This window comes from Euphorbia lathyris, chromosome 10 (assembly GCF_963576675.1).
Source record: "Euphorbia lathyris chromosome 10, ddEupLath1.1, whole genome shotgun sequence".
NCBI classification, from domain to species: Eukaryota; Viridiplantae; Streptophyta; class Magnoliopsida; order Malpighiales; family Euphorbiaceae; genus Euphorbia; species Euphorbia lathyris.
Genome location: NC_088919.1, coordinates 69,451,992 through 69,524,080, shown reverse-complemented (window position 1 = coordinate 69,524,080; position 72,089 = coordinate 69,451,992). Strand labels below are relative to the sequence as shown.

The 72,089-nt window shown below is 36.1% G+C and overlaps 1 long non-coding RNA gene and 1 other non-coding gene across 2 annotated transcripts; one reads left to right on the top strand and one right to left on the bottom strand.

Annotated features, from left to right (window-relative positions):
- Positions 1–48,194: 48,194 nt before the first annotated feature.
- On the bottom strand, positions 48,195–52,360 carry LOC136209619 (uncharacterized). Its single transcript, XR_010677600.1, has 3 exons — positions 52,030–52,360; positions 51,776–51,867; positions 48,195–48,566 (listed from the first exon to the last, which is right to left on the bottom strand). It is a non-coding gene; the product is annotated as an uncharacterized lncRNA (long non-coding RNA).
- Positions 52,361–70,123: 17,763 nt separating this feature from the next.
- Positions 70,124–70,230, top strand: LOC136210120 (small nucleolar RNA R71). Its single transcript, XR_010677827.1, has one exon. It is a non-coding gene; the product is annotated as a small nucleolar RNA R71 (small nucleolar RNA).
- Positions 70,231–72,089: the final 1,859 nt, after the last annotated feature.

Sequence of the window (72,089 nt, the reverse complement as noted above, 5' to 3'; positions counted from 1 at the left end):
ACTTTTACTGACCCATCTACTTCTGCAGAGATTGTTGAAACATAGACAGCACAAGACATAAATCTACCTAAAGAGATAAGGATTCCAAGAGGGCACTCAGAAAGTGCAATCCTTGATTCTGCTGGGAATACCCTGATGATGAGGAATCAACTCAGGAAGTACCTCAGCAATGTAGCCTTCGTCTCAGTACAGGAACCTAAGAACTTCGCTGATGCTGAGGAAGATGAATTCTAGATGAACGCAATGCAAGAGGAGCTCGATCAATTTAGAAGAAACGATGTATGGGAGCTGGTGCCTCATCCAAAGAGTCAAAAGACCATTGGAACAAGATGGGTCTTCAGGAACAAGATGGATGAACAAGGGAATGTAGTCAGGAACAAAGCAAGGCTTGTAGCTCAGGGCTACAGTCAACAAGAAGGTATTGACTACGGTGAGACCTTTGCCCCAGTGGCAAGGCTAGAAGATATTAGGATCTTATGTGCATATGCATCTTACATGAATTTTAAATTATTCCAAATGGATGTCAAAAGTGCATTTCTTAATGGAGTTATAAACGAGGAGGTTTATGTTAATCAACCTCCAGGCTTTGAGGACCCTAAATTCCCAAACCACGTTTATAAACTTAAAAAGGCTCTGTACGGCCTCAAGCAAGCACCACGTGCTTGGTATGAGAGGCTGACCAGTTTCCTGCTGACTAGAAATTACGTCAGGGGCAAAGCTGATACAACCTTATTCATTAAGAAAAAGGGTAAAGATACCCTGCTGGCCCAAATTTATGTTGATGATATAATATTTGGTGCAACTAACGAATCAATGTGCAAGGAATTTAGCAAACAAATGCAGACTGAGTTTGAAATGTCCATGATGGGAGAAATCAACTTCTTCCTCGGTCTTCAAATTAAACAAGGAAAGAATGGCATCTTCATCAGTCAAGCCAAATATGCCAAGGAGATATTAAAGAAATATGATTTGGAAAATTGCAAGCCAATATCCACTCCTATGGGCACTGACACTGTCCTATGCGCTGACGAGAATGGTAAGTCGGTAGACAGCAAATTATATCGAGGTATGATAGGCTCTCTACTTTACTTAAGAGCAAGCAGATCGGATATTCAGTTTTCAGTATGCTACTGTGCTAGATATCAATCTAACCCTAAGGAATCTCATTACATTGCTGTAAAAAGAATCCTTAGATATTTGGAAAGCTCAGTGAACGCAGGTTTATAGTATCCCAATACTCATGATTTCACACTCATCGGATACACTGACGCTGACTATGGACGGGATAAGCTGGAACGCAAAAGCACCTCGGGAGGATGTCACTTCTTAGGAAGCTGTCTTGTATCCTGGTTCAGCAAAAAGCAGGCGTCAGTAGCCTTGTCTACCACTGAAGCTGAGTACATTGCTGCTGGTCATTGTGTTGCTCAAGTCCTATGGATTAAGCAACAGCTCGAAGACTATGGTGTTCAAACAAAGACAATTGAAGTCAAATGTGACAACAAAAGTGCAATTGATCTTTCAAAGAACCCAATTCAACACAGCAGAATGAAGCATGTCAGCATCAGACATCACTTCATTAGAGACCATGTACTCAAGGGTGAGATCAAGCTGACCTTTGTCCCAACGGACGAGCAGCTTGCGGATATCTTCACGAAGCCACTGGCCCGTGAGCAGTTCAGCATAATGAGAGAAGCTATTGGTATGTTTAATCCTCTTCAGTAAATTCCTGAACTAAATGAATATGCATGCTGAGTGAATTACTATGCTGAATGATTGTTTTTGCTGTGTACTCATTGAAATTAATCAAACAGCAAATACTGAGTAAACTTGCACACTGAGTAAGTTAGTCTTAAACTTAGAAATCATCCGTTTATGCAATACTGACCACTCAGAATATCAAACGCTTAGTATTCTAAACGCTGAGTGTTAGATCCGTTAGCATAAATTCAATAGCACGCGTATAGCCTCTAGGATGACGTATACGCCGTATGTGTCATAAATGCCAGGATCTTTGTCGGTTCACAATCCTAAGGCAAAACTGACACATGGATTCGATTAAATCCACACCACACCTCACCTCTATAAATAATGGGTAATTCCCCATTTTTTATTCTTTACGATTATCGAACTCTCTGGCAAAGAAACTCTCTCTCTCTCTCTAAGATTTCCATACCTTCTTCTCTAAAACTATGACTAAAGTTTCCTTCAACATCTCCGGTGCTGGCCACTCTAAGCCCAGCTCCGATGAAACTTCCAGGCAAACCTCTGTGCCGGAATCCACCAAGGTCACCTCACCAAGCAAAGGAAAAACTGGCCAAACCTCCTCTGGTAAGGGAAAGCCTGAAAAAGTCAGGACCTATACAAAGGTTTTCGAAAACGTTCGCAAATGGAAGGTTGAGCCCTCAAGATGGGTATCTGAAGCCTTCGTACAAAACGAACAGCCCTTCTGCGAGTGGATTTCACAGAATGGATGGACTGGGCTATTTTCCATTAGGGATCATACTTACCCTGGCCTTGTGAGGGAGTTTTACCACAACCTTCGCGTTGCTGACGACAACCAGGACTATCTGGTAACTGTAGTGAAAGAGAAAACTATCTTCGTAAACCCTCTCTACCTAGGAAATTTGCTCCAGTTAAAGACTGAGGGAGAAAGGCTAAGAAGATCAGGAGATCAGGATGGTACTGGGTACGAGGTCAACTTATGCAAACCTGAGGGCCACTCAGGAGAAGTCTCAGCTTCATCTATGGGTCAGCACCAGAAGATGGCTCATTATCTACTGAGCTATTTTATCTACCCGAAGATCAACTGCACTACCTCAGCAACGAACTTCGAACAATGCTTCATCTGGCATATGCTGATGTACAAACCGATCAACATGCCAGTATTCCTTATCGCTGGCTTTCAACGCAGTACTGGCACGCTGAGGCTAGGATCGCTCATCACCAGGATCCTCATTGATCATCAGGTAGACCTGACCGATGAAGAAACAGCTAGAGGATCTGAGATCACAACGGCTTCGCTGAGAGCATTGAAGTTTGGACAGCCTTTGAAGAAAGGTAAAGCTGCTGCTGCTGCTGCTGCTGGACAAGCTGAGGAAACTGCTGTCCCAAAGAAAGGGAGAAGGACTAAGGCCCCAGCTTCCCGAAAGAGAAAAGCTGCTGAGACTCCTTCCAAAGATACTGAGTCTCCAGCTAAGAAGCAGAAGTCAGCTGCTAAGACAGCTGAGAAAAGGAGCAGGCAAGATGAGCCTGAAACTGAGGACACCAATGATCAACCTCAGAAGAAGCAAAAGTCTTCTAAACTGAGGACACCAATGATCAACCTTAGAAAATTGACGAGCTCAAGGTTGAGCTCAACATTCAGTTTGCGAGCTTGTTTATGAGCTTTCATTGTGAGAAACTCGTTATTTTTTATCATGATTCGATCGCGAACAACTCATTAATTATGTTAATTGATTATATTGATTTGAAATTTTTTAACACAAAAACATATAGTTTTGGAACCTACAAAACTAAAATTTACATAAAACTACATTGTTTTATAATTTTTTTATAAAAATATTATTATTAAAAAAAATCGAATAAAACTTGCTCAGTGAACATGTTCATTACCTTATAACTGAGCCTGTTCACCAACTTTCGAGCTAAGTTTCGTCGTGTTTAATCTCGGCTCAGTTATAAATGGAACCAGATACAATAGAGTAAAACACCGAATGAGTGGTTCAATGGGTTCGCCTACCCCTAGAAGGAGGGTCCGCTAGGTCATTTGGGATCTGACCTTGAACTGGAACTGGTTTGCAGAAATTATCTGGAAATATACATCAAATGGCACCCCAGCTAGCAATTAAACCATCAGATGCTGTCCCAGCTAGTAAAAACACAAATTACTCAAGTATCATTGCCAAAAATAAACATTGTTTGACTAAAGAATCTGTAATATAATCCAGAAAGATAAAAAATAATATTGACAGATAGTTTCTAACTGAATTTCCCTAAAAAATAATATTTTATTAGAGTCATTATCTTCATTCTACTATAACAATAACAAAAGCTAACGTGGATAGCTAATGCCAGAGCAAGAAAAACTTGCCTGAAGAACAGAAGCGTGGGCGCATGTAAGAAAGTAGAGGAGCTAACCACTCTTTGTGGTGTAAAAGCATTTATGATTATTTACAGCCCAGATGAAACTCAGCCGATGATCTGGCCGTCCCGACCGGAGGTGAAGCAGATCTTAGCCAAGTTCCTAAGCATCCCTGAATTGGAGAGGTGCAAAAAAATGATGAACCAAGAAAGTTTCTTCCAATGTGAATCCGTTAGGGTTTGAACCAATTCAGCTTCCTGGGGTCGTTTCCTCAAGCGCAACTCATCAAGGGTTATCTGGATTTTTCCCTTCCGAAAGTGAGGTGGCCAGGCATCCACGGCCACCAAATTTTGGAATTGGGGTTACTCCCAAATTTTTTGAAGATAGTACTTCCAATGTAAATCCGTTAGCATTTGAACCAATTCAGCTTCTGACCACCTCGAGAGCAACTGACGAAGGGTTATCTGGATTTTTCCCTTCTGGAAGTGAGGTGGCCGGGCTTACAAATTTTGGAATTGAGGTTACTCCTAGAGATTTTGGAGGTAGTTCTTCCAATGTAAATCCGTTAGGGTTTGAACCAATTCAGCTTCCTACCACCGTTTCCTCGAGTGCAGCTGAGGAAGGGTTATCTGGATTTTTCCCTTCTGGAAGTGAGGTAGCCAGGCTTCCATGGCCACCAAATTTTGCAATTGGAGTTACTTCTACAGATTTTGGAGGTAGTTCTTCCAATGTAAATCCATTAGGGTTTGAACCAATTCAGCTTCCTACCACCATTTCTTCGAGTGCAACTGAGGAAGGATTTTCTGGATTTTTCCCTTCTGGAAGTGAGCTGGCCGGGTTTCCATGGCCACCAAATTTCTCTCCATGAATAGCTATATTATGATCAGCGCTTATCTGGATTTTTCTCATATCATGTTGTTTTTGTTTTGTTATTCAATGTTTTTGTCTTCAAAATCATCCTACTAAAGGAAATGCTATGTTTGGTTTTCATAATATTGTTGGAGTTTCTTGCATCTTTCATTTCATATGACAACATAAGTTAATATGTTCTATATAATTATTTCCATGACTTGTGATCTGGGTGAAAAGGAATATTTACATAAGTTAATGTCTTCTATATAGTTCTTTTGGCCTTCTATGCTATAAAAGGACACAAGTTAAATAATTAGAAAGATACAACTAAGTTCCAGCAGGTTTAGAAGCAGTTGTGAGATGTTTTGATGCGGACATCCTAACTAGGAGGGTGGATCCTCAGGACATACGAGCGGGGCAGATCTAAGAGTACACAAGGAGGCGTATCAACATCTACCCTTGGGCGGATCTCTAGGTTACTTCCTCCCGAAGGAAATCACCAACAAACCTGACATTTCGTACCTGTACTGTTGTACTGATTGTCGGGGCGTATTACCTATTTTACCCTTTTGTTGTTAACCTTATTGTAACCCTAGTAGGGGTAGTCCTTGTCCTTTTTCTTATCTTTAGGGGATGTATTTAAACCCCCATTTTGTAAGGATGAAACAACTTTTTATCAATCAAAATCATTCTCTTTGAGAACCTAAGGTTTATACCTTGTTTATCGGGATTCACTCCTTCTAGTTTAGCTAGAGAAGAACCTCTTTGTTGGTTTACGATTAAAACCTTCATTTATCGCTTTCAATCTGTATCAGTTGGTATCAGAGCCGATCGTTTCCTGACCCGAAACTTCTTTTGGCAATGGTTCAACCTCGACAACCGCAAGATTCCATGGAAACCGGTGATCGGAGGTATGAGGAGCTGAGGGAGCACCTTGCGGAACAGATCCAAGCCAGCCATGAGCGGCAGAGGCAAACCGACCAACGGTTCCTGGAGCTAACCACCTCCTTAGAAAACTTCAAACTGGAGGTTCTGGCTCTAATCCGACCAACCACAGGAGGATCAACCCAGAGAAAGGAAGGAGTCCCTGAACCGCAGCTTCCACAAATGGGTCCTAGGGATCCTGAGGTAAGAAGACCCAACTATGTCCTTGTGCATAATGCTGATAGTGATAGTGATGACTTTGAGGGTATTGGGGATGATGATACCGTTAGAACTACGAGGGATGTTGGACCTGTTGACAACCGACGTGTGGATGTTGCTAGAGTATACCCAGGTCTAGGAAACTTTGATAGAGATGATGCCTTTAAGTTAAAAATAGATTTACCATCTTTTGGAGGCGAACTGGATATAGAGGGATTCTTAGACTAGTTATCGGAAGTTGAACGTTTCTTTGAGTATGCTGGGATTCCTGATGAGAGGAAAGTGAGGCTGGTGGCGTATCGCTTGAAGGGTGGCACATCAGTTTGGTGGGATCAAATGAGGGAAGAGAGAAGAAGAGGGGGCAGAGATCCGATTAGATCTTGGCGACGGATGAAGGCGATGTTGAGGGAGCGGTTCTTACCACCGGATTATGAGCAGTATATTTACAGCTCCTACAGGGGATGCTCTCAAGGGACCCGAAGTGTCCATGAATATACCTCAGAGTTATTGAGGCTTTCGACAAGGGCCAACTTGTCAGAAACTGAAAGCCAAAAGACCTCTAGGTATCTCGAATGGTTGAAATACAACATCCAGGATCGTATTGGCACACAGATGGTGGTTCGGGTACAAGATGCCAGGAATTTAGCCCTCAAGGCTGAATCCCAACTAACCGGGAGATCCAGGAGATCCGCCACTATTGAGTATATGTCTGGAGGAGGAGGCAATATGAAGCCCTATGACAAAGGCAAACAGGTGGCGAGTGCCTGTGGGGCAAAGTTTAGCAACGTTGGAAGAGGATCTGGGGGAGATACTAGGCATTATAAGGAGGTACCCATACCACCTAAGAACAACAACCCATACGCCAGGCCAACCTCTTTTAAATGTTTCAGGTGTAATGAGCCAGGCCATAGGTCCAACGAGTGTCCTAGGCGGAAGAGCGCCAACGTGGTGGAAAGATATGAAGATGATTATGAAGAGGGGGATGAAGTGTTTTGTGAACCCTTAGGGGAATACGATGACGAGGCGGATGAGGAGAGACACGCCATTCATGTGATACGGCGATTATTAGTCTCCAGCCGGGTAGAGGGCGATCAGAGGCACCAACTATTCAGGACTCGCTGTCTTGTGAACAGTGGGCGATGCAACGTAATAATTGATAGTGGTAGCCAGGAGAACATTGTGAGGAGCAGCGCCGTTCGGAAATTTAGATTGTTGGCGGAGGCACATCCTGACCCCTACAGAGTTGGATGGATCAAGGATGTGGGTGAACTCAGAGTGACCCAGAAGTGTAAGGTCCCTATTGAGATCGGTGAGTATAGGGATGAAGTCTGCTGTGACGTGGTCGATATGGATGCCTGCCACCTATTATTGGGCAGACCATGGCAATTTGATAATGACGCCATCCATGCCGGAAGAAGGAACACTTATAGATTTATGAAGGATGGGGTGAAGTTCGTACTTACGCCAATGATGAGAGAACCAAAGACCGATGAGAAGTCTACCTTGGTGGTCTGCCCCACACACAAATCATTCGTTAGCGAATGTGAGGAGAGCCAGATGGTGTATGTTGTAATGGTGAAGGCGAATCATGAATCCTCCCAAAGGGGCGAAATGGAGATGCCGAATGAAGTGACCCGCCTACTTGGCGAATATCAAGATCTGTTCCCTAAAGAGCTGCCAAGTGGGTTACCACCTTTGAGGGACATCCAACATCATATCGATCTTGTGCCTGGAGCTAGCTTACCAAGCCTCCCACATTATCGAATGAGCCTGAGGGAGAATGACATCATGAGACAGAAAGTGTAGGAACTCATCGAAATGGGATACGTTAGGGAGAGCATGAGTCCTTGCGCCGTTCCAGCTTTACTTACACCCAAGAAGGATGGGTCTTGACGGATGTGTGTTGACAGCAGGGCCATTAACAAGATCACCATCAAATACAAGTTCCCAATCCTAAGGTTGGATGATATGCTGGATCAGCTTGGCATATCCAAAGTCTTCTCCAAGATTGACCTCAGGAGTGGCTATCATCAGATACGGGTTCGGGCTGGGGATGAGTGGAAGACTGCTTTCAAGACCAGAGATGGATTGTATGAATGGTTAGTAATGCCATTCGGGATGACGAACGCCCCCAGTACATTTATGAGGCTGATGAATCAGGTGCTCCGCCCGATAATTGGCAAATTTGTAGTTGTGTATTTTGATGATATTCTGATTCATAGCCAGACCTTGGCGGAACATGTGGAGCACTTGCGGACAGTATTTGACCTATTAAGGAAACACCAGCTATACACCAACACTAAGAAATGTGATTTTGTCATGGAGAGCCTGGTTTTCCTTAGGTTCGTAGTCAGTGGCGATGGAATCCACGTTGATGGGAAGAAGGTAAGAGCTATCCGAGAATGGCCTACTCTGAGGAATGTGGGGGACATCAGGAGTTTTCATGGGCTAGCAACCTTTTATCGGCGATTCATTAAAAACTTCATTTCTATAGTCGTCCCGTTGACGGAATGTTTGAAGAAGGGAAGGGGGATCGAGTGGGCGGACGCCCAAGAGGAGAGCTTCGCCCTGATCAAGGAAAAGTTGAGTACAGCACCCGTGCTGGCATATCCCAATTTTGATAAACTGTTCGAAGTTGAGTGTGATGCTAGTGGAGTCGGGATTGGCGGTGTCTTGATGCAAGAAAAGAGGCCCATTGCATATTTCAATGAGAAGCTCTGTGAAGCACGACAAAAGTGGGCAACGTATGATCAAGAGTTTTATGTTGTAGTAAGGGCGTTGAAAGTGTGGGAACATTACTTGGTGGGGAAAGAATTCATCCTCTACACTGACCATCAAGCTCTCAAGTACCTGGGAAGTCAGAAGCAACTTCGAAGCCCCATGCATGCCCGGTGGTCCGCCTTCATAGATAAGTTTCCCTATAAGCTTATCCATAAGGCTGGAAAATAGAACAAGGTGGAGGACGCCTTGAGTCGAAGGGTATCACTAATAAAGACAGTAAACCTGGAGACCGATTGTTTTGAACACATCCGAGGAGAATACTTGGCATATCCTGATTTTGGCCGTATCTGGGAAAAGTGTCAGCACCAGCATGGGGATGGGGCGTATCACCTGATGGATGAGTATCTCATAAGGGGCAACCAACTTTGCTTACCCTGCACTTCCATCCGCGAGAAGGTTGTTCGTCATCTACATGGCGGATCCCTGGGAGGACATTTTGGGCAAGACAAGACATATGAAGCAGTGAGTTCCCGTTATTTCTGGCCTAAGATGAGGAGAGATATTGCCTACTTAGTAGAACGATGCTATATTTGCCAGACCGCCAAGGGACGCACTACAAATGCTGGCTTGCAGCTACCCTTGCCTATACCAGAAACTATATGGGAGGATCTGTCCATGGATTTTGTCCTATGGTTACCTAGAACTCAGAGAGGCATGGAGTCCATCTTTGTCGTGGTTGATCGGTTTTCAAAGATGGCCCACTTCATACCATGTCGCAAGACTAATGATGCCTCAGCGACTGCTAAGCTATTCTTCAAAGAGATTGTCAGGCTACATGGTGTACCTAAGAGCATTGTCTCAGATCGTGATACGAAGTTCCTCAGTCACTTCTGGCGAACGTTATGGGCTCTGTTTGATACGTCTCTGAAGTTTAGTACCACCGCCCACCCTCAAACAGACGGACAGACAGAGGTGGTCAATAGAACTTTAGGAAACTTACTGCGCAGCAAATGTAAGGATAAGCCCTGGATGTGGGATGTGGTTTTAGCCCAAGCTGAGTTCGCCTACAACGGCTCTGCACATTCGGGAACCGGGAGATCCCCATTTGAGGTGGTATACATGAAGACCCCGAATCACGTCCTTGATATAGCCCATCTTCCTAAAGGAAACGTGACTGCCAACCAGCTGGAAAAGGATTATGTACAGATGCACCAAGAGGTGAGAGAGACCCTTGAGGAGAGAAATCAGAAATTAAAGGCTAAGGCGGATGAGCACCGCCAGGACCTACAGTTTGAAGTTGGGGATGAGGTTATGGTATATTTGGGCAAAGAGAGACTCGCCAACGCCCCAAGCAGCAAGCTTCGGCCTAGGAAATACGGGCCATATAAGGTCACCAAGAAGGTCAATGCCAATGCCTATCATGTAGCATTGCCGAATTGGCTTGGTAAAATCTCACCAGCGTTCAACATCTGTGACCTTAGCCCGTGGAAACCGGATGGTCCTTTGGAGTTCAACAAGGACGAATCAGTGCCGAGATCTTTTAAAGAAGGAGAGAATGATGTGGACATCCTAACTGGGATCACTGATCACGTGCGCTCTGGCGGATCCTCAGGCATCAGACCCACGGAGGTTGTACCTAGGAGGGCGGATCCCCAGGACATACGAGCGGGGCGAATCTAAGAGTACACAATGAGGCGTATCAACATCTACCGTTGGGCGGATCTCTAGGTTACTTCCTCCCGAAGGAAATCACCAACAAACCTGACATTCCGTACATGTACTGTTGTACTAATTGTCGGGGCGTATTACCTATTTTACCCTTTTGTTGTTAACCTTATTGTAACCCTATTAGGGGTAGTCCTTGTCCTTTTTCTTATCTTTAGGGGATGTATTTAAACCCCCATTTTGTAAGGATGAAACAACTTTTTATCAATCAAAATCATTCTCTTTGAGAACCTAAGGTTTATACCTTGTTTATCGGGATTCACTCCTTCTAGTTTAGCTAGAGAAGAACCTCTTTGTTGGTTTACGATTAAAACCTTCATTTATCGCTTTCAATCTGTATCATGTTTAACATATCCTCTAAGGCACAAATAATTTGGTATATGACACTAATACCATATCAAGCAACCAATTGAAATAAAAGCTTAATATTGACAAAAGCTAGTGTTTTAGGTAAAAAGTAGGGGATTAATAAATTATTTACGGTTTTTATATTAATCTCGGATAAGAATTACAGTGTATGGATGGTAGATAAACTTATCAGTTTGTTTGTTCCTTCAAAAGGCAAACTGGAATGCCTAAAGAAATTGCAAGAGGGATTTCGACGGGGCTTTGTTCATCTTGAAACACTTGTTCAAAGAAGAAAATTCATCTAAAGGAATGGGAGCAAACACTTGTTTTGAAGGCTTTAAATTGAGTTGAAAAAACCTCAACGAATTTCACACATTTATTTTGTAAGGTGCTATTATACTCATATAAATAAAAATTCAAGTGCCCAAAGCTTCAGACAGCCCACAAGGTTAGGTTCTGCATAAGAAAGAATATGAATCAACATGAACTTTGATATTTCCAAATTCAGAAAATGAACATAAGAAACGTTAGTGATAAGGTATCAACATAGGCTTATAGTGTTTAGGGAAATATCAATTTAGGTTCCACTTATAAAATAGCACAGGTTTAAGGTTTAAAAAATATACCAATTTAGATCTCGATAACCGAACAAGATACATCATATGATCTTACTCCTTTAAGTTCTATCAATTGTAGATGGAATGAGAAATCAGAACCTAAAGCACTAATAGGAATGACGTGTTCAGTCCGTTCCCGAGGCCTAAATTAATACCATTTTTTAAACATTAAGCCTATATTAGTACTATTTGATACGTGGAACCTAAATTGATACTTTCTTAAAAATCATAGACCTATTTTTATACCTCTCTCTAAATGTTATAAAGCCACTATGTTGTTGCATATTTATAGAAAGTATTAGTTTTAGGTGGAGATCACATGGGATCCAAACTTGGACATAATGTTATAAACTTTCAATTTAAATCAATTTTGATAAGACCGTACTTCCTTATTAGACAATGACTGTTATTTCCTAGTCTAGTCTAGTTAGACTACATGCTTTGTTCTTAAAATTAATGGTTTTGGTTTCTCTTTATCTTTGTTATTAAAAGGGCACCACTTGTAAACCCAAATCCTTTCAATCAATACATGGCATCATATCTAATGAAAACGATGGTGTCTGGAAGGGACCAGGGCCGTCTTAAACATTTTCGGGCCCTGTGCTAAATGAAAAAAATTGGATCATGTTCATTAAAAAAATAATACTTTCACATAATGTTTCTACAAAATGAAACACCAAAATACTTTTAACTTGATTTTTAACATAATAAAAATAATTAAATTAGATATTGCATAATAATAATAAAAAATTGGGCCTCTTAAGATTCGTAGAGCTTTAATTTTCTGGATAAATTAACATTCACTTAAATTTTGACGTAATAATTAATAACAATAAATTTATTTAGATTTGTATAATAAAAAAATTGGGCCCTTTTAAATTTGGGGCCCTGTGCGGGAGAGCGCCTTGTACACCCTTCTCCTACTCCCCTAGAAGGGACATCTAAAGAGAATTCCACATTTCTAAAATTAAGTCATTATGGTACTAATGGACTTATCACCTACCATAGAGAAGAGATCAAGTTCTACACATGCCATCATATCTATGTCATCATTAATGATTTGGCTTCAGTTATTTGTTTCTACTCCGATCCTCACTAGAATGATCAACAATCTTTACTCGATTTTCAACTCCAGAGCCTCCCAACTGAATGAAGCCTTAAAGAAATTAGAAAATTGAGAGGGGGGTAGGCATTTGATAACACCCTAATATACAAAGGTAGATATACGTTCCCATTAGAGGAAGTAAGGACATGTGTCACGAGTAAGGCCTCTAAATCAAGGTGAATGAGGGTATATAAAGGTTAGGCCACATGGACAAATAGAAGAAATGTTATAAGATTGTTAGGAATAAAATACGATTATGATAAACGAAAAACAAAAGCAACCACACTAGAATTGTTTACCCAGTTCGCCACTCAATATGAATGACTACGTCTAGGGGCACTACCAAGCCAGGATATTTCACTGTAATGAAAGAGATATGGATTGCAGAGAAAGAGGTTACATTTATACTGCTCAAGAAACACTAACCGTCTGAAACCGTAATCGCCCAAAAAGTTATTGGATCGCTGCAGTTGGGCCCATCGCTTCAGTTGGGCTTATATATATTAGTCTGCAAAAGCCCAACAATCCATATTTTCATACTTTACATTACTCACCTTTCTCAACTCGATCTGCTAATTAAATTTGGCTTAATGGGCACCCAGCCCCCTAAACTTGTAACTTTTTTTCACTTGGCCCCCTCAACTTAGGGGACAACCTCTCAACCCCATCAACTCTCCAAAAACATCATACATCCCCTTACACCCCTATGTTCGGTCAAAATATTCACCCATGTAGAAAATGTGCTTGACTGTTGACCACACCAATGTCACGGGTCACTTTTTTATTAAAAATATTCATTTCTAGCATAAGCACAAATGGTAGTTGCTCGCAGAGCACAAATGGGCTTGCTCGCCGAGCAGGGGTCTCAATGAAAAAATTTAATAAAAAATGACACGTGGCATTTGTGTGTTCAACAGTCGAGCGCGTTTTCTACACGGGTCAATATTTTGACCAAACATAGAGGGTGTAAGGGGGTGTATGTAATATTTTTGGAGAGTTGAGGGGGTTGAGAGGTTGTCCCCTAAGTTGAAGGGGCCAAGTGAAAAAAAGTTACAAGTTTAGGGGGTTGGGTGCCTATTAAGCCATTAAATTTAGTAGTTTACAATGTTTCTTAAAAATAAATAAAATACTTCATGATCTATCTTTTCACTAATATAATACTTCATATTATATTTGCGTTCATACATGTACAAAAACATAAGATGTAATATTTTTTTTTAAATTGCGCACAATGCGCTTACATTAAAGAAGAAAGAAAAATCTCCACCAGTCCCGGATGTGATTCGAACCCATGACCTCCCAAGACATAGGTAAGCTCTCAACCACTAGGCTAAGAACTTCACCACCACATAAGATCTAATATTTGTATTTCTTAAAAGGTGTGCAATTACTTGTATGATATGTGTAAATATAACGACAACATTTTAATTTTATTTATGACGTCTTAAAAAGTGAATCTATCAACGACAATATCATTAATCAATCTTATAAAATTGAAAAACGTATTTATCTTTTCTCTAATATAATACTGCATATTATATAGTACATTATTTATAGTTAATACTTTTTATTGAAAATAGAAAAAAAATTCATATTTGAATCGCATATGTACATAATTATAAATATTAATATTTATTTTCTTAAAAGGTTAAATAGTAAAACAGGTATGTGTATAATATGTGCACATAAGGAAAAAAATATTTTAATTATATTAACAATCTTTTAAAGAAAACGAATCTATCGATACCGACAACATAATAAATTGACGTAAAAAATGAATAAACTAATTTATCTTTTCATTAATATGGTAAATTATAAATAGGCCTAATACATAACGAGCTCTCTGAATTTATCTAAAATAGTAGATTGGCTCCCTCAAATTTGCAAGTGTCTCACCAGCTCCTTAAACTTGCTTATTTTTTATCACTAGTAGATTAGCTCCCTAAACTTTGCAAGTGTCTCACCAACTCCCCAAACTTGCTTATTATGTAAAAACTAAATACAAAAATCATAATACTAACTTTCGATCCTCATCCATTCAATCTTTCAACCCTGCAACACTAACTCTTATAATAGGTTGAAAGGTAGGAGAATCGAAAAAACATTATAGATGAAGACGTATTTTTAGAATTTAAGTTTAATAAGTTTTTTTATTTAGTTGTTATATAGAATAAGCAAGTTTACGGAGTTGGTGAGACACTTGCAAAGTTCAAGGAGCTAATCTACTTTTATGGACAAGTTTAGGGAGCATGTGATATGAAATAAGCAAGTTTAAGGAGCTGGTGAGACACTTGTAAAGTTCAGACAATCTATTATTTTGGTCAAGTTCAGAGAGCTGGTAATGTAATAAGCCTTATAAATAAATGTGACAAACACAGATATTGTAATTTATTATTATTATTTTTTATTATAGTAAATTTTCATTATTAAAAAAAACAAAATGCCGATTTCTTACCATTATGAACTTGTTAAAAAAAACAAATTTTCTTACCATTTTGTTTCTTCAAAAGGCAAACTGGAATGCCTAAAGAAATTGTAAGACTGATTTCGACACAGCTTTGTTCATCTTGAAACACATGTTCAAAGATATACCTAAAGAAGAAAACACATCTAAAGGAATGGGAGCAAATTTGGCAAATGAATTGATTCTTGTTTTGAAGGCTTTAAATTAAGTTTAAAAGACCTCAACGAATTTCACACATTTACTTTGTAAGGAAGATAAAACTAAATGTACAATTAACTGGTGCTATTATACTCATATAAATAAAAATTCAAGTGCCCAAAGCTTCAGACAGCCCACAAGGTTAGCTAGGTTCTGCATAAGAAAGAATATGAATCAAACTGAACTTTGATATTTCCGAATTCAGAAAATGAACATAAGAAACATTAGAGATAAGGTATCAAAATAGGCTTTTGGTTTTTAGGGAAATATCAATTTAGGTTCCACTTATAAAATAGAACTAATACAGGTTTAAGGTTTAAAAAATGTACCAATTTAGGTCTCGATAACGGAACAACATACATCATTGATCTTACTCCCTTAAGTTCTATCAATTGTGGATGGAATGAGAAATCAGAACTTAAAGCAGTAATGTAGTGTTCAATCAGTTCTCGAGGCCTAAATTAATACCATTTTTTAAACATTAAACCTATATTAGTACTATTTGATACATGGAACCTAAATTGATATTTCCCTAAAAAGTATTAGTTTTAGGTGTTGTTGCATGTTTATAGAAAGTATTAGTTTTAGGTGGAGATCACATGGGATCCAAACTTGGACATAATGTTATAAACTTCAAATTTAGATCAATTTTGATAAGGCCGTACTTCCTTATTAGACAATGACTATTATTTCCTAGTCTAGTCTAGTTAGACTACATGCTTTGTTCTTAAAATTAATGGTTTTGGTTTCTCTTTGTCTTTGTTTTGTTGAAAAAGTATGTCGACCCATAATATAACGAGGTTGTGGTACTAATTGAATTAGAGTTATTAAAAGGGCACCACTTGTAAACCCAAATCCCTTCATTTATGTGCTCCTCGTAAAAAAAAAATCATTTCAATCAATACATGACATCATATCTAATGAGAACGATGGTGTCTGGAAGGGGATTTTGCTTCAGTTATTTGTTTCTACTCCGATCCTCACTAGAATGATCAACAATCTTTACTTGATTTTCAACTCCAGAGCCTCTGAATGAAGCCTTAAAGAAATTAGGAAATTCGGGCGGGGGGTACGTAGGCTAAGATTGTTAGGAATAAAATACGATTATGATAAACAAAAAACAAAAGCAATCACACAAGAATTGTTTACTCAGTTCGCCACTCAATATTGAATGAAATACGGATTACAGAGATGGAGGTTACATTTATACTCCTCAAGAAACCCTAACCGTCTGAAACCCTGATCGCCCAAAAAGTTGGATCGCTGCAGTTGGGCCCATCGCTTCAGTTGGGCCTATATATATTAGTTTGCAAAAGCCCAACAATCCATATTTTCATACTTTACATTATTCACCTTTCTCAACTCTGCTAATTAAATTCAGTAGTTTACAATGTTTCTTAAAAATAATTAAAATACTTCATGATCTATCTTTTCACTAATATAATACTTTATATTATATTTGCCCTCATACATGTACAAAAAGATAAGATGTAATATTTGTTTTTCTTAAAAGGTGTGAAATTACTTGTATGATATGTGTAAATATAACGACAACATTTTAATTTTATTTATGACGTATTAAAAAGTGAATCTATCAACGACAATATCATTAATCAATCTTATAAAATTAAAAAACGTATTTATCTTTTCTCTAATATAATATTGCATATTATATAGTACATTATTTATAGTTAATACTTTTTCTTGAAAATAGAAAAAAAAAATCATATTTGAATGGTATATGTACATACTTATAAATATACATATTTATTTTCTTAAAGGTTAAATAGTAAAACAGGTATGTGTATAATATGTGCACATGGCGAAAAAAATATTTTAATTATATTAACAATCTTTTAAAAAAATGAATCTATCGATACCGACAACATAATAGATTGACCTAAAAAATGAATAATCTAATTTATCTTTTCATTAATATGATACTTCATATGATAAGATGGTAAATTATAAATAGACCTAATACATAACGAGCTCTCTGAACTTGTTTCTTAAACTTGCTTATTTCGTATTATTAGCTCCTTAAACTTGTCCACAAAAGTAGATTAGCTCCCTAAACTTTGCAAGTGTCTCACCAACATCCCAAACTTGCTTATTATGTAAAAACTAAATACAAAAATCATAATACTAACTCTCGATCCTCATCTATTCAATCTTTCAAACCTGCAACACTAACTCTTATAATAGGTCGAAAGGTAGGAGAATCGAAAAAAATTACCGTTCGAATAGATTAAGACGTATTTTTAGAATTTAAGTTTAATAAGTTTTTGTATTTAGTTGTTATAGAATAAGCAAGATAATGGAGTTGATGAGACACTTGCAAAGTTCAAGGAGCTAATCTACTTTTATGGACAAGTTTATGGAGCATGTGATATGAAATAAGCAAGTTTAAGGAGCTGGTGAGACACTTGCTAAGTTCAGACAATCTATTATTTTGGTCAAGTTCAGAGAGTTGGTAATGTATTAAGCCTTATAAATAAATGTGACAAACACAGATATTGTAATTTATTATTATTATTTTTTAGGGTAAAGTTCAAATAAAACCCCTGTGGTTTCACTAATTTTCAGATAAATGACTGTGGTTTACTTTTTGTCAAAACGAGGATTGAGGTTTCAAACTTGGATTAATACTATTAAAACCATCTTTAACGATCATTATTTTGACAAAAAGTAAACCACAGTCATTTATCTGAAAATTAGTGAAACCACAGGGGTTTTATTTGAACTTTACCCTATTTTTATTATAGTAAATTTTCATTATTAAAAAAAACAAAATGCCAACTTCTTGATTTCTTACCATTATGAACTTGTTAATATTAATATGCATGAATTTTTTAGCTTATGTTAGGTTGAGTGCATAAATTATAGAAAATGATGAGTTATATATTAGGAAAATATTAATACCACAGATTTAGTAGGATTAGTTCTTATTTTGTTTTTAATATTAATATTAATTTTATATTTATATTATGCATAAATGGAATAACTTCAACATGTGATAAAAAAAAATCAATAAACAAAAACATATTAAAATAACCTTTTAAATAAAATTTTCAATGTAAAATATATTATAGACTTTCACCTACCCTAGATATATGGCTGGTTATCTTCACATAACAGCAAAAATCCAAACTATTAATTTTCATAATTATCAGAAAGATTTTAAATAAAATATTATCATGTGTAATTTATGAATTACATATTTGTCAATTAATTATTTAAATAAAATTCTAAATTCTAAAATATACATTATAAATCCTAAATTCTAAAATATGTGACGTCTTTGGTGACAGAAAATACCTAATGATTAGAGGATGGGAGCCTCCTAATCTCAAATCCCAGTTCGGCCGCATGTCATTGTTACACTGCTCAGTTGGCACTAAAGTTTCTTTAATTCTTGGGAGGCCTTTTATTGTACTCCTTGTGCAATACACTCAACCAACAAAAATAGATATATACAATTCCATTAGAAGATGATTGATATTAAAAATAAAAATAAACAAATGACACCAATTCATTAACAGATGTATAGCCGCTAATTTCTCAATTGCGGATATCATTATTTGAACTAAAAAATTATAAAAATACACAAGTAAACCAATTACTACTCAATTATCATTGGCAAATGATAACATTATTGTTTCACTAAGAAAATATAAACACTAAGGTTCTAATCTAGCCGATGTGAGTTGAGCCCATTCGTGATTTGGTCTGCTCATACTTTGCTGGTCAGAAATTGACAAGCTCAAGTTTAACCTCAACATCCAGTTCGTGAACTGTTTACGAGTTTGTTCAGGACCTTTGATCGCCAGAAACTAGTTAATTCTTTTCATGATTCGCCACGAACGACTGATTAATTATATTCATTTATTATATTGATTTGATAAAAAAATTTGAACCCTATAAAATTAAAATTTAAATGAAATTAAGTTGTTTTATATTTCCCTTTGTAAAAATATTATTATTAAAAAAATCTAAGCAAGTTTACTCAAGAGGGTGTTCAAAATCTTATAACTGTGCCAGCTAAATTTCACGGTTCTCAAACTCCATACATATATAAATTGAGCCGAATACAATAGAGCCGAACACCGAATTAGTGGTTCGGCTCATTTATGATCATAGTAAAAAGACAAATAAATCAATTAGCAAAGAATAAAGAATAATATTATTTGACAAAAGAAAATGTTAAAAAAAAAAAAAGTGAATGTAATCTAGCAAAGCTAAAAACTGCATATCAAAAAGAATAACATTGTCAGAATATTGACAGATAAGACTTCCAATTTTGCCCTGAAAGAATAATATTTTATCAGAGCCATCTTCTTCATTCTGCTATATAAACAACAGCTTCATTTTTCTGCACATAAGAAATTGAAGTAATTAGAAAAAAGAGAGCATATCAAGAATGACTAGAAAAAAGGTGAAGTTAATGTGGATAGCTAATGACACAGCAAGAAAGTAGAGGAGCTAACCACTCTTTGTGGTGTAAAAGGATTTGTGGCTATTTACAGCCCAGGTGAAGCTGAGCCGCTGATGTGGCCGTCCCGGCAGAAGGTAAAGGAGATGATGGCCAAGTTCCTAAGCATTCCTGAATTGGAGAGGTTCAAAAAAATGATGAACCAAGAAAGCTACTTGAAGGAGAGAATGGATAAAATTGAGGAGCTTATAAACAAGGAATCCAAGAAGAATAGAGAAGGTGAATTGTCTTTTTTCATGAATAAGCTGAAAGTCCATGAATTTGATTATAATTGTTTGATTCCGGATGAAACTCAGTATATAGCAGGGTTAATTGAGGATAAAATGGAGGACATTAGGAAGAGAGTTTGTTACATTGAACAAACTTCTCCTCTTGTTCCTGTGGTGGTGCAGCCAGGCTCGAGTCAGGTGGCTCCACTGCCGCCTCCTCCTCGGCCTCCGCCTTGTAGCTTTAAGGAGAGGGTTCAACATGAAGGAAGTGTTGTAATTAGGGGCAATCCTACTGATTCCATGATGTGGGATCAGTGGTTTTTGGATATGATGAGGGAAAGTGATAATGTTGCTGGAGGAAGTGGTTCAGGTTCTGGCACTCCTCGAACTCCTACTCCACCTCGGTCGCCTCTCCTTGGAGGCCGAGGAGGTGATGTGGGAGCTCTTGATCTTGTACTCTCTTCAACCGGAGGAAATCCTTATTTTGATCTTGCAATTCCGGCTCCGCCTAATCCAAATTCTTTTGGAATTGGGGTTACTCCCAGAGATTTTGGAGGTGGTTCTTCCGATGCAAATCTGTTAGGGTTTGAACCAACTCAACCTCCCACAACCGAATGGTTGTTTGGATTTTTCCCTTCACGAAGCGAGGTAGCCGAGCATCCATTGCCACCAAAATTCTCTCCATGAATCAGTATATTATGATGGGGGAGATTCATTGTTTGTTTTTATAATGTGTGTGAGTTTCTTTTTTCTTGTTCTTGTTTGTATTGTGAGTCTTCAAACTCATTCTCAAGCATGAATGATCCTTCCTTAATGAAATGTTATGTTTTGTTTTCAATAATAATAATGTTATTTCTGTGACTTGTGATCTGGGTGAAAAGGAATATTTAATGAATGAATTTTAATTGTGTTTGTTAATTTTGAAGGATTTTACATTTTGACACAGTAATTTATGGATATTTTCTTTAACAAGTTGAATATCTAAACAATATTATTATTAGTTAATTTGGAGGTGCAATTTGATTGACTACAGTTTATTAGAATTGGTTACATGAAACGGTATCTGAGCTTTTGGAACAAACAGTTGAGGGTTCGGATCTTGGTAATTTGTTGAATTTAAACACATGGTGAGCGAGAGTTGTGTTCTGCATGCTTCAAACCAAAGGACATTCGCCCGAAGGAGTGTGTCAGATATTATAATAAAACTATTCTTCACAGATTCTAATAAAACTATTCTTAAACTTTAATTTGTAAGTTTGAGCTTTTAGTTCAATTAGTTACACGACATTTTATACTAATAATTCAACCTGAAAAAGAAATTTTCCTAACTCTTAAATATGTTTGATATGTTTGATTATGGACGATGTTGATCTCCCAAGTCTTTCTAATAGGTTTGGATTCACATCAGATTTACTGTTTTACTTTATCTCTGTAAAGTTAATTAAATGGTGTTTTATTAATAGTTTTAATGATATAAAAATATTCTACTTTGTTGTTTGGAAAGTCCTTAGATTAACTAATTATAAGAAATGGTAATTATCGTATTAGTGTCGTATTCGTATCGTATCATGTTAATATTATCTCTCAAGTCTTTCTAAATTCTTGTTTTATTGTTTTATTGATATCCAATATTGAACTAATTACTCATCTATAGGTATTATTGTGCTATAAGTAAAAATAATAATAGTGTTAAAATATATTGTGTAATTAGTAGCTCTAAAGGGAATTTTTTTAATGAAAAGGCATAGGTATATGCTTGATCAATTATAAAACATGAAATTTAAATTTGTTTTAATATGTATGGTCCAATCATAGAAATTATATTAATCTCTAACATACCTCCGCACGCAAATACTTATTGCGCTTGAAGCCTAATACCCTATCATGGAACTAATTGAATTAAAAGTTCAAACTGATAGTTAAGATCCAATCATGGATTTTTTATATTAATCCCCAACAATCAAGAGTATATTGTACTAAGGTTTATAATTTTTTTTTTTTTAGATACGGACCTAGCCCAACAGGAATCCCAACCAGGTTGGCACCTCCGAAAAGGCAAAGAACCAAATATATAAATGAAGAGATGAAAAAAAGTATGAAACCAGTACAAAGAATGTTTTAAGAAAATCTAAACATATCCCTAACAATGGCATTATCTCTAGCAAAAAGGGAGCAGAAGTCTGGAAGGGTATTCCACATTTGTAAATCTGAGGCCAGACCTCCGTAATTAGCAAGAGCGTCCGCCACTTGATTTCCCTCACGGAACACATGGTAGACAACCACCTGAATCTGCGTCATTGAATCTAAACAATTTAACAATCCACACGCATTGTCCAAGGAATGATCTGCGCACGGGCACGGAAAATTCGAATAACGTAAGTCGAGTCACTTTCAATCTAGAGACGAGTCCATCCACGTGACCTCGCAATCGAAACTGCAAAAATAGCAGCTTGCAGTTCCGCTATGTGTACCAAAGCACAATCAAGGGGGAAGGAAAATGACCCAAGAGGATGCCCCTGACTATTTTGAAAAACCACACCGCAACCAGCTCTACCCGAGATCACGGAGGCATCAGTGTTAGCTTTAATCCAATCAGACGGAGGGGGCTGCCATCTAACTTCAATGATTCGAGGGGCCTATGACGACGAGCATTTAACCCGAGATTATGGAGAATAGATAACTCCACAACAGAATTCCATACCGATCCGTTGCTGATTCTATCAGAGCTACGAATTGCAGACCAAAGATAGCGTAATACACTACAAGAAAATTAAGCTATAATGCGAAGAAAATAATGATACTAAAAAAATTCTCATAAAAAGATATATATAATGAAAGGAAATAATATCATTAAATATTAATAACCAAATATTTTACTTTTCAGATTTTCTTTTAGAAATATCCTCATTGAATGAGAAATATTTAATGAGAATATAAAATATTTTCATTAAAAACATCTTCAATAATTATAGTGAGAATAAATAATATCATAAAAATTAAAATTAAATTTAAATTTAAAAACTAAAAAACTAAAATTATATTAGCTGATTTTGGCTCCCAAGTATTAGGCGCCATTCACTAAAACATTTCGGCACTCCAAAATAATTCCCCCCAAAATATTTGGGGCAAAAATCACAAAACCTAAGTAGATCGTATATTCACCCCCTCTTTCCAAAACCCTAGCCTTCTTTCTTTTCCCTTTTCATTTCCTTGCATTTCATCTCTCATCACCTCCAAATATGTCCGATAAGCAGAACCTCCACCCCAGAGGCAATCGCGGAGCCTATTCACCAATGATTTCTCGGCCCCTCTTTCCAACGATATCATCAATTGCCCAATAGATAACACTGCTCCTTCAATTAAGCTCCAACAGAGAAATTGAAATCCACTTCCTCCAGTAGTGGCGGATGATAGGATGGAGGAGAATGTCAGAAAAGCTCACAGGTTAGAAAGCGAAAGATCTGGGGAATTAAATTTAATTGATTGCTTAGAGAAATGTAGTTTTCCATTTTAAATGTTTTGATGATTGATTTTAGTTAACCTTGGAGAATCAATTAGAAGAATTATTGAGAAGGTAGAAAAAATCTTTTGGGTTAGTTTGAACTGATGTTTTTTTATTTCTTTTCATTTTTTGTTCAATGTCAATGCCTAAGGGAATTATTAGCAATTTAGCATATTAATTTGATATTCTAATATTGTGAGGAATAAATAATGAATTGAAATGTTATGCTTTTAGTTTTTTGGGGAAATATAGATTACAGGGGACAGAATAGAGAGCAAGGGTGGGTTTGTTTGGATGGAGGTTTAGAGATGTTAAATAATGAAAGGGAAGGGATTTGTGAATTTATGCTGTTTTAACTCCTTCAAATTTTACCAGAAAATTCCATAGTCCTGTTTTGTGTTGATCTCAAATCTTCTAGTAGCATTACGTTTGAGGGTACAAAATTTCCTGCCCTTTTAGTTGGGTGGTGAAAAGTAAAGACTTGATATAGATGACAGATAGAAATAAGTCTGTTTCACTTGCAACTAAATGAGGCAGATCATTTAATTTATCCTTTTCCTTCCCCTTCTAAAATCATAAAACCAACCTTCCTTTTCCTCATACACAAATAAGTAAACTCTCTCTCTCTCTCAAACCTTTGGATCCTTCTTTTTGGAGCTTTGGATTTCTAGAATGGAGGCTATTGCCTGTGTGCAAAGTTGTTCTCTATTCAACTACTTCTGTTAGTTCCCTTTATTTTTGCTTAATTGTTTTTCTAGTTTCATTCTTGAGAGTAGTTTCATGTTTTGCAACTTCAATGCTTGTTTCTTTTGTTAAAATCATAGTAAAATTTTATATACATGCTTGTGTGTTAATCAGACCAAATAATGAGGTGTTTTATTTAATGCAACTGTTTATTCATAGGGAGAAGTAGAGGAATTGGAAGTTCTTAATGTAGTTTTATGGTGGGAAGTAAACTTTCCAAGACAGTTCGGGCTGGCCAAGTTAGTCATGAATCTAATCCCTTAGAGCCACATGTCCAGCTGGGGAGAAATCTGGCTTCAAAATAGAGGAGAAACTGACGTTCTTGTCGTTGGAATATATCATGAATTATGGAGTGCTTGTGTTGCTGTTTACTCAACTATTCATCCGAATGCATTTCATGTAAAATTGGCTGATGAATCCTTTGCATTAGTGAAGCACCAATCAGTCAGTTGTAAGTTGCTGCTATTCCTTGTTTTGCTTATTTGACTTTGGTAGTTCTGTTCATTTGATGTTTATTAAACACTTGCAAAGTTTGTTGCTACCGAAAGTGATGATTTGCCTCTCTCATGGTCAACAAAGGGAAATCATATTTACCTTTTCATTTCCAGTTAGGCAGTCATCAATAGCATCAGGAACTCTTATAAAATGGACCAAAGCCTTCTCTATAGAAGACAGGGTAATTCCGAGAACTTTTCTGTTCCATAAGGTGTTCTGCATTACTTTAAGACAATGGTTCTGATCTCTAAAATCTTCTTATCATGTTGGTATTTTGCTTACATATAGAAAGAACCCTTACTTTATGAGTAAATTTGAGTCTTTTAATCTGATTTTTCTCCGACACGAGGCCAAATATTCTATTACAGAACTAGTCCAGTTCCGCAGACCAGTTCTGTAATAGAACATGGCCTGTTCTGTTACAGAAACGGAACTGGTCCAGTTCTGTAACAGAACTTCTAGAGTTGTGGATCCGTAGATAACGACTATTACCTTCCTTATGAGCATGGATGGAAGAGTTTACAAGTGTTCCTTTCGTTAAACAAAGCTCACCCACCATGACAAACTCATCACCAAGCCATACTGGATAAACTTGGAAAGGTCTGTCAAATTTCCAAGTTGTGGAACCAGCACATTATTGTAAAGTGTAGACAGTATTATTTTCCCAGTTCCGTTGTTTGAGTCTTTTATATAATAAATGCAATTATCAAATACCATATTTTCGTTTGTTTCTAGTTCCTAGAACTGTGATACAAATTCATTAACTTACTTTTTCTTCGGATGAAGCTACAAATAAAAGCAACATAAAAGGCTGGAGGCTCAAGGACATGTATTTTAGTTTGAGGATGGACTGCATGTCATATTAATTTTAAATTTTTACTTCTGTTTCTATTTTGATGGCAGTGTGTTGTTCATTCACAAGATGACATTCGAGCAAAAGATATTCGGCTGGTATGTGGCATCATATGACTTACTAAGTTGTTTGCTTGCCATTTTATATGGAAGTTATGCATTGTGGGTCCAGCCTTAAAGTAACTGCTGTATTAACTTGTACTTAATAGATTCAGAAGCCTTGCTTTGTGATTAGCAACTAATATCACGTTTAGTATGTGAACGAACTACTCTGCATTTCTATATGCTTTTCTTCTTAAAACATTGATTCAGTGGTGATGGCTTGACATCAGAACAAGAAGTGACACGTTTATGTAGTTTCTATACTTCTGCTATTTTTCAAGCAATTCACTGCCAAGAAAATAATTTTCTCAAAATATATGCATTTACGAAGCTCAATGAGGAAGTTTGATCTAACAATATCTTCTGATTACTGATTTGCTTTTTGTCCCTGGAAGTTCTTTCAGGTTGGAAGCCAGGAGACTTCCATTAGTGGCTCACAAGTGTCGGATATGGAAGCCAAGATTGCTGATCCTGCAATGTTTTGTTAGTGACTCATCCTAAGCTGGATGCAAACCAATTTGAACAAGATTCTTCTTTGTTCTTAATGTTTTGTTACTCCCGTCGTTGTAAATGATTAGCCTAATACCAGTTAGTCGAGCAGATGCCATTTTTTAACTGCATTGAAATGAACTAGTATGCTTGAACTGTATACGAACTAGTATCGAAGCTTGTGTAGTGTTTGTTAAGAGCATTAGACAATTTCGTATTATGGTCGAACCCCACTGTTATTATCGACATGAATCATGCATTGGTTTCCCAATTCCTGTCATACATATGTCGAAAAAACAAGCTAAAGAAAACTCAAAGCCTTGTGTAAACAATATGTTGTGTTGTTTAATAGGTGATAGGACAATCACTTGACCATTTTAGTTGCTGCTATTGTTGCAGTTTTGCGAATAACAGGCTGAATGAACTAGAGCTGAAGGGACTTGCACCCATTTACACCTGTTTAAATTGGGTTTACAAAGCTGTTGTTCTGGTTATTATACCCGTTTGCACCATTTGGTTTTAGATATTTCATGTATAAACTTGGTCCAGTTTTCGCTTCCTTCCTTGCAAAAGAAAGTTGTTGCTTGTGTACCTAAACGGGATATACTATTTACCATAACTGTCATATATTGTTCTTTTGCAGGTCATCCTTAGGTTTAGGTAAATCTTATTTCTCTCTGCCGTCCTGATGTAATTTGTATAGAATAAGGAGACTGTAGAATCTCTTATTGGCATCTCTCTCAATCATGGATGTTTCATCTTGGGATGGAACTCTTTCACTGAATGATTATTGTGTTTTTGCTCATGCTTTTTCTGAGAGATGGAAACAGAGTAACTCTGCTTCCCCTCCTTGGTTAAGGTAGGTGGATTCTTAACACTAGAGAATAAACCAATTGAGGTCTGGTCTTGATGACAATCTAAGGGTGCGTTTGGTTTAAACTTCGGAATCGGAATCGGAATCGGAATGTGACGGAATCAGAATTGGAATGACAATTTATTTAGTCTGTTTGGTTCAATCTGGAATCGGAATCTATTCCTTTTGGAACTGTTTGATTCTCTAATGAACGGAATCGGAATAAATATAATTTTTATGAAAAATAAATTATTAAATAATAATAATTATTATAATTTTAATAAAAAAAATAAAAAAAATTAAATTCAAATTGTATTTATGACTTAGAATATATAAGGATTTTATGATATATTAGTATTATAATATGAATGAGAACTATGTTGAATTCATTCAACTGTAAACTAATTTTAATGTCAGACGTTATAAAATGATTTTAAATAGGATTTTAGGTTCATTTAAAAAAAATAATCAGATAGTGGGTGTGGGAGGTTTAGGGAGGGAATCAAGTTGATTAATGGGGTAAGGAGGAGGAAACATAAATCCCATGTTTAAAGGAATGTGAATCCTATTCCAATCTTAATATTAGTTAATCAAACATTCACAAAGGGAAAATTTCATTCCCATTCCCATTCCTTACCTTTATTCTCTCCAACCAAACACTACCCAATAATGCTATTGTTTACTTTGTAGTGCATGATTGCTGTCAAATTTCATGGTTAATGCTTCGAACAGGATAATCATGAGGAATTAAGTGGCATAGGGGAAGAAGGAATTGATAATGCCAACAGCCCGAATTGATAATTCCACATTGGTATATCTTTCAATAACATCATTTTACTATTTTTTTTCTTGGGTTGGAGCACCAAGTTTTTAGTAGTTGACATGGTTCAACCAGGAAAGTTACTTCAATCATTTGGCCCTTCTTGCTAGGTTCATAATAATCCACGTGAAGCTCATTTCTATGATTTCCATATAGTGTATAGTGCTTCGTAAAAGGTTACAGTTCTATATTTTCATGGTTATTGCAGTGGTATGTTAAGTTGTATAACTTAGTGTTCATATGATTTTGATTTTACAATGCTTTCAAGCATTGGTTTTTACCCATTCAAATTGAAAGGTGTTGATGTTGAAATTTCTCTCATTGTGTCTCTAAAGATAACTTCACAATTGAGTCAAGTTTAAACATTATGACACTTTATGTATTGGGGTAGTGTATGTTACTTAGAATTAATTCTTCTCTAGGGATGGTATGTTGGTTGTTCAAACTGGTTATGACACTTTAGTTTGATGTTTATTTTGTTTGACATTGAAATTGACATACTAGTTCCGAATTGGTGATTAAACAGAACTGGTTAACCAATTCTGAGTTGTATACCAGCCCAGAACAGCTTACCAGTTCTGTTACAGAACTGGTAACCTGTTCTGGACTAGTCATGAGATGAGATGTTTTTCCTTTACGTTCTATCAGAATTTCCTAGAGCAACTAAACTTTAAATAGTCTACTATATATTTGATGCATTGTTCAATCTCTACATTTGAGCTAATGGAGTCATTTTGTGTCTTCACATTTTAGGACTAACAGACAAATGAAGATAGTGGCCACGGTAGAAAGAAGATTACAAGCAAGTAATGTTTCATTATAAAATTTCAAGTTTTGTTAAGTTCAAATTTATATGTTGACACATGTTTTTGAGTTTTTACATTGATCATACATGACATAAATTTATGAACAATATACTTATACACATGTACTTTTTTTTTTTTTGATGAACACTTATACACATACTTATAATTTAGGTCATGTCATGTTATATATTGTCATGTAGACGTATTGGATCATATAGAATTCATAAAAATAATTATATATTTTTAATATATATAAATATTGTTTATTTATTTATTACGTCATCCGGTCTAACCAATCCGAGTCATGCGGTCCGACCAAGTGACCCTTGATCCAACTATCTAATGTAATTATGTTTTTTTTATCATGATGAAATCTTTAATGAGGGGTTTTTTAATCATTATAAATAATTTAATGAGAAGATTTTTAATTATTAATAAACAATTTAATGAGAATATTTCTAATTATTATAAACAATTTAATGAAAAGATTTTTTATCATTTTAAAAATTCTAATGAGAATAATTAATCTTATTATATATGCTCATAATGAGAAGATATTTTATTCTCATAATTACTTTTAGTAAGGGACACCTGTAATGAAGGGAGCCATTAGAGTAATAATTCTCATTAAAAACTCGTTTATGAGAATATTTGGACCTTTTATGATAATTTTTCTTCTCATTAAAAGCCTCTTTTTTTTGTAGTGATACCTCATGAATGTTTGGTGGCTTGCTCTCAAAAATAGTAGCATTTCTTACAGACCAGATCAACCTAACAGCGTTGACAAGTGCGACCTGCCAGAGGGAAAGGACTTGCGAACTGAACTTGTGTGAGAAGGAGTGTTGCAAGAGGGTCTGTAGAGAAGAATCAAGTACAAGTCTTCTACCAAATAAAGCCGATATGCTAAACCAGATTTGGGAAGCAAATGGTCACTCGTCTCATAAGCCATTAAACAGAAAGGATAGCGAGATATTAGAGGCATACCTCTAGCACGGAGCGCATCATGAGTTGGTAAAGCGTCCCAGTATGCACGCCAGCAAACCATGGAGTGTGACGGCTGAATAAAAGGTTTCCAAATTGACTGAAAAACCAAAGGCAAAATCAGAGGAGAACGTAGCCAGTGATAGAATAACTTTACAGTGAAGAGGCTATTGCTCGCAGGTCTCCAAAAACATAAATCATGTTCAAAGCCATTTCCATGCATATTCCAGATGCGCTGGTGCAACGGACTAGCCAGTATCGGAAGATCCCACGAGTTGCCATTTTCATAAAAATCTGAGATTCTATCAGTGAGCTTCAAACGGTCTGACGTAGAAATCACAAGATGTTCAGCAAGGGGCGGTAAAATCCATTCCGAATTCCAGAATGACAACTCAGAAGATGATCCAAATGACCAAAAATAATTCTCCCGTAACTTGAGATAGGCGGCCTTGATAGACCACCAAACAGACGATCGCTGCAACCGAAACTTTGGCAAATCAGCCCTGTTTAGAAAGCGCGTCCTCAACAAATTAAAGCATAAAGAATTAAAGGAAAGAAAGTCCCACGCCAATTTACCACTCATAGCCAAGTTAAGGGTCGAGAGGTGTTTAATACCCAACCCTCATTCCTTTAAGGACTTTAAGCAAACCTTCCAGGAACAGTAACAAGCTTTTTGGACAAAACTGAACCCGTCCAAATGAAATTCCTCGTGTGTCTATTGAGCCTATTTAAAAAACTCACAGGCCATTTGTAAACCATAAAGGTGTGGATCAGAGAGCTAGTGATAACTGAATTAACAAGTGTCAGCTTACCAGCCATAGAGAATTACTAATATGATAGTGTTAGGGGTAATTTAATTTTTCTATTTTCTGCATAAGTTATAATTCTACTTTATAGTTAATTTGTTTCAATTAAATTCATTTTGCAACAAAATAAAAATGTGATAAAAATAAGAAATATTATTAAAGATTATTAAAAAAGCAGAAATAATAAAAGAAAAAGAAAAAGAAATAATAAAAATGAAAGGCAAATTTGCATGATTTTTTCAGCAACCCGTCCAGCAACTTCGACAATAAAAATGGACCCCGAAACAGTGAAATATCAGATGGCCAGTATTTTTCTTAGAAAGTTCGGGATGAAGCCGATACAAAATTTTCAAAGATCACTAGTGCTGAAAACCAGTTTGAACTTTTCTACAGTTTTAAGGACGTGTTTTATGGCCTCAACTCCACTTTTCTAGCTCCTAACTCACCCATGTCCTTTTCTTAACTGATGGAAAGGTAATGGGAATCATAGAGGAGAATTTTCAGGACGATTTACACGACATTTGTTGCTCAAGTCTATAGATGGAGCTCAACTCTTTCATTCTCAACTCCCCACTCAAATCAATCGAGCGCACAACAAATCAATTTGTCTATCAAATTCCTTACCAAAATCTTCCATTTTATCAATCCTCGGGTTCTTAAAAATCATTATTTAGCATCTATTTAGTTTAAACAAGCTCTCTATTTCCAAAATTCTTTCTTCACTTCCAATTTTCAGAAACTTCAAGTCCGAAATTCTCTTAATTTACTCAATCAATTCCCAAATCGTTTTTTGCAATCTCTTAATTAACTCAGCAGGATCATTACTCAGTCCATAATTCAAACTCTCCTAGTGTAGAACAAATTTCACCATTATCATATTCCTCAAAGCTTTAAGCATTTTTTGTGAAACCGAGATCATCCAAATCTCATTTTCGAGTAATTCTTAGTTTGCACACCTATTCTAAATCATGTTTAGAAACTTTTTATTGATCTCAATCAATTAAAAACCCGAGAAACAAGCTTTTGAATTTTTCATTATTGAATTTTTCATTATTGAATTTTTCATTATTGAATAATTCATCAAATAATTCATCATATTTATTTCAAGTTCGTTAGTCTTTCATTTCATCCCAAATTAATTTTATTCTCTTTAGGTACATCAGACACGTAATTCCCGATTTTTATTTCGTAAAAAAACGACCTCCTACAACCTTCAAAATCACCCTTGAAGTAAACAGAATCTAGCTTTTGGTTTTTCCATCATCAAACAATTATTCTGTCAGACTCATTTTCAATCATTTATTTCAACTCTGTTACTTGGTATTTTTCATAAATTCGAGTTCCCAACCCTTCCTTTGCACATGAACTTTAAATATGAGCCTTCGTTTCGCTCCGATCCGACCTCTACAGCCTCCGATATCGAGTCCAAAAGTTCCACAAGATCATCATTTATGTCCCACGATTGCTGCTAATTTAAATGGCAAATTGGTGTTCAAGTCCCCAAACTCTCTGAATCGCTCCAAATTCGCCCATAATTGCCTGAATGATGCAACAACTCCCGAGATGAGTTTCTGAAGTTCCAGACCTCATCACACATCCCAACCATGCCAACAAGATCGGTTAATTTTATTTAACCCCGTACATATTATTTTTATGACTTATTTATATTTCCAGCTTTAAAGTTATTATTTTTAAATTGTAATTTTCATGCTTTATACTTATTTGTAATACAAAAAAATTGAAAAATATCAACAAAATCAATACAAATATAAAAGAAAATTAAAAAAGTTATATATTTGTCTCGTTTTATTGCTTTTATTTTTGGTACCTGTCTTAAAGAATTGTTTTCCTACTGACCTGACAAGTAACATCGGCGTCCAAGATGGTTGTTTTTATTTCCAGTCCTTGTAACAGTCGTCAATCGCTTTTCGTTTTGAATTCAAGTCATTTAGGAGCACTTTATTTATTTATTTTATTCAATTATCATTTTACCCTTTGAGAACTAGCTTCTCTGACATGCCCGCATTATTTTTACCATTTTAAATCCTCACACTCGCGTATCAAGATTGAAAATTGAGATATTTCGAAAATATCGTCAACAGATACAGATAAGAAAGTGGTTATCGTACTAGGTAAAGATTATCAACATAATTAACCTAGAGATAATTACAAGAATTATGTTTAACACCCCTCCCCCTCCGTCAAGCCGATGTCGAGGAGCAACCATAAGCCTATCGTGAAGTAGGAGAAAATCAATACTCTTGCTTGGTTTGGTAATAAAATGGTAATCCAACTCTATGTGTTGGGAGGAACCTAAAATGAAGGAATCTGATCTGGACTGCTTGCGAATAAAATGGTAGTCCAACTCTATGTGTTCTGCATGAGCATGACAAACTAGTCTCATTGTGAGATAGATTGCATTGACGTTGTCACACTAGAGTTGCACTAGGAATGGAAGAGGATACCTCAGATTGCCAAGAAGGGACCGAAGCCAAAGGAGTTTTACAGTTGCATTTGTCAGCCATGTACTTGCTTTTCATGGATGATCGAGCAAATTAGGTGAAGGAAAATAGATAAGGCTAGGTGCAGCACAAATATAAAATTTTATCTATTTCTCTTTTCCCAATATTTGTTAATCGTTATTTCATACAAAGAAGGATTAAACAAGTGTACATTTATTGATCATCTATCTACCGTTCGAAGTGCCAACTAACTTCTTAATCGTGTTTCACAAACAATGTAAACAATAGATAAGAAAACTGCTAGTAATCAACCAATGAATAGCAATCTAAGTTGATTGCCTCTACAGAAATCAACACTAGATCAAAGAGAGTAAACGAAAGGAGTAATTAGACGAGTTGAGGTTGGAAGAATTTATTCCCTTCTAATTTAACTATAACTATAATCTGATTACAATTATCAATTAAATCAATTAATCCCCACTAGATATATTGTTGAGCGATTTCCGCAAGTGCACGGTTTCACTTGTAGTAATAAAAAGATATCGAACCCATAGAGAACGTTTTTTAACGAAAACTTATTTTAATTCAGTTTAATTCACGTTTTAGGTTTATAATATAGAAAATCGTTAATTGAATTTGGTTTTGAGATTGAATTAATAAGAATCAGATTGAAAAATATGTAGAATGTTAGAAATCAATTATGTTATGAGTATGAATTACAAAATAGAAACGTTTAGTGTCTAAAATAAAAGAATAATTGTACTCGTTTGCATTAAGCAAAGAAAACAACTTTAAACTTTGTAAAAATTATAAATGTGTAATAACGTAAACTCCTTCAATTAAAAGGCTTTGAACCGTAGACGATCTTCCTACGGTCGGGCAAGATGGCTACCTTAATCAAATTAATACTTATTTCTGATAAGCCGACCTAACGATCATATCGTCCGTAAGAATGAATTTGCCCAAGTGTTCAACAAAGTTTCCTTGTAAAGATATTGAATTTAACTACGTTTTAATGAAAACACCAGAACTCACTTCGGATCATTTACCAAAATGCTACATAAAAATATATTGAATTGCATGAACTTTATTAGATGAAGTGTGAATTGATACAAGTTTACAGAGAATAAAAAGCATGGAAGCATTCAAAACGACATTGGAGTTCCCGGTCGTCAATCCTTTCCTCAAACCTCGTTAGAGTTTGTCAGGCTCCGGGGTCGAATCTGCTACTTAATCTTTTCGCTGGATCTTCGGAATAGAGATGGTATTTCTACTACCAAAATGTAAACTAGTCTTCGAACAGATCTTAATCTAAATCTAATTGCTACTGTGTTTGTAATTAATTTAAGAACAATGTGTGTACATCAAATTGCTTTTACAAAAATGAAATATAATCTCTAACTCATTTCTGAGTCGGAGTTTCTGCATAAATTCTGCACTCTTCTTAATTAATCTAACTTCCTACAACTCTGAAATTAACTCTCTATTTATAGATGTTGAACAGTCGTGTCTAAGGGTCGTGTCCACTGCGAAAAGACGTTTCTATCCACCCGAACGGACGCGTTTCTTTGAAATTAAACATGTGAAGGATATGCTGCAGGAATTTCTGATGTTACCGAGATGGGAAAATCTCTACCAAGATTGGGGGAGCAATTTTTATCCTTCGAAACGAACAGGCGAAGTGCCTGAAAAAGGCGTGTCACGATCGATATTAGGGAATCTTGGTCGCGACCCAGAATCTCTATCGAGATTCCAGAATCTCTGTCGAAATTCGGGATGTTCCTCTCGGTTCTGACTCCGTTCCCATCTTCCTCGTATCAGTGTGCTTGAATTCTTCATCTTTTTGGCTCGTAACTTAGGGTTTTTCCTTCGTTTTTGACTTGTTTTTGTTCCTATTTGGATTTTACCAAATATTTAGGTACCTTGCATGAAAGAAACATATTCGGACGTAAATGTACTCTAAATAGATATAAACAGCACGATTTCATAGCAAAACTAATGTAAATATTAATGATATTTTAGGTATATTTTGGGCTTAACAAATCTCCACACTTAATCTTTTGCTAGTCCCGAGCAAAATTTCACTAAATTTATCCTTTAACTAGTCTCTTTATGAAAATAAAACATATACCTTAGTATTTCTTTTTAAATTAGTTAAGCCGAAATGATTAACTTCGCATGGCAAATTTACACGCAAAATATCAAACTAACTAGTATAAAGGTGATATATCATCCGTCTTGTATTTTCAATTTTAAATTGAAGTATTCGGGATGATATAAGCATGCATGTTATTGAGTCTTTCGTCTCAAGGCATTTCAAAGCACCAAAATTTCCTTTCCCAACCTAAACTATTATATTAAAATATGAAATGAATAAGTACTTAGGTCAATTTATTTGCTTAGTTACGCCCGAGATAAGGTTGGTCTTGAGCGTAACTTTATATGCATTTTATTTGTGTTCACTTAAGAGGTACCGACCATGCCATGGGTGTACGCAATCGTTACTTTAAACTTAAACACGCTTAATTTTTGCTTTAATTTTAACGTTCCTTCCATACCTCGATTGTGATAAGGTTGGTCTCAATCGTGGGCAAAAGTACCTTTTTCTTAATTTTCTTCCCTTTCATACATCGATTGTGATAAGGTTGGTCTCAATCGTGGCCAAACGTTAAGAATACGACTAATTGATTTAATTAACATGAGTTTATAAAATTGAAATTTGTAACTTGGGAAAAAGAAAGATAGCACATTCATCCTATATTGACTTAAAATTCAACATGTATTATGGCTAAAGTTTCTTTAAAAACTTCAATTGGTGTTAATGTAAGACAAAAATCAAACCGAGCTAAAAATTGTTAGTTCAATTTAATGCCTATAAACCTAATTGAAAATTTAAAATAAGATTTATTGTATCATGAATTTGCATGATATAAAATAGAGATTGAAATAAAGAATTTATTTACTTAAATACATTTACTCGAGACGTTTTTTGATAAAATCGTTTCGAAGATTTGTGAATAATTTTGAAAAATATTGCCCGTATAGAAATATTACTTCTATCGATAAAGATAACCTAAAAATAACCATCAGTTGAAATATTTTTTAAACATATGAAAATATATGGTTTATAAAAATAATGTTTATAAAATAATATCATTTTTTAAAAATGATGCAAAATGTGTTACACTTGCATAAAACAATTGTTGCATTTTGAAAATGTTGCTTAAAAATTTATTAACATGCATTTATGTTAATATGGATGTCATTTATTCTTATTCGTTTTATTCATTCGTACTAAAAATAAAACGATATATGCAATATCTCCTCCTACACTTAATTTGGACCATGTCCTCATTGGTGCAAACATTGATAAAATACGAAAAATTGTACGAAAATAAATCATACGAATGAAGAAAGAAAAATTATGAAATTAAAGCATCCAACATAAGATATTAAAATTGGAATTGTACCAAACGTAATAATAAAAGCATTGTACCAAACTTAAGTAAAAACAACACAAAAAGATAAATAAGTTTGACAAAAGAGAAGATAAAACCTATTCTTGTGAAAGTGAACCCGCTGGAAATGGTGTGGTCACAACGTTTTGACGACAGAAAAATGATAACATCCGACGTCTGGTAGACGTGTGCTCTCGCCGTAAAGTGTTGATATTGGTCTCCACCTCGGTTATTCGTGAACTCATCTCTTGTTTGCTTTTAACAATGTCGTCCAACCGCAGAATCATTTGACGGTTGGGTTCATTCATTTGGTTCAAAATTTGTTGCAAATTAATTTGATCATCAACATTATGCTCTTCAACATGCTCTTGTGTTTGTGCTTGGGCTCCAACATGCTCCTCCTCCTCACCCTCTTCTTCTTCATCATCATCACCCTCTTCGGTACCTAAACCTTGAGAGCTAGAAGCTCCTCCACCCGTGCGAACATTAAGGTGCTTAACACGTTCTTCATAAGATATAAACATGGGGGAACCTTCTCTAAGCAATAAATTGGCTCGAAGAAGAGCCGGGATATCCAAAAGAGGTAAATTTCCATGGTAAGTGAGGTTTTGAAAATCCGCCAGTTCACCATGTGCTCCCATAACAATCCCGGTAATAAAATTTCCCAAAGGTGCTTGCGTAGTGTGGGATGCGGAGGCACGGTGTAAATTTTCGAATAGCATGCCAATGCTATCAAATTGAAGACCGTTAAATAGACAATCAAGCAAAAATAAATCCCTAACTTGAACTTTAGAACTCTCAACCCTTCCAAACAAGGAGAAAGGTAAAAACTTATTAAAGTAGAATATACAATTATCCTGAATCAACTTGCTAGAGGTGTTCTTAGGGTAAAAAGTATCTTGGCCGGTCAAAGCATGCCAAATGGTGTGTGTATCAATTTCCTTAGGCTTTTGAACAAAATTACTAGTAGGAAAACCAAACATCTCACCCATTGATGTATAATCAAGTCTATAAGTAATACCATTATTACTAAAGGTGATAAATCTCTTCCTCTTAGCATACTTCAAAGTGCGGCATAATCTAACATCTTTAAATAATTATGAGTAAGTTATTAAAAACTGTTTCAAAATACCCGTAGCACCCAAAACAAAAACCCGTAATCAAATGACCTAAGGAACTTTCTTAGTGGTTGAAACAGAAGCATGGACTTAATTGTCAAAAAGTAATCCAATGCTAATCTACCACGAAACCCTTAAAGATGTAATCCAAAATGAACAAATAAATCCTGACTTCGAATCCTTTACCTTTTTAACATGCCCAAAAAGAAAATAGGATAAAAATTTATTAAAATAGAAATTACTATTATCCTTAATGAGCTTGCTATAAGTGTGCTTGGAATTAAATTCATCTAATACAACTTCATAAATTTAACTTAAATCCCTAAATGTAATCATCTCATTCTTTTTAGCATAAGAAAGAGTAACCAATACAATAATGTCAGTTTCACTATGCCCTATGTCCATAAAAGTGATTGTACCGCTGCCCGTCCTCATCTGAAATAATGTTGAATGGATCAATATTCAATATGCAAACAATTATTAGATGTAGAGGAAACCTTGTGAGTAACCTTCTTATGTCTAGGCATGGTGTTTAAATGTCGGATTTATGAGAGAAAAATATAAAAATTGTGAGAGAGATAGAAAAATAAAGGGTAGGTATGGAGTTCGTGTTAGGGAAACAATTATGTTGGATAGGTAAAAATTTGGTAAAAAGTAAAGGTGATATGGTGTGGAATTGATTGTGGAAAAAGAAAATGTGTCTAAAATAGAGTTGATGTAATGTTTGTGTAAGTGATAAGGGTGAATATAAGTGTTTAGGAACTAGTGTAGGAATAGGAAAAGGTTGATAATTTGTTCAAATTCGTGCCTATAACCCTGCCTACAGGTCGCGTGTCGCGACCGAGATTCCGAAATCTCAGTCATGACACGAGCTTTTCAATGAGAATTATTTCTCCTGAAAGTTCAGTCTTCGCTGTTCGTGTAGGGATTATGAAATCTCTACCGAGATTCTGGACCTGGTAGCTTATAAAACGCGTACTTTAACTCCGCATTAACTTATTCTTCTTGCAATTATGTCCTATTAATAAATGTATTAATACCTGTAACTTAAAAACACAAAATAAAACATTAAATGAAAGGAAAACCAAAGGTTTAACCTTATTAAATTCTGATTAATGAATTGAATTGAATGTATCATAAATGATCATTAATGTTCATAAATGATCATTAATTCTTTAAGTGAATTGAATTTAAACATGAATGTACATTAATCTTAAATGGTTAATAATTATTATTACTTATTAACATTTATCATTCAGATATACAGATTCATTTGAAAACTTATAGATTAAACATACATTATTCATAACAAAAGGTTCAAACATGAAACCATATTGAAATTTTATTGAATGAAAAACATATGTACAAATGAATAGAAAGAACATATATACAATTTAAAATTTAAACAAACCTATTGACATAAATATATACAAACTAAAACAAAACAAAATCAAATGGTATCCTGTTGAATTGGAATACGCATTGCACGGGCCCGATTGATCATTGCTTGTACGAAGATCTGTCTTTCCTCAAGAGAAAGAAATCTTGGTCCGACTCTAAAACACACGCTTGACAAGTCCCTCACTTTCAAGGAATTCATAGTCAAGAGCGGAAAATGGTTCCTTATCAGTTTATGGAACCGAAACTTATCCTTTTATTCCAAGGATAATTCCACAGATAATGTTCCCGAACCCAATCTTTCGGTCCTTGGATCGTGATGCGGCAATTAACCCCTCCATTAAGATTTTTGAGGAATTAACTGTGTTGCCTTGGAAGATGTCTCCTAACACATACAATTAAAAGAGGAAATCATGTTTGGAAGAAAATATGTCTGTAACTTTTTACTTGAAAGAGTGCGAAGAATATCAGAATTCTGATAGAGATGAAAATGAAAGTAAAATAATTATGATCTTCTCTTTAAAATATATAGTGGAACAGAATGAATTAATGTGTCTGTTAGGAATGAAATGGTGTCAAGTTGTGCCTTTTAGGGTGAAAAACTGACAAAATTTTCGAATTTTTCAGCAAAGGATGTAAGAATAGTGGAGAAACGAAGGTGACAGGTCGTAATAACGACCGTGTCGTGACGGAGATTCCAGAATATCGGTCGCGACACGCTTTACCCATCCATGGTAAAGGCTTGTCGAAACCTCCTTCGCTCGTCTCGGTAGAGATTTGATAATCTCGGTAAGTTCAGAAATTGCCTAGCTATTCCTGAATAAAACCTAAACTTGAAATCTCTACTGCGATTTCTGGAATCTGAACGGAGATTCCTGAAATTTCATTAAACACATAAAAATTTTCGGAAAATCAATTAAAAACATGACTTTAATGAATTTGTATTGAATAAAACTTAGTTGTACACAAATCTAAAAACTAAAAACTAAATAAAAATAAAATCATAAAAATAAACAAATGTAAATTAAATTTGAAAACAAATAAAAATAAAAATAAAACAACAAACAAGATTAAAGATAAACAACAAAAGATATGAAAACTAAGTAATTAATTCTCATTGTATACGTCCACTGATTCAATTGCTTGAATTGGAGCGCGTTCGTACTCAAAATATTTTATCAACTAAATATAGTCTTGTCCATTTTAACTTACCTGGAAATATATTATTATTATTATTATTATTTCGTTTCTTTTTTTAGCATTTTTTTAGCGTTTTCTCACATTAAGGATCTAATGATTTCGGTTGAATGCCTGAACTTCTAGTTCTGTGCACGAACAAAAACTACGCACATGAACGAAACTTTCAAAACTATATTAAAAGTATACAATTCCTTCCTGGCGGATAAGATAATTTCATCCTACTTCTGATATATCTGTCTGAGAAGAGTTGATCAGTTGTTTCTTAGAGAGATAAATGTAGGTGTTTTAAGGAAATGATAAAAAGGGAAATTATTTGGGTTTAGTGTTGGAATTGATATTTTTTTAACAAAGAGATATGATGTTCTGGTGAAGGGCTAAGTTTATAGAAAAGAGTTAAAGTGTTTTGGGAAAAGGTAAATTTTTATGGAATAGTCATCTGTCACGTCTGATATCCCGTTTCAAAAAAATTCTTTCCTTTCTGATGTATTTGCATGTAGAATTTCTTTTCTGTAGACTCTTTATGTGCATTTATATTGATGATCAAATCTCCAGTTTATCTTTGAAAAAAACTTAAACGTTAAATAACAATGCAAACGTTAAATAACAATGAGGATTTAGTCCTAGTGACCATCCTCAATAAATAAAAAACTATAAAATAAATAAATACATATATTATAAACCAAGGTTCGGAATAAAACACGAAAAGTATAAATTTTTATTAAACAAATGGCGTTCCCTGGCAACAGCGCCAAAAACTTGTTGAGCGATTTCCGCAAGTGCACGGTTTCGCTTATAGTAATAAAAAGATATCGAACTCACAGAGAACGCTTTTTAACGAAAACTTATTTTAATTCAGTTTAATTCACGTATTAGGTTTATAATATAGAAAATCGTTAATTGAATTTCGTTTTGAGATTGAATTAATAAGAATCTGATTGGAAAATATGTAGAATGTTAGAAATCAATTATGTTTTGAGTATAAATTACAAAACATAAACGTTTAGTGTTTAAAATAAGAGAATAATTGTACTCGTTTGCATTAAGCAAAGAAAACAACTTTAAACTTTGTAAAACTTATAAATGTGTAATAACGTAAACTCCTTCAATTAAAAGGCTTTGAACCGCAGACGATCTTCCTACTGTTGGGCAAGATCACTACCTTAATCAAATTAATACTTATTTCTGATAAGCCGACCTAACGATCATATCGTCCGTAAGAATGAATTTGCCCAAGTGTTCAACAAAGTTTTCTTGTAAAGATATTGAATTTAACTACGTTTTAATGAAAACACCAGAACTCACTTCGGATCATTTACCAAAGTGCTACATAAAAATATATTGAATTGCATGAACTTTATTAGATGAAGTGTGAATTGATACAAGTTTACAGAGAATAAAAACCATGGAAGCATTCAAAACGACATTGGAGTTCCGGGTCATCAATCCTTTCTTCAAACCTCGTTAGAGTTTTGTCAGGCTCCGGGGTCGAATCCGCTACTTAATCTTCTCACTGAATCTTCGGAATAAAGATTGTATTTCTACTACCAAAATTTAAACTAGTCTTCGAACAGATCTTAATCTAAATCTAATTGCTACTGTGTTTGTAATTAATTTAAGAACAATGTGTACATCAAATTGCTTTTACAGAAATGAAATCTAATCTCTGACTCATTTCTGAGTCAGAGTTTCTGCATAAATTATGCACTCTTCTCAATTAATCTAACTCCCTACAACTCTGAAATCAATTCTCTATTTATAGATGTTGAAGAGTCGTGTCTAAGGGCCGTGTTCGCTGCGAAGAGATGTTTCTATCCACCCGAACGGACGCATTTCTTTGAAATTAAACATATGAAGGATGTGCTGCAGGAATTTCTGATGTTACCGAGATGGGAAAATCTCTACCGAGATTAGGGGAGCAATTTTTATCCTTCGAAACGAACAGGCGAAGTGCCTGAAAAAGGGCTGTCACGACCGAGATTAGGGAATCTCGTTCGCTACCCAGAATCTCTACCGAGATTCCAGAATCTCTGCCCAGATTCGGGATGTTCCTCTCGGTTCTGACTCCATTCCCGTCTTCCTCGTATCGGTGTGCTTGAATTCTTTGTCTTTTTGGCTCGTAACTTAGGGTTTTTTCCTTCGTTTTTGACTTGTTTTTGTTCCTATTTGGATTTTACCAAATATTTAGGTACCTTGCATGAAAGAAACATATTCGGACGTAAAAGTACTCTAAATAGATATAAAAAGCACGATTTCATAGCAAAACTGATGTAAATATTAATTATATTTTAGGTATATTTTGGGCTTAACACATATATTTGGGCCCCCTCATTCCCTACCATCTCAGTTACTATTTCGTCCTCCGATTCCAAGTCCTATCTGCGACCCAATAGGTTCTTACCGCTACTAAGCGTATATATTTATTGGAATTAATTGAACCAGATAAATTTCAACTAAATATATAACGGAATGAGTTCGAAGAATGTTAGCAAAACTGTAAACATTCCCCAGAGCGATAAGAGGCTAGGTTGATACTGACGTTTATCTCTCTGTATTAGATCCAGTAAAATTTCTATCATTCATCAGCTATATCTTTAGATGAATTTGTAACTATGAAATATGACGAGTTACATATAATGAGACATCTATTTTACTTATCCATGTAGAATTAACTTTAAGTAGATAGGTTAAGTAAAATCCCGACTTCTACTCTTAATCATATCACCTTGCGAGGATTTCGAGTTAATTCTTCACATGAGGCCATTATTTTATGTGATACCCAACGCCTGCTCGCGCACACCCTATAGAGAAGAGATCAAGTTCTACAGATGTCACCATATCTCTTGTCATCATTAAGGGATTTGGCTTTGGTTATTTGTTTCTAATCCGATCCGCACTAGAATGATCAACCATCTTTCCTCCATTTTAAACTCTAGAGCCTCCAAATGAATGAAGCCTTAAAGAATTTAGGAAATTGAGGCATGTGTAGGATAGTTAAACAATGTTTTTAATGGGAGCCACTAAAAAGGCACCACTCAAAAACTCAAATTCGTTCATTTATGTGTTCCTCATAAAAAAAACCATTCAATCGATACATGGCATCATATCTAATGAGAATGATGGTTGCACAAAATCCTTAATTTCATACTTTACATTATTCACCTTTCTGAACTCTGCTAATTAAATTTAGTAGTAGGATCGATGTTCCTGACCCCATGCCTTTGATATCATGTTTGTTTGTCTTACATTATGCAGAGAAAGAACCTTGGTTAAAGTAAGAAGATTTTTACTCACATCACCTACAAAATTGATATACTGGTCTATCTTTTTACTAATATAATACTTCATATTATAAAATACACAAATTTTAGTTTACAAAGTTTCTTAAAAATAACTACAAAATTATATTCGTGTCCATACAGGTATAAAAAGATAAGATGTAATATTTTGTTTTCTTAAAATGTGTGAAATTACCTATATGATATGTGTAATTATGGCGGCAACATTTTAATTTTATTTAGGCTTAATACATCATTTGCCCCCTGAACTTGTTCAAAAAGCTTGATTGGCCCCCTAAACTTTCAAAGTGTTTCAATAGCCCACTGAACTTGCATAAAATATTCATTTAGCCCCCTGAACTTGCGTAAAATTTAATCAATTGATCACTCGGTTGCAAATAGTAAGTTAAATACGGAAAATATAGTACACGGATCTTAAAAAAGTAAAACAATCAAGATCGGAGTATTGTAGATGTAATATTAGAAAATACAAGGTCTATAGTTGAGCAAATAATTATTTCATTTTTACTCTATTTTTGAATTATGTAATAACATTCTAAGACATGTGGTATACATCTTCCGCATTTAACCTATTTTTTTCCAACCGAATGATCAATTGATTACATTTTACGCAAGTTCAAGGGGCTATCAATATACTTTGAAAGTTCAGGAAATGATGTATTAAGCCTTTTATTTATGATCTCTTAAAAAGTGAATCTATTATCACAATGAATCTATCAACGACAATATCATTAATCAATATTATAAAATTGAAAAATTTATTTATCTTTTCCCTAATATAATACTGCATATTATATAGTATAAAATTTATAGCTAATACTTTTTCTTAAAAATAGATAAAAAAAAATCATATTTGCATGGTACATATACATAATTAAAAATATTTATATTTATTTTCTAAAAGGTAAAATAGTAAAATCGGTATGTGTATAATACGTGGACATAACGAAAAATATTTTAATTATATTTATAATCTTTTTAAAAAAGTGAATTTATCGATACAGACAACATAATAGATAAACCTAAAAAAAATTAATAAACTAATTTAGGCTTAATGCATATATACACACCTTAAACTTGGCAAGTTTTGCCTAATGGCACCCTAAATTTTTAAAATAACCTATCACACACCTATAGTTGCCTTTAAAAACTATTGCAGACCTATACTTGACTTTAAAAACCTATCACACACCTATAGTTGGCTCATTCGGACCTCCTACACACAAAATCGTTGATTTTTCGTCTTTGACGGATGAGGTGGCATACCGATCGAACTCCCGCGCTTTTCTTTTTTTTTCTATAACACGCATACCATCTCGTTCGTTAAAGACGAAAGATCAACGATTTTGTGTGTAGTGTTGAAACACCTTTCCACATAATTTTGATTTGACAAAATTGTTTAAGTGTAATTAAAAATATTCTAAACACACTAAGTTTAAATGCTTTGATTTATTCTACTAATGTGTTTGTTCAATGTTGAGTTAAATTGTTTATAAGACATAAAGATTAAAAGGCCCAAAGCCCAATACGGAAGTCAAAGCCCAAGTCAAACAGTTCAAGGCAACTCGGCCCGCGTATGTCAAAATGCTGTCGTTATGTACAAAACGCAGCTCAGCGGAAGAAGGATCTAGAAGACCTTTGTTGAACAACTTCGGGACGAAGCTGCTGAGTTGAATCGACAAAGAGTACAAGACAGTAGCTGAGCAAGAACAACTTCCAGACAAAGTGTTTCTACTTTGGGTAAAGTTCAGAAGACACAGAACGCTGTCTAGTTGACCTTACCATAAATGGAGAGACAATCTGCCAAGCTGACTAAAAGCTGCTCAACACTGACCGAGGACAGAAGATACTCAAATCTGATTGGTCGAGAGCTCTGAGCAAGACTGAGTGACAACGACAGGAAGCCGTTTCCCTCCAACGGTTATTTCGAAATTCGAAATGACCGATGACTCAGACGTCTCTATAAATAGAGGCCTTCAGTTGCTTCATTCTATACAGAACTTGAACAAGCCATTACGCTGACCAAAATTCTACTCAAAGTTCTGCAAGAAAAAGCAAAGCAATCTTACACCAAATTTCATATCTTTCGTGTAAAAGTCTAGAGTGATTATTCAATCATCTAAGGTGTCTTAGCAATTGTTGTTTAGGACAAACACTTATCATTTCTAGAGATTAGAAAAGAGAGGCTGAGTACTCGGTTATAGTACTCAGCGAGAGATTAGGAGTGAGTAGAGGTATAGAGGAAGGTACTCTTGTTATACTCAGCTTCTAAGTTGTAAAAGGTTTGATGCTCTACCGTTAAAGAGCTCAGTAGAGAATTCGAAATCTCGGAACGTGTTCCGAGGACAGGACGTAGGCTTGGAGGCCGAACCTGGATAAATCTGCTGAGTAATATCTTTCTAACCTTAAACTCCTTAATATATATATTGCTTGCTTAAACAAAACTGACCAAGTAAAGAGGTCAAGTTGAGTTGTGCGCATTGAATATGTGAGCTCAGGAATAGACCCTAAGTACTATCTCCTGACTCAAGTAAAGAAACTGACCTAGTCACCAGTTGACTAAGCCAGTGTCTTGCTATTCACTCAGCGCCGCTGTTAAAACATTTTTCCTGAAGAGAAAGAAGTCTGCCCTAAAGAAAATTTTTAAATAGTTCCTAACCCCCCCCCCCCCCCTTTGGAACTATACTTGTAACATTATAAGGGACCAACAAGTGGTATCAGAGCCTAAAAGCTCACTGTAAAAGGTTTAACCACCTTGAGCTGATCCCCACTATGGGCAAAAACAACACTCGGTTTCTCCCAGGAAACCAAACAACTCAGATCTTACCTGAGGGGCTGTCCATTACTCGGCCTCCCCTATTCTTCGGGTCTAACTATACCTTCTGGAAGAATAGGATGAAAAATTTCATTCAGGCTACAAATATGAGTGCCTGGCTGTCCATAGTCCAAGGCCCATTTGTACCTGTCGAAGTTGTGGCTGGCCAAACAGTTGTTAAAGCTGAGGCCAAATGGACAGAGGATGATCTCAAGAAGCTACAAAATCACGCTTCGGCTATAAACATGCTTCACTGTGCGCTCGATGCTGCAGAATATAATAAAATTTCAGGTTGTGAGTCGGCGCAAGAGATCTGGAAGAAGCTAGAGGTCACCTACGAAGGAACCAATAAAGTAAAGGAGTCCAATGTGAACCAGCAGATGAGACTGTACGAGCTGTTCGAAATGAACGATGATGAGGGAATATCTGACATGAATGCAAGGTTTACAAACATCATCAATGAGCTCAAGAGACTTGGGAAGATCTTCACTGAGGAAGAACAAGTCAAGAAGATTCTTAGGAGTCTTCCTAAAAACTGGCAAGCAAAGAAGACAGCTGTTCAGGAAGCTCAACACTTAACCACCTACAAATATGATGAACTCATCGGCTCATTGCTGATCCATGAGATCTCAATGAAGAATTTCGAGGTGAAGGAAAAGTCTGAAGACAAGAAGCAAAAATCTCTTGTCATGAAAGCTGACTCCACTGATGGGAGCTCAACAGATGATGAAGAGATGGCTATGTTCACAAGGAAGATAAAAAGGCTGTTCAGAAAGAATGACAAATATTCTAAGAAGCCTTACAGAAAGTTTGATAAGTATAAAGCTGAGTCCAGCGATAGCAAATACAAGAAGGACAACTCAAAGCCCATTACATGCTTTGAATGTCATCAAACTGGCCATATCAAGTCAAGCTGCCCCACGCTGAGGAAAGAAAGGAAGAACGGCAAAAAGGAAATGGTGGCAACATGGAGCGACAGTGATGAGTCTTCATCATCAGAAGCTGATGCCACTGAGTCAGCAAAGATCTGTTTTATGGCTGACGAACTTGCTGAGCCGTGCGTCTCTGAGCATGGTGACCCCTCCATTGCATCTGACGATGAGGAGCAATCAAATGAGGTAATATCACTTCCCCAGCTCAGAAATGAAATGGTAAATGCCCTGAGTGACCTCTACACACTTGTCAAAAAGTGTAATAAGAAAGAGCACTCAGCAGGCATTGTGACGAGGTTGAAGAGGTCAAGCTGAGTGACCTCAGATTCCTTCTTCAGGACAACTCAACTTTGCATGATAACATGGAGATCATACATAAGTCTGTCTCTGAAGTCCAATCAGATTCTAAGAAACTGAGAAAGGACATCATAACTATCCAGAACCAACTAAAGGTTCCAAACAAAAGAAATATTCCTCTGAATACTCAGTACCGAGGTACTGGTCAGTACAGATGGAATCCTCAGCGGAAAGTCCAGTGTGACTTCTGTGGGAAGAAAGGACACACCACAAAGGTGTGCTGGCACGCTCAGCACTGGGGTGCTGACCAGCCAGTGAGAAATCCTAAACGGAAGGTCAGCTGTGATTTATGTGCACTAGTACAGAAATGGCCTATGGCTACGGTCGTTTACCGTCATTAACCACGGTTTTACGACCGTGACCAAAGGAGGCGTGGCAAATGCTTGGCATCTTTAGCCACAGTTGTTTGACCGTGGCCAAAGGGGCATTAGAGTCGGTTTTTACAAATAACCGACTCTAATGCCTTGCGTTTTTGCCATGGTTATTACAAACAACCGTGGCTAAAATGGTCTTTGGCCACAGTTGTTTGTAACAATCGACTCTAATGCTCTGACCATTAGAGTCCGTTGTTAAAACAACCGACTTCAATGCTCTGATCATTAGAGTCGGTTGTTCTAACAACCGTAGCCAATGATATGTTTTTAATTAAAAAAAATACAATAAATTATTTTGGATTGAATGGAGCTCTAATATTGAAATATAATAAGCATAAATATTACAACAATAAAATCCGACATAATTGTGAGCAAAAGATTTTCGTTGAAATATTGTAATGAACATTTCCAACTAATAAATAGTAGTGCATAATGATATGATTTTTTTTCAAGGACACAGTCAAATAAAAACTACCACATGCCAACGTTTACAACCCTACACATTAGTTGAATTGTGTGGCTGCCATAAATTAATCTCTATGAAAAAGAACTTCCTTACTTATGTTTCTCTAATATCCCTACAGAAGCTCATTAATCTGCCTTACCAAGCTTCGTTCTCGATCCTCCAGTGGCTGGAAGAGCGCCAATAGAAGATGGGACGAACTCTTGGTTCTGCTGCTGATTTTGCAAACTGATTGGGCTTACATATTTGATCAAACAAGTGGTAGAAATACTTGAGTGTTGCATATATCTGCAAAAATTTGTTCATAAGTTCAGAAGTACTTCTAAGCACAATAAACGTACACCACACATTTTCTCTACATTTTCCCTATTGAGATCTCATAACAGGTCCACCGTATCCATGTTAGTTAAAATGTCTTATGAACATCACAAGTAGCATAGACCAGAAATATAGGAGAATACATTAATGAACGCAAAAAAGCCAAACTGAACCTATTAGAGTAACTTTACTATGAGTCAACGCTCCTAGAGCATCTAATGAAGTCATATACTCAACAAGTAAAATAAGCATTCTTAAATTTGAATAAAGCAACCCTAGTGAGCAGGCAAGATCCATTGTGATCTCTCTCTCTCTCACACAACCACGGAGCAAGTACTACATATAGAGACAAGTGAGAAAGTGAAGAAGCATAGAATATGTGCATGAGAATGAGGAGAGAGGCACAATAGCACGAGTGAAACTCTCCAAATAACAGCATCAGGTTTCATAGGCATGCTTGAGACCAATTTTAAAGCTTATAGAAGACGATTTAGAAATATTAGGGATTTACTGAACAAGTGATTAACATTAATCTACTTCTGAAAACACATTATATCCTAGGAAAATCGTTTTGAAATTATAAGAAACAAGTTCCCAATTTTCTTAAATTACGGAAACATGAACCAAAATGTTTCACATAAGTTTCCAAGAGTTTCAGTATCCGAAACGTGAAATGCTTTAAAATCAAAGTTTCTGTGGAACATAGTTTTTCACCTAATGGGCAAGCATGTCCAATCTAAGGTTGAATCGATTAATATCATGACCAAGTAACAGACTACAAACAATTAGTTTTATCATTATAAACAAATTATAAACTAATAACAGATTACTTAAACAGAACTTTGTAATGATGCCTTTAACTGATGCTAAGATAGGTTTTAAGATTAAACGTGAGATATTTAGAAGCATTGGTCCAAAATTTACAGATACTTAAAGCAGAAAATTAAATACCAAGTCTTTAGAAGCATTATCAACAATCAAAGATAATAAAGACGAGAACAAGAGTGGAATATAGTCTAATTTTTTAATACTTGCTCATGAAGATTGTAAGATCAAGGTTGTCTTTGCATCATAAAAGAAGTTCAGACAAAAACAGAACTCTAATCTCATTATTTACACTTGAAAGTTCACAACTTTTATCTAATTGGTAAGTTAAGACAGTGTTTCCCTCTCTCCCGATGATCTATTTTTATTTTTGATTCAAATAGCTGAGACATGTAACATTTTCAACCAAGGGTGATCCTTTAATATCTTAACCAAATGATACTGAATGTTTGTTGAACTTGAAATTTACACTATCAGGCAACACTTTTGGCTCTTCTACATGTATTACCTTTTTTCTAAACATGTTCTGCCTATATTGGTAGCAATTAAGCCAGTGGAATTAGGCGTTGCTGGAATTATTATCGCTAATCACGAAGCTCGTCAGCTAGACTACAGTCCAGCCACTATCAGTGTTTTGGAGGAGGTAAGATCCACTACTTCATTGTATTTTTTATGAATGATGAAAAGGACATTGAGCTATTACATTCTAACAAGTTATGGGGGTAAGAACAGAACGTCATTTTAGATGAAACGATCAAAAGTACTAGCTATTTGTGTTACCATGTTCTTTCGTAGATCACTTTCTAAACATTTGCAGGAATGCTTTTTTAAGACAATTTTTGGGGTTACAGGTGGTTCATGCTATTGGAGGGAAGATTCTTGTACTGTTTGACGGAGGAGTAAGGTGAGGAACATATATTTTTAAAGCATTATCCCTTGGTGCACAAGCTGTTCTTGTGAGCTCTAATGTTCCAAATATTCATGTATCTTTCATATGTTCCATTCATTAGGTGGTCCTAAGATAGGGGTGGCACATTTTGACACGATAACACAATTACAAACACAATTCGACAAACACGATATGATCGACACAATTATCATTTTTCTTGCATTTATAGCACATATATAATCAATATGGAACATATAGATAGTATAACACGATTTTGACATGATAACCCAAAATTGCCACCCCTCACACGGTATATATTCATTAGTAACATGTTTATCAGACTTCTTTTGGAGGAAAAAATTTGGGAACCTGCTTTTTAGTTGATCTGGTTGCTTGTTCTATATTATGGTCCTTAAATTTTGTATGTATATGATTGGAGGTTGGAAGACCAGTGGTATTTGGGCTAGCGGCCAAAGGAGAATACAGAGTTAAAAGGGTAATTGAAATGCTAAAGGATGAACTTGAGCTTACTCTGGCACTTTCTGGTTGTCCTACTCTCAAGCATATTACCAGGAGTCATGTTAGAACACAGAGAGAGAGAGATGCTCCAATCCATGCTTTAGCAGCTTTTTTAAGCCAAATGATAAATAATCCACCATCTATTCTTGATAAACAATGTATTCAATGCTTTGGTTACTTATTGAAGAGGATTTTGTTTGCGTTTATGTTGTTTTTGTTTTATGTTTTAGCATTTCATACAATGTGATTGTTATGTTTGTCTGTTTTAGCTGATTATGGAATTGATTTACTTCTGAATATGCATCTAATTCATGGAAATGAGTTCTTAATTTCCTTAAATTACATCTGAATATGCATCTTATTCATGGAAAGGAGTTCTTAATTTCCTTAATTTACATCTAAATATGCATCTTATTCATGGAAAGGAGTTCTTAATTTCCTTAAATTACATCTGAAGATGCATCTTATTCATGGAAAGGAGTTCTTAATTTCCTTAAATTACATCTGAATGTGCATCTTATTTATGGAAATGAGTTCTTAATTTCCTTAACTATATTATTTTTTAAATCACACTAACATAAAAGTCCTTTAGGTGTTGTTTAGAGAAAGAAAAGGCTCCAAAAATTATGATTTTGGAAATATCTAATGATCGACATTTAAATCAAGAAGACTCCTCCAAATAACAGCATCAGGTTTCATAGGCATGCTTAGTTCAAATATCTAATGATCCACATTTACAATAGATATCCACTAAACAATACACACATCAAAATATCCATAGCTACTTCAACATCAAACGTTCTGAATAAATAAGCATGAGCCCACATCCCCAAAGACAAAGCACATAAACCAGCACAAGCATTTAAAATGCTCTACATTATGTACCCATCAGGCTCAAACAATTCCTATAATTGAATAAATAATTTAAATGCAGATTCAAACTCACCAATTTGGATAAGAGGGTCAACCATAGCATTCCAGGAAACAACACTTCTCTCAGGCATTTTATCAAACACATTGTGTCCCGAATCCAAACAACTGCAAGAAGCATAGAAATAGATCAAACTGTTATTTATATAAACAAAATGAAAAGATCACCTAAAGCTCTATTGAGCTAAGTTCAGATGAGAAACCAAACAAATATAATTATAGAATTGAGGAAAACTATATGTACAAATTAACAAATAAAAATTGTGAAACCTGGACACGGCTCCAAAGCAAGGCTACAGTTGCCCTGGCATGATTTCGAACATAAACATTTGTTCAACTCCATATATCGAACGAACTCAAGAAGACAGAGGAACTCAAGCCAACTCGAACTTCAACGAACTCAGGCACAAGAAGGAACTCAAGCAAACTCGAACAAAATGGGTCTAGGGTTCTTCGCCCAATGAAATGAGTTTAATCGCAGAAGCAAGAAGAAAGAACAGAAGATTAGGGAAATCGGTTCTTCATGGAAATAGAGAAGAAAGACAAGAAGATCGTTTTGTATCTAAGGTCTTTAGGGTTCTTCGCACAATCAGAGATAAGAAAGACGAGAACAAGAGTGGAAGATAGTCTAATTTTTCCATATATATCAGGTCTTCAGAGTCGGTTATTGAAAAAACCGACTCTAAAGGGGTCAGCGTCGGTTACAAGCATAACCGATGCCAATCAAAGGGTTACGGCATCGGTTTTTTGGAAAACCGACACCAAAACCCCTAAAAAACACGGGCATTTTTTAATTAGGATATTTAAAGTCGGGTTTTATAATAAACCGTGGCTAATAATTTATTTTTAGGGTCGGTTCTTTCTAACGACCGACTCTAAAGACCGTTAGCCACGGTTTTTTAAACAACTGTGGCTAATAAGGCGTAGCTATAGGGCATTTGTGTACTAGTGGTGGAAAGAATGGCCATACTGTCCAAGTATGCTGCCATAAAATTAAATATGATGCTTTACCTGTTGAACCTAACAAGCAAAGACCCAAAAAGAATTGGGTACCTAAGAGTAACTAGTTACATTGCAGGTAAGCCTGAGATGTGCTGAGAAGTCAAAGATGTGGTATATTGACAGCGCATGCTCGAGGCATATGACTGGTGATGAAACTCAGTTCATCACATTTGAGCGTAAACGAGGAGGGAGCGTAAGTTTTGGAGACAACAAAAAGGGTAAGATAGTAGGGTCAGGAACCGTTGGAGGTAATCCTACTATTGAGTCAATCTTCATAGTCAGCGGACTCAAATATAACTTACTCAGCGTAGCTCACCTATGTGATAATGGGAGAAAAGTTATATTTGATGACACTGGATGTAAAATATACGAGGGTAAAACTAATGAGTTAATTTTAACTGCCCCTCGCATTGATAATGTCTTCATGCTAAACTTGAAGAAAAAGTTTTCAAAAACTGTATGCTTAGTTTCAAAGGAAGAAAATTCATGGCTATGGCACAGGAGACTTGGTCATGGAAGCATGGACCTCCTGGCCAAATTAGCAAGAAAGCAATTGGTTGAGGGACTGCCAGAACTTAAATTTGAAAAAGATCAACTATGCCACGCTTGCCAAGCTGGAAAACAAACCAAACAATCTTTTCATAGTAAAAATATTGTCTCAACTAAGCGTCCGTTAGAATTACTACACTTGGATCTCTTCGGTCCAGTCCAGCCGCTGAGTCTGGGTGGAAGAAGATTTTCCTTGGTCATTGTAGATGACTTCTCTCGGTACACTTGGGTCATCTTGCTGAGTAGCAAGGATGAGACCTTTGAGACATTTTCAAATTTGGTTAGAAAACTTGAAAATGATAAAGACCTAAAATTGGCTCACATCCGAAGTGATAATGGTGGAGAATTCAAAAACCAACAGTTTATTGAATTCTGTGAAGCCAGCGGCATTGACCATAATTTCTCTGCTCCTAGGACGCCTTAACAAAATGGGGTTGTTGAAAGGAAGAACAGAACATTGGTTGAAATAGCCAGGACAATGCTGAGTGAGCATAGGCTTCCAAAGTACTTTTGGGGAGAAGCTGTTAACACAGCGTGTTATATTCTTAATAGGGCTCTTGTTAGACCTATACTAAAGAAAACCCCCTACGAACTTTGGAAAGGACGAAAGCCCAACATTGGATACTTTCGTGCCTTTGGCTGTAAATGTTTTATTTTAAACACCAAAGATGGCCTAGCTAAGTTTGACTCAAAAGCTGATGAAGCTATCTTTTTAGGCTACTCAACAAACAGCAAAGCATACAGAGTTTTTAATAAACGAACTCAAGTTTTAGAAGAGTCAGTACATGTTGAGTTCGACGAAACTAACCCTGCAGGAAGATATCTACCGCTGACCGAGGATGATCCACACTCAGTACCCGCTGATCAAGATACAGTCGCTGAGTCATTCCCTCAAGGGCTGACCAAAGGTAAAAGTGAACCAAATATAGTTTTCACTGACCAGTCTTCACCTGCAGAGATTGCTGAAACACAGACAGCACAAGACATAAATCTACCAAAGGAGATAAGAATTCCAAGAGGGCACTCAGAGAGTGCAATCCTTGATGCCGCTGAGAATACCCTGATGACAAGAAATCAACTCAGGAGATACCTCAGCAACGTGGCCTTCGTCTCAGTTCAGGAACCAAAGAATTTCGCTGAAGCTGAGTACGACGAGTTCTGGATGATCGCAATGCAAGAGGAGCTTGATCAATTCAGAAGGAATGATGTATGGGAGTTGGTGCCTCATCCCAAGAGTCAGAAGACTATTGGAACAAGATGGGTCTTCCGAAACAAGCTGGATGAATAAGGGAACGTGGTCAAAAACAAAGCAAGACTTGTAGCTCAGGGCTACAGTCAGCAAGAAGGTATTGACTATGGTGAGACCTTTGCCCCAGTGGCAAGGCTAGAGGCAATTAGAATTTTATGTGCATATGCATCTTACATGAACTTTAAACTGTTTCAAATGGATGTTAAGAGTGCATTCCTTAATGGAGTTATAAACGAGGAAGTTTATGTTAATCAACCTCCAGGGTTTGAGGATCCTAAATTCCCAAACCACGTTTATAAACTCAAAAAGGCTCTGTACGGCCTCAAGCAAGGACCACGTGCTTGGTATGAGAGGCTGACCAGTTTCCTGCTGACTAGAAACTATGTTAGGGGCAAAGCTGATACAACCTTATTCATTAAGAGAAAGGGTAAAGATACCCTACTGGCTCAAATATATGTTGATGATATTATTTTCGGTGCTACTAATGAGTCAATGTGCAAGGAATTTAGCAAGCAAATGCAAACTGAGTTTGAAATGTCAATGATGGGAGAACTCAACTTCTTCCTTGGACTTCAAATCAAACAAGGGAAAAATGGCATCTTCATCAGTCAAGCTAAATATGCCAAGGAGATATTGAAGAAATATGATCTTGAAAATTGCAAGCCAATATCCACTCCTATGGGCACTGACAATGTCCTCTGCGCTGACGAGAATGGTAAGTCGGTAGACAGGAAATTGTATCGAGGAATGATAGGCTCCCTACTTTACTTAACAGCAAGTAGACCGGACATTCAGTTCTCAGTATGCTACTGTGCTAGATATCAATCTAACCCTAAGGAATCTCATTACATAGCTGTAAAAAGAATCCTTAGATATTTGCAAAGCTCAGTGAACGCAGGTTTATGGTATCCCAACACTCATAGTTTTACACTCGTTGGATACACTGACGCTGACTATGGACGAGACAATCTAGAACGGAAAAGCACCTCTGGAGGATGTCATTTCTTAGGAAGCTGTCTGGTATCCTGGTTCAGCAAGAAGCAGGCGTCAGTAGCCTTGTCCACCACTGAAGCTGAGTACATTGCTGCTGGACACTGTGTTGCTCAAGTCTTATGGATTAAGCAACAGCTTGAAGACTATGGTGTTCAAACAAAGACAATTGAGGTCAAATGTGACAACAAAAGTGCAATTGATCTGTCCAAGAACCCAATTCAACACAGCAGGATGAAGCATGTCAGCATAAGACATCACTTCATAAGAGACCATGTACTCAAGGGTTAGATAAAGCTGACCTACGTCCCAACGGATGAGAGCTTGCGGATATCTTCACAAAGCCACTGGCTCGTGAACAGTTCAGCATACTGAGAGAAGCCATTGGTATGTTTAATCCTCTTCAGTAAATTCCAGCTCTTAATATAGAATCATGCTGAGTGAATTAACATGCTGAATGATCCATTGTTTGCTGAGTGAATAAATGTATGCTGAGTGTTTAATGCTAAATGAATAAATATCACATACTGAGGAAACATTGACACCGAGTAGTTATCTCAAACTGAGAAATCATCCGTATGTATAAAACTGACCACTCAGAATATAAAACGCTTAGTATTCTAAATGCTGAGTATAAGATCCGTTGCATTTAATGCTAGAGCACGCGAATAGCCACCTAGGATGACGTATGTGCCGAATGTGTCATAAAAGCCAGGATTATTGTCGGTTCACAATCCCAAGGCAAAACTGACATATGGATTCGATAAGATCTACTTTTCACCGATATAAATAATGGGCAAATCCCCATTGTTATCTCTTTACACTTACCGAACTCTCTGGCAAAGCATTCTCTCTCTCAAAAACTCTAAAAGCTTCCCAATCTTTTTTTGAAACTATGACTAAGGTTTCCGTTAACATCTCCGGTGCCGGTCACCCTAAGACCAGTTCCGATGAACCTTCTAGGCAAGCTACTTCGCCTGAAACTACCAAAGTCACTACGCCGAGCAAAGGCAAAGCTGGCTAAGCCACCTCCTCTAAGGGAAAACCGACCAAAATCAGAACCTATACCAAGGTATTCGACGACGTTAGAGAATGGAAGATTGACTTCTCTAGATGGGTCTCAGAAGCCTTCGTAGAAACTGAGCAACCCTTCTGCGAATGGATATCGAAGAATGGCTGGACCGAGCTGTTCTCCATTAGAGATCACACCTACCCTGACCTCGTAAGGGAGTTCTACCATAATCTTCGAGTTGCTGATGATAACCAGGACTATCTGGTAACTGTGGTAAAGGAAAAGACCATTTTTATAAAACAAAACTGAGGCGGTCCGGGGATCATGAAGGAACTGGGTACAATACCACCTTCTGCAAGCCCGCTGGCCACTCTGGAGAAATCTCCAGCACCTCAATGGGTCAGCACCAAAAGATGGCCCACTATCTGCTGACCTACTACATTTATCCCAAGATCAACTGCACCACCTCAGCAACGAATTTTGAGCAATGCTTCATATGGCATATGCTGACATACAAGCCGATCAACATGCCAGTATTCTTGATTGCTGGTTTCCAAAGGAGCACTAGGACTCTCAGGCTGGGCTCGCTCATCACCAGAATCCTCTTAAATCATCAAATTGATCTATCTGAGGAAACTAAGGCTAGAGGATCTGAGATAACCGATGCTTCGCTGAGGGCTTGAAAGTTCAATCAGCCAATTAAGAAAGGCAAAAATACTGATGAGGCTGATAAGGAGTCAACTATCCCAAAGAAGGGCAAAAGGACAAAGGCTCCAGCTGCCCGAAAGAGGAAAGCTGTTGGGACTCCTTCAAAGAAGACTGAGCCTCAGGCCAAAAAGCCTAAGTCAGCTGCTGAAAAAGGTCAGGAGAGACCTAAGATAGCTGAGAAGAGAAGCAGGCAAGATGAGCCTGATACAGAGGAAAGACTGGGTGCTGAGCAACCTCTGAAGAAGAAAAAATCTTCAGAGCTGACCCTAATTGATGCTATCCCCACTGACATCATTGTTCCTGGTGATTCACACTTCACACAGTGTCAAGGAACTGAAACTGAGCATCAAGAAGATGATGTGGAACTGGATGATCACTTCATCACTCAGGTGGAAGAAGAATTAGATAACTAAGATCAGGATGATGAGGAAGAAGAAGAAAAGCGATCAGGATGACGCTGAGGAGACAGCTAGTGAAGAAGAAGCTGCTGACCCAATTAATACTGAGTTGGGTGCAGGTAAAGAACAAGTACAAGCTAGTCAGCTTAATGCTGATCAAGAAGAGACTTCTCCTTCTCACTCAAGAGAATCTATCCAAGCTAATCCCACTCCTCCTCGAAGAAGAAGATTGATAAAGGCAAGTCAGCAAACAGTCATTGATCTCCCTGTTCCAAAGCCGACCAAAGATCCTTCTTCTCTGAAGCTGAAGTTTTTCAGTAAGCAAACCCCTTCTTCTCAACAAGCTTCTCTTGAAAAGTAAGCTTCCGTTTCTTCACCAAAGGAACAAGCCGACTTGAATGCTTCCACAAACTCAACGAGCCAAATCGAGCAAGTTCTCGTCAATGTTGTTGCTCCAAACACTGTGCTGACTCAAAATATTCCTGCCCCAGTCAGCATTGACAACATTAGAATTACTACTTCACCAACCATCACTACTGCCGATCAATCAACTCTTCCAGAACATCAAGTGCAGATTGACAACACACTTCCAGTCACTGACCCTATCATAACTCTAACTCCTCCACAAACTGGTCATACTGAGGAAACTAAACAACATGATGATGAATCCCTCAACTATTTGCATGCCACCGAGTCTGGTAGAAAACTCATCAACTCGGTGCAGTCATTAATTAAAGACATTCATCCATCTGCTCAACCTACTGCTGGGTCAAGTAACAATGCATCAACTCAGCTGTCCCAGGTCACTTAACTCTTAAATGAGGTTAAAGGACTGAAGGATCTGCTAAGTGATATGATTTCAATTCAATCACATCAGCCCAAGCAGGACTCAATAACTAAGCTAGCTGAGCTCCAACTGACAACTGTTCAACATCTTAACACTCTTCAAGGCCAATTCCAGACCTTGTCAGCTGCGAATACTCAGTATGCCACTTCTGATGAAGTTAAGATGCTTTTTTCCCATCTTCACACTGAGCAAACCAAGACCAATAATCAGTTGGCCTCTTACTCTCAATGCTCGGTGGAGCAAATAAGTGAAGCAGTTCGTCTGCTGAACTTAAATAAACAAGAGATGGACACTGACCAGATGAAGCAAAATGAGATTATGGTCACTACCTAAAGGACCTTTACACATATGCGTCACAATAATATCCAGCGCCAATACTATGACTCAACACTACTGAAGACCTTTCATCAAGTCTTTGCTGCCCTGACAGATGTTGAGCGATTTCCGCAAGTGCACGGTATACGCTTGTAGTAATAAAAGATATCGAACCCACAGGGAACGTTTTTTAACTAAAACTTTATTTAATTCGGTTTCACGTGTTTAGGTTTAATAAAAGAAATACGTTTAATTGATGGAATTGGTTTTGGTAAATTAGGATTAGATAGAAGTATTATATCGAGTTTAGAGAACAGTTCTGTCTTGGGATTTTGATTACAAGACAGATACTACCGTAATTGGAATAAATAGAAGGTATAAAACTTATTTTCATAAAGCAAAGAAAGCAACTTTAACTTTGTAAGATTATGGACATGTAACAATATAGCGATTTATTCAATTAAATGGCTTTGAACCGTAGAAATCCCCCTGATGTTGAGGTGATTCCTACCTTAATCAAACTAGTATTTTCTGTCTGATAAGCCGCGATCAGCGATCATGTCATCCATAAAAACTAAATCTGTCAAGTGTTCAACAAAGTTTTTATATGAATAAGATGGAATAGAACGTTTTAATAAAAACACCAATTTATCATTTTGAAAATCATTTTGTCAGAACAATATCAAAATAACAACAGTAAGAATTTATTGAATAAATAAGTATATCATTAATGAAATGTGAATTTTCACAAGTTAACAGAGAAGTAGAAACTTTGATAGCATTGTAACGAAAACTTTGAGATCCGGGTTGACAATCTTTCTCTCAAACTCCGTAGGTGCGTCAAACCTCATGTGCTTCAGCCGTCAATTCTTCTCACTGGATCTTCGGAATAGAGACTGCTAAGTCCACTACCAGAATGAAAACTTGTCTCTGATCAACCTCAGAAACTAAACTGATACTGTGTTTATAACTAATCTAATAACAACTTGTGTATAGCAAGTTTGTTTACAGAAATGAAATCTAACTTTCTGATTCTTTTCTGAATCAGAAACTCAACATAATAACTTTCTTCTCTAATTTCTCTAACTTTTCCAACCTCTCCAATTCTGAAATGGATCACTTATTTATAATTGTTGAAGGGTTGTAAATGATGGGTCGTGTCCGCTGGTGAAGGGTCGCTTTTATCCAAACGAACAGACGCATTTTCTCGGATTAAAACATGTGTTTTGTGTGCAGAACAGTTCGCTGTCGCGACTGAGATTCTGAAAATCTCAGTCGCGACAGGGGGTATATGGGCGAGTTTGAAGACCTCGTCTTTTCCCGAACTGGCTTCCGTAAGTCGCGACTGAGATTATGAAAATCTCAGTCGCGACAGAGAGATATTTCCCTGTCTCTCGATTGCTTTTCGTCCTCCTTGAGCGTTCTTCTGGCTGTTATGCGTTCTCGGTACGTTTTTTAGGTTTTTCCTCCATTTTTCCTCCATTTTAGCTCCGTTTTCGCTCCGTTTTCGATTTAACCAAATAATTAAGTATACCTTGCATCAAAGAAGTAAATAAAGACGTAAAAGTATTCCAAATGAATATAATTAGCACGATTTTAATGTAAATTTAACGTATTTATATATGATATTTTAGGTATATTTTGGGCTTAACAAACTCCCACACTTAAGCTTTTGCTAGTCCCGAGCAAAATTTCACTGAATTTATTCTTTAATCAATCTCTTTATAAATAGAACATATATCCATATATTCCTCTTTAAATTAGTTAAACCAAAAGATAAACTTTTCATGGTAAATTTATACGCAAAGTATCAAACTAGCTAGTATAAAAGAGATATATTACTCGTCTTGTATTTCAATTTTTATATTGAAGTATTCGGGACGGTGTAAGCACGCATGTTTCCGAATCTTTCGTCTCAAGGCATTTCTAAGCACAAAATTTCCTTTCCCAAACCTAAACTATTTCAAATATAGATTTAAGGACTTAGGTTTAATATATTTGCTTAGTTACGCCCGTGATAAGGGTGGTCTCGATCGTAACTTTATACGCATTTTATTTGTTTTCGTGTTCGTTTAAGAGGTACCGACCATGCCATGGGTAGACGCAATCGTTACTTAAAACTTTAAACACTTTTAATTTAGCTTTAATTTCGAACGTTCCTTTCATACCTCGACCGTGATAAGGGTGGTCGCAATCGTGGCCAAAAGTAAACGGTAATTAATGTTCTTCCCTTTCATACCTCGATTGTGATAAGGTTGGTCTCAATCGTGGCCAAAAGTTAAGAATACGACTACTTGATTTAATTAACACGAGTTATAAAAATATAATTATAAATTGGGAAAAGAAAAATAGCACATTCATCCTATATTGACTTGAAATTCAACATGTATTATGGCTAAAGTTTCCTTAAAAACTTCAATTGGTTTTTTAATGTAAGACGAAAAATCATATCGAGCTAAAAAGCTAAAGTTGTTAGTTTGATTTATGCCTATAAACCTAATTGAAAATTGAAAATAAGATTTATATTTATCATGAATTCATGATATAAGGTTGAGATTTGAAACTAAAGAAATTTTACTTATATACATTTACTCGAGACGTTTTTGATAAAATCGTATCGGAGATTTGTAAAAATATAGCCCGTATAGAAATATTATTTCTATCAATAATGATAACCTTAAAATATGCTTAACATTATTTTGAAAGTTGAATTGTTTGAAACATATGCAAAATATATTTTTGCAAAAAATTTTACGTTTATGAAAAATAGCTATTATTTTTGAAAAGTGGTGCATTTATTATAAAAATGTTGCAATTGATTTGGAAAAATGTTGCATATTATATTTTACTTAAAATTGAATAACAATATGCATTTATATTTAAATAAATAGCATTCATTCTCATTCGTGGCATTCATTCGTACTTAAAAATAAAATGAATATGAAATATCTCCTCACACACTTAATTTGGACCATATCCTCATTGGTGCAAAAAGCGATAAAACACGAAAAATTGTACGAAATAAACCATACGAATTAGAATGGAAAATAATAGTACGATAACATTCAAACATAATAAGAAAGAGAATTGTACCAAACATAAAAAAATATTGTACCAAATTTAACAAGACATAATAATAATAACGAAAATGAGTTAAAGATGGAAATGAGAAAACCTATCAAGGTGAACTCGGTGGAGAAGGCGTAGTCTCAACTCCTTGGCGTCGGAAGAAAGATAGCAACCGACGACGAGTAGATTTGTGCTCACGTCTCAATGTAGTGATATTGGCATCCACCGTGTTTATCCTCGAACTCATTTCGGTATTGTTGGCAACGACTTCATCTAACCGTAAATTCATGTGACGGTTATGCTCGTTCATTTGTGTCAAAACACGTTGCCATCCAACTTGTTCCTCTTCATTCGGTTCTATATGTGCTTGCTCGGTAGCATTAACATCAACATTCTCCTCCTCCTCTTCGTCTTCATCAAATTCCTCTTCATCTTCCTCATCATCATCTTGGGCACCTAAACCTTGAGAACCCGAGGCTTCACTACCCATGGTAGCAAAAACACGTCTTGTGCGATCCGCATAAGAGATAAAGGCGGGCGGTCCCATTTTCTTCAATAAATTGTCCCTTTGAAGTGCCGTGAGATCCAAGAAAGGTAAACCAACATGAGGCATATTTTGATAATCCGCTAATTCACCCCGAGCACCCAAAACAATGCCGGTAATTAAATTACCCATTGCCACTTGCTTATTGCGGGACTTGGAAGCTCGAACTAAATTAGTAAATATCATCTCGATACTATCAATGGTCAAACCTTAAAAAATAGCATCTAACACAACCAAATCACGAACTTGCACTTTGGAACTTTCAACCCGACCAAATAAGGAAAATGATAAAAACTTGTGAAAGAAGAAGATACAATCATCCTTAAGTAGCTTACTAGATGTATTCTTTGGACTAAAAACATCTAAACCGGTTAAAGATTGCCAAACTGTGTTTGAATTAAAAGGTTTTGGCTTGGAATAAAAATTCCGAGTAGGAAAACCAAACCAACGGTTCATGGCCGCATACCCAACATCATAACGAACTCCATCATTCCGAAAAGAGATAACTCCTTTCTTCTTGTCATAGGTTAGAGTAACCAAAAACTCAATAATATGCGATTTAAGACTAGGAAAACGCATACTAGAAAATCGTTTCCAACCAAGAACGGAAAGAAATTCATCAATACGCTCGGTAAAAGAAAGTGTGTTTACTGTGTCGGTGTCAAGAAAAAGCATGTCGACGAACTCTATTTGGCTATTAGAAAATCAGCGATATTTGCGTCCTTCGGCTTCCGTTGTAATATCGAACGGTGCTCCATATTGAACCCGTAATCGATTGACTTTGGTGGCATTGGCTTTGTTAGCAACGGTCTTTTGTCTAGTCATATTTTTTGGTTTGTGAAATTGGTGAATGGGATGAAGAAAATATGAAAGGATAAAAGGAAGATTAAAAGATAATGGTGGTGAATTGGGGAAGAAGAAGATGAATAGGGTAAAGATTTATGGGGAAGATGAGTGAATCTTGGTATTGGGAAGAGAAAAGATGATTGATTGGTGTAACAATAGGTGTTATAAATAGGTGTAAGTAATAGGTATTGATTAGGATAGATGAATGGGTAATTAATTAGAGTATGAAGAGGAAAAGAGTGAAAATTCGCCCCTAATCCCGTCCCTGTAAGTTGCAAGTCGCGACTGAGACGCGACAGCAAGTACGTAGGGGGGTCGAAATTTTGCTGAAAGTTGTCCTCTTGCTGTCTCAACTGAGAATTCAGAATCTCAACTGAGATTTTGGAAATTTTGGGTAAAATTGTGACTGTGTTTGATGATTTTAACACTTCTAAACCAATTCCTCTTATAATTAAGTGACATTAATGTGAATATGAATCCCTGAAACTGAGATAAATAAAACTGAAACATTAAATTGAAGGAAAACCAAAGGTTGTTCCTTAAATAAAAGAAATAAACTAAAGAATTAATGCACTTTTATTTATTATAATAAAAAATATAAACAATACCATATTATATATTACATAAAAAACATCTTACTCATATAAACATAAAAATATAAGCACTCATATATATAAGAAAACAAAACAGAAACTCAAATTATATTCCTAAAAATTAGAGAAACGACGTGCATTGGCCCTGTTAATCTTCATTTGAATGAAGATTTGCCTCTCTGGTGCAGAAAGGAATGTTGGACCAGAACGAAAAACTCGTTTGACAAGCCCCTCATTCTCTAAGAACTCGTAGTCTAGAATAGGAAACGGTTCTGTATCAGTCTAAGGGACAGAAATGGTGCCCTTGGCTCCTAAAATGATTCCACAGATGATGTTGGCGAATCCAATCTTCCGTTTCTTCGAACGGGAAGCAGCAACTAACCCCTCCATTAGAATCTTCGAGGAGTTCACCGAGTTGCCTTGGAAAATGTCGCCCAACACATAGAGATCATTATCTTTCACAACATTGCTACTGACCCGACCAAAAAGGCTGTGACAGAGGAATTTATGCAGATACAGCATGGAATTAGAATTAATGGATTTGTTGAAGGCAAGACGTGGATTGAATCGCCAAAATCCGGTTAACATCCGCCATATATCTCTAGAAGTCATATCCCTTCCAGGATGGTGTTGACTTGTGTCTCGGGGTGGAAATCCAAACCAATTATGTAGTTCTGGATATCCAAAAGTGAAGACCTGCCCCTCACAACAAAAACTGAGACGAACATGTCTCTTATTGACAAATCGAACTGTGGAGAAAAATTCCAGAACCCAATTTCAAATAATAGGAAATTTCATAGAAACAAATTTGGTCCAACCCAAATTAGTCAGATAGCGATCAATGTCTTCGCTTATCCCGAGTTCCTCGTTCAGAAACTCGTTCAGATACATCATGCCAAAGAATTGAGCATATCTAAAATGCAGAAAGCGTTCCCCTCGTCATGGTTATAAATTGGAAACCATGCACCATATCGATCGGAGATATCAACTTTCCTGCTTTGAGCAGAAGTGTGTTTTTGAACATTTTTCAAAGACTTAGTCATGTTTGGGAGAGAAAAGAAAATGAAGTCTGTAGGATTTGAGAATTTTAGAAAGAAATTCAGAAAGATAGAATGAAATGGAAGAAGTCTGATCCTACAGGAATATATAAGACCTATAAGTGAAAGGTTGTGTCTGTTAAAAAAGAAAAAGGTGCCAAAGGAATACCTCTTTGATTCAACTGACAGAAATTAAAAAAAAAAAAAGACTGTAATCCCTTACAGTTATTTCAATTGCAAAAAGACAGAAAATCTCAACTGAGATTTTCGGAATCTCAACTGAGATTTCCAAATACTGAAACATGGAAAATCTCAAATGAGATTTCTGCATATTTAATTTCTCAATAACACTTAACACTTAATGAAACTTTCAAAACATGACGTAATTAAAATTTTAATGTTAACAAAACTCATTTGTACACAAAAATAAATATAAAAATAAAAATAAAAATTAAAGTAAATAAATTAAAAATAAAAATAAATAAAAAAAAGAAAAAGAATAATAATGATGAACATAAAATAAGAAAAACTATAAATTAAAAACATGAAAACTAAATAAATTAATTTTCATAGAATTTATCCACGGATTCAATTGCTTGAATTGGAGCTCCGTCGAAATAAATCTTGCAACGATTACCATTGACCTTAAATCGTTCGCCATTAGACTTTTCTAGCTCCAAAGTTCCGTAATCAAATGTTTTAATAACCAAAAATGGTCCAGCCCATCTAGATTTTAGCTTTCCTGGAAATAACTTTAATCTCGAATTAAAAAGTAAGACTTTATCCCCAACATTAAAGTTTTTAATTTTGATTTTGGCATCATGCCACTTTTTAATTTTTTCCTTATAAATTCTTGCATTTTCGTAGGACAAATAGCGTAATTCATCCAACTCGTTTAAGTCGAACAAACGCTTTTTCCCTACGCTTTGCAAATCATAATTAAGGGTTCTTATAGCCCAATATGCTTTATGTTCTAATTCAACCGGAAAATGACAAGCTTTACCATAGACTAATCTATAAGGTGTCATTCCGATAGGCGTTTTAAATGCAGTACGGAATGCCCATAATGCATCGTTAAGTTTATGTGTCCAGTCTCTTCTAGAAGACGAAACTGTTTTCTCAAGTATCCATTTGAGTTCTCTATTTGAAATTTCTGCCTGACCATTCGTTTGAGGATGGTACGGTGTAGAGATACGGTGGTGTACTCCGTATTTTTTCATAAGTGACTCAAAAGCTCTATTTACGAAATGAGTACCACCGTCGCTTACCATAACTCTAGGAACTCCAAATCGACAGAATATTGAATTTAAAAACTTAACAACTACTTTAGAATCATTTGTCGGGGTTGCAATTGCTTCAACCCACTTTGAAACATAATCTACGGCTACTAATATATAATTTTTTCCAAAAGAAGGAGGAAAAGGACCCATGAAATCAATCCCCCATACGTCGAAGATTTCAACTTCCAATATGTTCGTAAGAGGCATCTCATCTTTCCTTCCTATATTCCCTGTTCTTTGACATTTATCACAGCGGATAATAAATGAACGGACATCTTTAAATAGAGTAGGCCAAAATAATCCGCATTCAAGTATTCTAGCTGTTGTTTTGCTTATGCTATTATGACCTCCGTAAGCGCTAGCATGACATTCTAATATTATAGAGTCATATTCAAACTCACTAACACATCTCCTAAGTATTCCATCGCCGCATGTTTTGAACAAGAATGGATCTTCCCAAAAATATTTCTTAGCTTCTGAAAAGAATTTCTTCTTTTGCTGAGAAGTCAATCCATCTGGCACAACATATGCAGCTAAGTAATTGGCTATATCCGTATACCATGGAGCTATGACACTTTGTACTTGCATGAGATGTTCATCGGGGAAATCATCTCGAATGCCTGATGTTTCACCGATGGGACCGTTTTCATCCTCAAGTCTTGATAGATGATCGGCGACCAGGTTTTCAACTCCCTTTTTGTCTTTAATCTCAATGTCAAATTCTTGCAATAGTAAAACCCATCTAATAAGACGCGGTTTTTCATCTTTCTTAGCAAATAAATATCGTAAAGTTGCATGATCTGTATAAATGATGACTTTAGATCCTAACAAATAATATCTGAACTTATCACATGCAAAAACTACTGCTAACATTTCTTTTTCAGTTGTGGTGTAATTTAACTGTGCACCGGACAATGTGTGACTCGCATAATATATAACATGAAGTTTCTTATCTTTCCTTTGACCTAATACACATCCTACAGCTAAGTCACTCGCATCACACATTATTTCGAAAGGTAGATTCCAATCGGGTTTCGATATTATAGGTGTACTGACTAAAGCCGTTTTAAAGGTATTGAAAGCTTGTAAACAATCTTTATTAAAATCAAAAGTTGAATCTTTCATAAGCAAATTAGTAAATGGTTTGGAGATTACAGAAAAGTTCTTTATAAACCTTCTGTAAAAACCTGCATGACCTAAAAATGATCTTACTCCCTTAACAGTGGTTGGTGGGGGTAATTTTTCTATAACTGAAGTCTTTGCTCTGTCCACTTCTAAACCTTTTTCAGATATCTTATGACCTAAAACAATCCCTTCGTCTACCATGAAATGACATTTTTCCCAATTTAATACTAAATTCGTTTCCTCACATCTAGACAATACTTTATCTAAGTTCTGTAAACATGCATCGAAAGAATCTCCATAAACTGAAAAATCATCCATAAAAACTTCCATTATATCTTCAATGAAGTCATTAAATATTGTTGTCATACATCGTTGAAATGTTGCTGGTGCATTACATAGACCAAAAGGCATTCTCCTATATGCAAATGTTCCGTAAGGACACGTGAAGGTTGTTTTATCTTGGTCATCCGGGTAAATGTAAATTTGAAAGAATCCGGAATAACCGTCTAGGAAACAGTAAAATGCATGACCAGCTATCCTTTCGATCATTTGATCAATGAAAGGTAGAGGAAAATGATCTTTCCTAGTTGCTTTGTTTAGGTTCCTATAGTCTATACAAACCCTCCAACCGGTGGTGGTTCGTGTAGGTATCAGTTCACCTTCATTATTTCTTACAACAGTTATGCCTCCCTTTTTAGGTACACAATGGATTGGACTAACCCATTCACTATCCGAGATCGGATAAATGATTCCATTGTCTAAAAGTTTAGTAATCTCATTTTTGACTACTTCTTTCATGTTCGGATTTAAGCGTCTTTGCCTATCCGCTTTAGGTGGCTTATCATCTTCTAAGTGAATTCTATGCATTACTATACTAGGATTAATTCCTTTTAAGTCTGAAATTTGCCATCCCATACTTCCTATCCTATTTCTAACAACTTCTTTCAATTTTTCTTCTTAATCGTTTGTTAATTTGTTAGAAATAATTATAGGTAGAGAATCGCCTTCGCCTAAGAAAGCGTACCTCAAATGACTGGGTAACTCTTTAAGTTCTAATTTAGGGGGTGTTACAATTGAAGGCGGAACTGGTCCATCTTCTCGAATCAAAGGCTCTGGGTCCTTATCATCTAATTCCTCACCTATTATAGGTTCAATTATTTCTTCACTATGAATAACGTCATTGACACATTCCTCGACTAAATCAAGTTTCATACAAGCGAATTCCTCCATAGGGTATTTCATCGCTTTGTTCATATTAAACTCGATCTTATCTTCTCCTATCCTTAAAACTACCTTCCCTTCCGACACATCTACTAGAGCGCGTCCCGTGTTCATAAACGGTCTACCAAAAATTAAAGGGCAATTTACATCATATGCAAAGTCTAATATAACAAAATCGGTAGGAAAAATAAATTTATCGACTTTGACTAAAACATCTTCAATTATACCATATGGCCTCTTAGTGGTTTGATCCGCTAATTGCAAAACCATATTGGTACGTTTGATATCTTCTTCTAAACCTAACTTGTTAAAAATAGACAATGGCATTAAGTTTATACTTGCTCCTAAATCACAAAGACAACTTGGGAATTCAATATCTCCCAATTTACACGGAATAGTAAAACATCCGGGATCTTTGAGTTTAGTGGGCAAATTACTTGATACTATTGAACTACAGTCTTCAGTTAACGAAATGGATGAAATTCCTTCCCAACTGATTTTCTTCGAAATCAAATCCTTTAAAAACTTACCATAGTTAGGAATTTGTGTGATTGCATCCATGAATGTCAAATTGATGTGCAAATTTTTAAGTTTATCCAAAAACGTTAGAAGTTGTTTATCATAGTCCTTATTTCGAACTTTGTGCGGAAAAGGTGGCTTGGGTACAAAAGTTTTGGTACTTGTGTCAAATGGTGAACTATTTGTGTTTAAGATATCTTCTTTGGACTTTGGTAAATCAGTTCCTGGTAATGTTGCATCTTTGGGCATTTCAGGCCCTTGATAATTTTTCCCTGAACGAAGAGTGATAGCTTTCACCTGCTCTTTTGGATTTTCTTCCGTATGGCTGGGAAGACTTCCCTCTTTTCGGGATGGAATTGATTTAGCAAGTTAACCAATTTGAACCTCCAAATTATAGATGCTAGATGAGTGGTTTTTAATAAGCTGATCGAATTTATTTTCGATCCCTTTAAAACCATCGTCGTGATTACTTATTTTTCCACTGATAACATCTATAAACTTGTCGATTTTAGAAGATAAAGTGCTAATCGTATCTCTTGACTGATTCTGATAATTAGTGGTACGATTTTGATTAGCAGTTGTATTATTGTTATTGTTATCTTTCCAGTTAAAGTTAGGATGATTCCTCCATCCAGCATTATAAGTATTAGAATAAGGATTATTAGTTTGGTTTTGCCCTTGGACAAAATTTACCTGTTCGATCTCACTCATATTTTCGTAATCCACATCCGTTTGGATTGGATTACCATTGGTATCGCGTGGTGCCATAAATTTGTCAATTTTGTGCGATAAAGCAGAAAATTGGGCTTGTAGCATCGCGACTGGATCAAGTTCAACTATACCTTTAACTGATGGTGTGGTTGAGGATGATGGTTTTGCTACCGTCATATGTCCACGTTCCGCGGGCCACATACTGCTGTTGATTGCCATTTCCTCCAAAAGTTCTCTCGCTTGGACTGATGTTTTCTTCATAAATAGCCCTCCCGACATAGCATCTAATGAACCCCTAGTCGTAGGATTTAGTCCATTGTAAAATGTTTGCATTAAAAGTTCAGCGGATAATTGGTGGTGTGGGCATAAACGTTGAAGTTCTTTAAAACGTTCCCAAGTTTCATAAAGAGTCTCATTATCATTTTGAGAAAAAGATGTTAACTCCTTTATGACTCTTGCGGTTTTTGCTAAAGGAAAATATTTAGATAAAAATGCTTGGGCTAATTGTTCCCAAGTGGCAAAAGTTGCGGCTGGCATAGAAGTTAACCATTCTTTGGCTCTATCCTTCAAAGTGAAAGGAAAGAGGCGAAGTTGGATTGCTTCTGCAGTCACATCTGGGATTTTAAAAGTGTCACAAATTTCAAGGAAATTTGTTAAATGGGTGTTAGGATTTTCGTTAGGTAACCCGTAAAATGTTACATTATTTTGTAATATATTAAGCAAAGCTGGCTTAATTTCAAATTGGTTTGCGGTGATTCTGGGTCTAACGATACTATTGGTCACACCGGCCACACCTGGCCTAGCGTAATCCATAAGTGTTGGTGGGTCTGCCATTTTTTTTGGCTCGGTATATGTTTTTACTGGGGTCTTATTTTTGTTTTTCTTATTTTTCTTGTTCTTCCTAATGGTTTTCTCAATTTCTAGGTCTATAGGGTCTGGTACAATGCCTGAACTTCGAGAACTGCGCATGAACCTGAAATCTTGCACGAACCGAAACTACCTACAAAACAGAATTTGAAAAATAAAATAAATTAGTAAATGAAAATTATTAAATTATAAAAGTTAAAATAAGTATGTTTAAACCTAGATTCGAAATAAAACACGAAAAATTTAAAATTTTGTCAAAAACTTTGGCATTCCCCGGCAACGGCGCCAAAAACTTGTTGAGCGATTTCCGCAAGTGCACGGTATACGCTTGTAGTAATAAAAGATATCGAACCCATAGGGAACGCTTTTTAACTAAAACTTTATTTAATTCGGTTTTAATCACGTGTTTAGGTTTAATAAAAGACATACGTTTAATTGATGGAATTGGTTTTGGTAAATTAGGATTAGATAGAAGTATTATATCGAGTTTAGAGAACAGTTCTGTCTTGGGATTTTGATTACAAGACAGATACTACCGTAATTGGAATAAATAGAAGGTATAAAACTTATTTTCATAAAGCAAAGAAAGCAACTTTAACTTTGTAAGATTATGGACATGTAACAATATAGCGATTTATTCAATTAAATGGCTTTGAACCGTAGAAATCCCCCTGATGTTGAGGTGATTCCTACCTTAATCAAACTAGTATTTTATGTCTGATAAGTAGCGATCAGCGATCATGTCATCCATAAAAACTAAATCTGTCAAGTGTTCAACAAAGTTTTTATATGAATAAGATGGAATATAACGTTTTAATAAAAACACCAATTTATCATTTTGAAAATCATTTTGTCAGAACAATATCAAAATAACAACAGTAAGAATTTATTGAATAAATAAGTATATCATTAATGAAATGTGAATTTTCACAAGTTAACAGAGAAGTAGAAACTTAGATAGCATTGTAACGAAAACTTTGAGATCCGGGTTGACAATCTTTCTCTCAAACTCCGTAGGTGCGTCAAACCTCATGCGCTTCAGCCGTCAATTCTTCTCGCTGGATCTTCGGAATAGAGAGTGCTAGGTCCACTACCAGAATGAAAACTTGTCTCTGATCAACCTTAGAAACTAAACTGATACTGTGTTTATAACTAATCTAATAACAACTTGTGTATAGCAAGTTTGTTTACAAAAATGAAATCTATCTTTCTGATTCTTTTCTGAATCAGAAACTCAACATAATAACTTTCTTCTCTAATTTCTCTAACTTTTCCAACCTCTCCAATTCTGAAATGGATCACTTATTTATAGTTGTTGAAGGGTTGTAAATGATGGGTCGTGTCCGCTGGTGAAGGGTCGCTTTTATCCAAACGAACATACGTGTTTTCTCGGATTAAAACATGTGTTTTGTGTGCAGAACAGTTCGCTGTCGCGACTGAGATTCTGA